This window comes from Pagrus major, chromosome 1 (genome assembly GCF_040436345.1).
Source record: "Pagrus major chromosome 1, Pma_NU_1.0".
NCBI classification, from domain to species: domain Eukaryota; kingdom Metazoa; phylum Chordata; class Actinopteri; order Spariformes; family Sparidae; genus Pagrus; species Pagrus major.
Window position 1 is genome coordinate 2,040,934 of NC_133215.1, and position 72,089 is coordinate 2,113,022.

The following is a 72,089-nucleotide window of genomic DNA, read 5'->3' on the forward strand; positions in this document are numbered from 1 at the left end:
AAAACAGCCTCATCTGCATTCTGCAGTGTGTCGCTCAAAGGTCCAATAACATGTTTCTTCTTTCATAAATTGAGTGTAAATGGTGAAATCAGTGTAAACAGTGTGTTCAAACAGCTGCTAAATGTTGGCAGGTCAGACTTTAGCACTTTAGACACAGAAGCAGACAGGCTGGTGCAGCCATGCTGCCACAAACTGACACTTTCTACAAGGAAACACACAACTTACTGTTTTCATTTAATGCTGAATTTACAAGAAGGAGTCAATGGTTTAGATTTTTTGTAAACTGTCTTTCACAAAGTTTATAACTGTGAGTGATTCTTTAAGGGAGTCTGGAGGCTTCTCCACAGGAAGTAGCTGATATTCTTCCTTTGCTTTCTACTGTGAATTCAAAATATAAGAATATAAGAAACAACACAATAATAAGATATAAAGATTATTTTATGGAATAGATTGATAGATACACTGTCAGGAGTACAGTCCATTTCTGATCACCAAATCTACACTAATGTACCTGCACAAGTCTTATTATGTGACCTCAAGGTATCTATGAGTACCTCTGAGGGCCAAAAAGGTAAATATATGTTTCCAAGCAGTCAGAGGGACATGTAGCCTCTGTGTTAAGGTACAATATCAGGGAACAGTGTGTTGAGCCAAATACAAACAAATGTTGAAATAAATGTTAAAGTAAAAATATGAATTTTACTCTGAGAAAGTTTGAAATGTTTCTTTGAACTTGTAGACAAAGGTTGAGAAGCCTTAAAATAAGAATAATCAAAGTTTTGTAAATAGATTTTTATGGATATGAAAACTTGTAAAACCAAAGATTGAGTCATTGTTGTGTGTCAGGAGCTGAATCCTGAGTAAAGACTCACACTGAAACAAACCCTGGACCTGTTGTTCATGAGCTTCATTCTAGTGTTTTTCACTTGAAGAAATCAGGAGGATGTTTGTTGTGATGTCCCGCCCTCCTGTGTCAGTGTCTCCGTCTCTTACATTCACTTCTGTCTCGGTGACGCAGATGATTTATGCCTCAACAAAAAGGTAAATGTGTGTTTTTAATGTGACCTCTTCATGTGTGATTTGTGTGTTTTCTCCTGTAAAGACTCGTGTTATCAGACTGTGTGTGTCTTCATTAGTTTGACACAATCACCGCAGTGAAACCTGTTGAAATGTGTGAGAGGTGTCGAGCTCGTTGGTCGACAGGATCAACCGCTCGGCTCTTGAGGACTTGAACAGTTTGAAACGGTGAAAAGCGGCTTCACCGGTGATGCTAACAGCTGCTAACAGTCGGTAAACAGTGTGAGAGGTTGTTTATTGTTGTTTGTTTGTTTGTTTGTTTGTGAGAAAACACCCTGACGGCGTTGACTACCGTAAAGATGAGAATACAGGCGCACTGGCGCAAAGTCTTCTCTACAGTCCGACAGCATTTATGACAGGACACACAAAGATCCATGAAACATGACAATAAGAAGACAAACTGATGTGGAGCTGAATGATTGTGCTCGTGTTTGTTCTTGTTTTGGTGTTTTTACTGTAAACTAGTTCAGTCCACACGGTCCTTTTTAAAGAGACAGACACTTTTATTTGATACAAACTGAACATTTCCAGTGTTTCAGCTCATCCCAAGTTATTTGTTGTTTAAACTGGGTTATTTTGCGGCTTTTTACTGGCATCATTCAACTCAAATCTTTAAACAGTCTGAAAGGAGCTGAAAATATTACATTCAGTTTTACTGCAGCTGAAAGTGTCAACATGTCTGTCGTGTAGACTGAAGTCAGATTTGGATGTATTTAGTGTTTGTGTGAATCTGGTGTCCAGTCAGACTCTGTATGTTTGTCATGTGACTGAGAGGAATGCTGATAAATCATGTTGTTGTGTTTGTGTGAAGGTGTGGGCTCTGCTATGAATCAGTGTGAGGAGACAGAGGAGGGAGGCCCTCCCTCTAAAACCACTCTGTGTGGGCAACATGACAGCCAGACCAAAGCTCAGAGGTGAGATGAGGATCTCTAACTGTCCATGACTCTTCTCCATGTCACAGCTCAGCACTCAAATCACTCCACCATCATGATTCACACTCAAAGCTCTGTGTGTGTTGTGTTGAAGCCCAGAGCAGCAGAGACCAGACTCTGCTGGACCTGGACCTGGACCTGGACCTGGACCTGGACCCAGCTGTGTGTCCATCAAGAGTGACCGGTCCATGGATCACCTATTAGAGTTTAAAGGAAAACGTCCTTCAGAGACTCAGTAAGTCAACATAGTCCCAGCCAGCAGGAACGTTCCTGTAACATTTCATCATGTTCTCTACATATTCTAACAATGTTATTGTTGGAGGAACGTTTCATCTGTAACATTCAGACAACGTTTTACTGATGTTCATCATTTCAAAGAAGTCTCCTGTAATGTTGTCCACCTCCTCTGATCTCATCATGTCACATTTTAAAAAGGGTTGTAGCTTCAGACTGAAGGAATGATCAGCAACATGACACCATTACTAGAACCAGTTTATCTGACTTATAATATGAACTTTGGTTATTGTCCCAAACTGGATCATCAAACTCTGATGGTTTTTCTGGACTTCTTCTCTTTAAATCAACTTTAGATTTTGATACATTTGAACATTGATTTGTGGTTGAAGGTTTGAGAGGTGCGTTGGTTTGTCTGTCTGTTTCTATCAGGGTTCAGCAGCAGAGACCAGACTCTCCTGCACCCAGCAGAGTGTCCATGAAGAGTGACTGGTCCATGGATTGGCCTATTAACTTCAAGGATGGAGACCACTCTGCTGAAGAAAGGTAAGAATGTAAACCAGAAGAGTTTGTTGTTCTGCAGCTCTCCTTCTATCAAGTCCTAGACAGGAACTAGAAACTCAACTTAAGGCGTCATCATTAAAACCAGAAAACTGTTTCAACTAATCCATCAAAAGGCCCCAGAAGCAGACAGATGATGTAAAATGTGAAGCTGTTGATGGTTGAAATCATCGTACTTTATGTTCTCTCTGCAGAGTTCAGCAGTGGTCAGTCTGTCCAGCAGCATCCAACAGACCTGGACTCCATATTTAAGGTGTGTAAATGTCCAACAACAACTTTACTTCAGCTGCAAATGAAATGAAATGTCTCATTTTACATTTGAAGTTTTACTCTTTTGCAGCATCTTGAGGAGAACGTTGTCACCTTTGTGAAGAACGAGCTGAAGAAGTTCCAGAAGGTTCTGAGTCCAGATTACCCAGAATGCTCAGAGAGGCAGAGTGAGGATGAGGAGGTGTTGGATGGTGAGGAGGAGGAGCAGAGGAGGAGCAGCAGAGAGGCATTTCTGAAAATCACACTGAACTTCCTGAGGAGAATGAAGCAGGAGGAGCTGGCGGACTGTCTGCAGAGCAGTAAGAGGATTTTCCTCAATAAACTGTTTTCTTCTTCACACTAACATCCACTCACTGATGTGTTGTGTTTCATTCAGGAACTGTTGCTGCAGTTTGTCGACTTCAACTCAAATCTAACCTTCAGAAGAAGTTCCAGTGTGTGTTTGAGGGGATCGCTAAAGCAGGAAACCCAACCCTTCTGAATCAGATCTACACAGAGCTCTACATCACAGAGGGAGGGACTGCAGAGGTCAATGATGAACATGAGGTCAGACAGATTGAAACAGCATCCAGGAAACCAGACAGGCCAGAAACAACAGTCAGACAAGAAGACATCTTTAAAGCTTCACCTGGAAGAGACGAACCAATCAGAAGAGTGATGACAAAGGGAGTGGCTGGCATCGGGAAAACAGTCTTAACACAGAAGTTCACTCTGGACTGGGCTGAAGACAAAGCCAACCAGGACATACAGTTCACATTTCCATTCACTTTCAGAGAGCTGAATGTGCTGAAAGAGAAAAAGTTCAGCTTGGTGGAGCTTGTTCATCACTTCTTCACTGAAACCACAGAAATCTGCAGCTTTGAAGAGTTCCAGGTTGTGTTCATCTTTGACGGTCTGGATGAGTGTCGACTTCCTCTGGACTTCCACAACACTGAGATCCTGACTGATGTTACAGAGTCCACCTCAGTGGATGTGCTGCTGACAAACCTCATCAGGGGGAAACTGCTTCCCTCTGCTCGCCTCTGGATAACCACACGACCTGCAGCAGCCAATCAGATCCCTCCTGAGTGTGTTGACGTGCTGACAGAGGTCAGAGGGTTCACTGACCCACAGAAGGAGGAGTACTTCAGGAAGAGATTCAGAGATGAGGAGCAGGCCAGCAGAATCATCTCCCACATCAAGACATCACAAAGCCTCCACATCATGTGCCACATCCCAGTCTTCTGCTGGATCACTGCTACAGTTCTGGAGGATGTGTTGAAGACCAGAGAGGGAGGAGAGCTGCCCAAGACCCTGACTGAGATGTACATCCACTTCTTGGTGGTTCAGTCCAAAGTGAAGAAGGTCAAGTATGAAGGAGGAGCTGAGACAGATCCACACTGGACTCCAGAGAGCAGGAAGATGATTGAGTCTCTGGGAAAACTGGCTTTTGAGCAGCTGCAGAAAGGAAACCTGATCTTCTATGAATCAGACCTGACAGAGTGTGGCATCGATATCAGAGCAGCCTCAGTGTACTCAGGAGTGTTCACACAGATCTTTAAAGAGGAGAGAGGACTGTACCAGGACAAGGTGTTCTGCTTCGTCCATCTGAGTGTTCAGGAGTTTCTGGCTGCTCTTCATGTCCATCTGACGTTCATCAACTCTGGAGTCAATCTGCTGGCAGAAGAAAAACAAACCTCCCGGTGGTCTAAACTATTCAGAGACAAACCTGAACCAAAACATCTCTACCAGAGTGCTGTGGACGAGGCCTTACAGAGTCCAAATGGACACCTGGACCTGTTCCTCCGCTTCCTCCTTGGTCTTTCACTGCAGACCAATCAGACTCTCCTACGAGGTCTGATGACACACACAGGAAGTATCTCACAGACCAATCAGGAAACAGTGAAGTACATCAAGAAGAAGATAAGTGAGAATCTGTCTCCAGAGAGAAGCATCAATCTGTTCCACTGTCTGAATGAACTGAATGATGGTTCTCTAGTGGAGGAGATCCAACAGTACCTGACATCAGGAAGTCTCTCCACAGATAAACTGTCTCCTGCTCAGTGGTCAGCTCTGGTCTTCATCTTACTGTCATCAGAAGAAGATCTGGACGTGTTTGACCTGAAGAAATACTGTGCTTCAGAGGAGGCTCTTCTGAGGCTGCTGCCAGTGGTCAAAGCCTCCAACAAAGCTCTGTAGGTGAACAGATACTGTATCACACATGTAGAGTTTTTCTCCACTAATGAATCTCCTAATATCAAATATCAATCACATAAGAGTCCAAAGATTTAGTCATCAGATTGATTAGTTGATCAGTTGAAAAACATGCATATTGTTCCTTTAGTTTGATTGTACCTCTACAGATTAATGTATCTATGAAATAGAAGAAAACTGTCACTTTGTAGTTCATGTCAGGTTAAATCCCAGAGATATGAGTATAATTTAGGAGTAATTCTGCAGTAATTTATTACTTTATTAATTATTGGCAGATCCCAGTAATATACTTGAGACTATAAAGACCCAGTCCATAGAAATGTGATGTGTTTTATATTGTATAAGACAGAAACAGTATCAGTGTTTGTCTTTGTCACTAACTCTCATTCAGGCTGAGTGGCTGTAATCTGTCAGAGAGAAGCTGTGAAGCTCTGCCCTCAGTTCTCAGCTCCCAGTCCTCTAGTCTGAGAGAGCTGGACCTGAGTAACAACGACCTGCAGGATTCAGGAGTGAAGCAGCTGTCTGTTGGACTGAAGAGTCCACACTGTAAACTGGAGACTCTCAGGTCAGGATTCATACCCTATTTAAGAGAGAACACTTTGCATGTTAATGGATATACAAGTTTAAATCTATTTAATATACAACATCAACAACAACTATGTAGCAGGGCTCCAAACTATCTTTTTTCCACTTGTAGCACTGGTGCTCCTGACTGAATTTTAGGAGCACCGGTGCAAAATTTACGAGCACCACATAAATCATCAAGAAACACAATACATTTATATGTACATATATATATATATATATATATATATATATATATATATATATATATATATATATATATATATATATATATATATATATTTGGAGTATTACTCCATTATATTACTCTATTATCTATACTCTATTATTTTGGGAGAGAGGCTGCAGCAGCTCCTAAAACCGGAAATGATAAAAATAACAAATAGTTTAGACTGTGTTTAAATAATGTTAGGTCTTGTTTATACTTACTCTATCATACATAAACATTAAGGTTAGGTTTTATTATCAGAGACCTGTCATTCTTCATGTCATCATATTTTTTTTGTTTTGTTTTTAGTTAGTTTAGTCGCACTGTCTCTATTGATGGTCACAGTCTGGAGCCAAATAGCTTCCTGTGACTCTTCCTTGGGCACATAAGCCCTGAGGGGCAAGTGAGAATGTTTCTTTTTTTATTCAGAGTGAAAAACATTTTCTCACGAAAAAAAAGAAGATGCAATACAACAATGTAATACAAAAACACAAATGAACCTTTACGATCCTCTTGAAAAAGAGGACTTTTTTCACTTTTTCACTCTCTTTCTCACAGAAAAACTTGCTTCCATACTAGGGAAACACATTTTGAATAATGCAGCGTGAGTTATAGCTAGCACCATGGTGGATGAGGAGCTTGTGCCAAACAAGAACTATCTTTAATGAAATATTCTGTTTTAATGGAGTAAATGGAGAAATTCATAAGCTATTTCAGCTCTGGCTGTAGTCTGCAGGACATTTTAAAATTGATGAATGTTTTGTTGTGAATTGTGATTGAATTTAAATGGACTCTAATATCTTTTTTTTTTTTGCCGATTGCTCACCGCTGATTAAAGCAACTCTAATCAGTATTTTAACATTAACAATGGTTTAAATGTCTGTGTAATATGAATGGAATGGATCAAAGTGACAAACCCACAGAGACTTGTCACCAGGTCGCTTTACCCCTCAGCTCTTAAGACTGTTGAAGCATTTTTGAGCTCATTGTTTTGTTTTTACGACCCACAACTTTACTGTTTTGATTCAGTCTCTCTGCCCTTATCAGCACCTTTTTCAACAGCAGCTATTTTCATCAAACAAGCTCTGACAGACCCTCTGTACACTACCTGCCCAGCAGCAAACAGCTGACAGACACAGCGAGAGACTAGCTGCTGAAGAAAGTGGAACATCAGACAGATATTTATCCCAAGAGTTGGTGGAGACGTTGCCCCTTTTTTAACCTCAGCACTCTGTGATTCAGTCACTATCTTCACAGGTGTTTTTATGATGTCACAGATGCTGTCGCCTGAGAATGGTGATGAAATGTTTTCCTTAGGTGAAGCTAACTTTTAAATCCAATATTTCCTCAAACTCTGCAGCTCAACTTTGCTCTTCTTCTTCCACTCCAGGCTGTCAGGCTGTCTGATCACAGAGGAAGGCTGTACTTCTCTGGCCTCAGCTCTGAGATCCAACCCCTCCCATCTGAGAGAGCTGGACCTGAGCTACAATCATCCAGGAGACTCAGGAGTGAAGCTGCTGTCGGCTGGACTCGAGGATCCAGACTGGAGACTGGACACTCTCAGGTATGAACAGACAACAAGAGCTCACACACTGTTTCTCTGTCACACTGACAAGCTGAGGACTGTTGGTTCACAGTCTGAACCAGCAGCACTGCTGATAACAGTGAAGACAGTAACTGATGTGCTGAGAGTCCCTGTCCACACTGAGACTGACCTCCTGACTAACATCACAGCACCATCTGCTGTTGATCATTTAATGAAACTGTAACACACACTCTGTTTGACAAATAACGTTCAGTGTTGATTAACCAGAATAAAAACTCATCAAGAGTAAAGTTGATTCTTGATCGTGGAAACAGAAGTCAAAAAACAGCTCAGCTCAACGTACATTTAGTTGTTCTGGAGATTCATTGTGTTATTTGTAAAAAAGATCTTAAATTTTAAGATAATGACCAGACTCATGAAAGTCACATTATTTAATGTTATGTATGTAAATATAAAAGCTGTGTATCACTCATGAGTGTAACTTTCATCTCATCTTTTTATGTTCGGCCAGACAGCTTCCTGCTCTCATGTAGAAGTAAATACATTTTATTGATTGTCATCAAACTAAAGACAGACTCAGGAGTCTTCAGGGAAGAAACTAAGTTTTATTTTCCCTGTTTGGTATCAACAGAATCTGGACAGGGCTGTCCACTTTTAACAAGGAACCACAGTGACTAACCTGTGGTCCACAAGCATGTTCACTGAGGGGAGAGAGGTCTTTTTAAACTGGTGACCTCTTCAGCAGGAGCTCACTGAACTTTAATGAACTGTTTAAACAGATGAAGAGAGAAAACATGTCCACAGCTGCAGATGTTAATGTTAACAGCTAAATAAAAGAGAGAGAAGAAGTCATTTTCATGAAGTCAAAGAACAACAGAGTCAGTTTTGGTGAGGATGTGATCTCGTTTGCTGTCAGCTGAAGGTCAGACGGTCTGAACGTTCTCTGTGTGAGTCCAGTTGTTTGGTTGTAATTATCTGTGTGATCTGAAGCTGGACGACATCTTTTGTTTAGTTAAACTTTGTGCTGCATGTTAGTTCAGATGATCAGTGATTCAGCAGAGCTGCTGATGTGTGTCAAGTGTTTCAACATTCAGACACTGAATGCTTCAACTCTCATTCATGTTTGAGTTGTAGTTTCTGGTGATGTAGCTGATAGCAACATGTAGCACACGGTCACACAATTACCAGAGTTTGTTTGTAAGTAGAGCTACATTATGAAAAGCACTGCCCCCTACAGGACAGACAGCAAAGACTCCACCAGTGATGATATCTGAACCCTGATGTTTAAAACCAGCGTGTTGTCATCAGTGATTGAAGCTTTTCTCATATTTAACTGTGAGATAACAGGATTATAAAGTTCAGTGTGGAAATAAGACTGTTCAGTTTTACGTGGAGAGGTTTTAACAGCCTGTCAGTATTAACGTGCTATAGTGCTCCGCAGTGATATTGTTCTTCATGTTGAGTTATTATTTACACATTTCTGTTGTTCAAGTTAATTATTTGAAGCCAGCTGTGAATGAAAGCTACAACATTTAGACATTTAAGATTTAGTTTGAGACGTGTGAAGAGTTTCTGTTTCATGATTGACACAACAGGAGAACACAGTTCATTCAGGTCAACATGAGATGGTTTCATATCCGCCAGCTCCAACATGCATTCATTAGTTGTTGCCAGGTTATTTAATGTTCTTTGATTTTCTTTAAAAGATGTTTAAAAGCATTAAGTTTGCTGTCAGAAAGTGTTTAGATACCTGATCTGACCTGATGTTCATCAGAAGGAGTTTGTCCAGTTGTCAGGATTTTTTTCTGAACACTTTGAGGACGTCTCGTTTGTTTTGTTTTAAAAGTCGAGGTTCAAAGTTTTATTTTATGTTTCATATATTTTCCACTGCGGTCGATTCTGTCACTTCACATTATTAAATGTCAGGAAAATGAATTTATTCAGTGATTATTCAGTCGACCAGCTTTTTATTATTTAGTAGTTGCTTGTGAATATTTGATGTAAAGTCTGAGTGTGTGTATGAAGTGTGTTTTATAAATGCAGCTGTTTTGTCTTCATGGTGATCTGAGTGAAGCTTTATGAAGATCATTGATGAGGAAGCTTCTGAAGGTTCATTCTGACTTTGTTTCTTCCTCCAGGGTGGAACATGGTGGAGAGCAGAGGCTGAAACCTGGTGTGAGGAAGTGTAAGTGTGTGTTCACTTTGACTGATGAAAACAAGGCAGCACATGTTAAAGTAGTTTAAATCTAAAGCTTGTGTATCTGCATTCAACTGTCAGTTTGAAAGAAGATCCAAAAAGATGAGTCATTGTGAAGTTTTGATCTAATTAACAGTCAGTCTGTTAATAAAGCAACAAATAAACCATCAGCTGTGTTAGATGATAAACTGCTGCTGTATTGTGTCTTGTTCTCTCCATCAGATGTCTGTGAACTCACAGTGGACACAAACACAGTGAACACAAACCTCAAACTGTCTGACAACAACAGGAAGGTGACACATGTGAGAGAGTATCAGCCATATCCTGATCATCCAGAGAGGTTTGAGTACTGTCAGCTGCTGTGTAGAAATGGTTTGACTGGTCACTGTTACTGGGAGGTCGAGTGGAGAGGAAGGGTTCAAATATCAGTGAGTTACAGAGGAATCAGGAGGAGAGGAGAAGGTGTTGACTGTGTGTTTGGAGGGAATAATCAGTCCTGGAGTCTGTTCTGCACTGATGGTGGTCGTTACTCTGTCTGGCACAATAAGAGAAGAACAGACCTCTCCTCCTCCTCCTCCTCCTCCTCCTCCTCCTCTGTCTCTAACAGAGTAGCAGTGTATGTGGACTGTCCTGCTGGCACTCTGTCCTTCTACAGAGTCTCCTCTGACTCACTGATCCACCTCCACACCTTCAACACCACATTCACTCAACCTCTTTATCCTGGGTTCATGTTCTGGCCTGGTTCCTCAGTGTCTCTGTAGGAGGGACACACACACACACACACACATTTTGTTGCTCCAAATGTTTTTTATTACCAGTTGAGTTGAATCAGTTCAGAGTTGTGAGGACCACACTTCCCATCATGCTTTGGGTGATACCAACAGGAGTCAGTTCAGACTGAGTCTACATTTAAAGAGCCCTTTTTAAAACATATAACAATAATGTGCTTTGAATATTTCCTGTCTGATGAGTTTTCCCACATTGTTCTCTGTTATATAAAAATCACAGTGTGTGAATATAATATGTGTTGGACACCAGACGTCTCCTTCGTCCTTTGTCATGTGACCTGGAGGCTTGAAGTGTCCACATCAGCTGCTGAGCTGCAGGAGTGTTGGAGGGTCCTCACAGCTGATCTTCTGTCTTGTTGATGTTGGTGAGAGTTCAGGGAAGTATCATGTGTTATAATTAAAGACACTGAGCCTCATCAATGTTTCAAAATGTTAAAAACTGTTTTTGTGAATGTTTAAATCAGTTGAAAATATATACAACACACATAACCAATCACAAATAAGTATTTTATCAGCCAAATATAATGATTATTTAACATTGAACAAATATGATTCTCTAATAAATGGTTTTGTTAAAATAAGCAGAATCAAGTTATTGTTTTATGTTCTTAATCTTTGAATAATTGGTCAACAACAAGGTTGAATATCTTGTTTTCGTATTTAACAAAGCCTTTAATTAGAAATGTATTTGTACAGTAGTTTCCAGAATTAAAGTAGAAATGATGATTGATATTCTTTGCTTGAGAGAGAGCAGTAGAGATGCTCTGAAATATGTCCTGTGATTTATTGTGATGAAGACGAGACCCAGCGACACTTATTAACACACTGTTACAGAGCTCAAGAAGTAAGGACAGGAAGTTGTGTTTGATTTAGTTTTGTCCTGATTCTCTGATGAGGCGTAAAGGAACTGACACTAAATCTCATTCTGCAACCTGGTTTGTAAAATGTTAAACAAATGAACCTTGACTTTGTAAAAGCTTAAACTTTTCGTGCATGGTGACCAACAAAACAAATAATAAACAAACCAACAAAAGAATAGTGATTAAGAAAAACAGTCAACTCTAATTACAAGTTTGAGAAGCAGTGAATTTATGTCCCTGCCCGTCTCCACTCATCTTTAGCTAATAATACACCACAGGCTTCCTTATTTAATCATAATTTATGAATACAAAACAAATCTTAAATATATATATAAACATACAAGTGCATATAATTTCTAACTAAATTGAAATGTATTAAAGATTTATCTTAAGATGTTAAATACTTTAAATCCATATTTTAATCACACTTTTCTTGTAATTTTTTTTTCTGTGACTCAAAATACATCTGTTAAACTCTACAGCCTCATTATTATTATTATTTTGTGTTTTATTTAGAATTACAATATAATTTACACTTGAACAATAAATTAAAAAGCAATTAGAAATAGTTGTTTTCAATCTAAATGAGGCTCATGTATCTAAATGTAGGTCCAATAGGTTTTTCAACAATAGAAGAATTTAAATTATTCCAGAATCACTTTTTATGACATTAATGCAGGAACATCTGCACAACTACTATAAATAAGATGGGCCTGATTTAAAAAACAAAAACAACAATCAGTTTACATTACAGACATTACAGTAGATGAGCTGTATGGAGACAACTGATGTTTAAATCATCTCCAGCTGCTTCAGCTGTTCAGCAGAACGCTGCAACTCTGTTTTACTGTGAAGCTCCAGAAATGTTCTGTGGACTACGACACTTCTCTGCTCATTACCGCTGCCTCCTGGTCCCCTGGAGTCTCCTGGATTTTCATTCCTGTTTTCTCACATCATCCCTTGATTTGTTCTTTGCTTTTTGGTTGTACTTTGTTTAGCTTTTGTTTTTGGTGTGATGGCGGTGGATACAAAGGAGCACCTGAAGCGCTCAGTTTTGCACCTGGGTGGGACGATGCGATGGCTGAATGAGCTGGGCGTCTGCCGCAGCTCATCGAGGAGAGGATGAGGGGTTATTCAAGATGGCTTTTTATTTGTCCTTCATCCTCCTCTCAGCCACCGTCTCCAGACTGTCCAGTTCCAGTCCAACCACGGAGCGGGCCCTCCTCACCAGCTGGTTTAGCCTGCTGACCTCACCAGTCTTGATGCCACCTCACCAACACACCACAGCAAAGAAGAGTACGCTGGCCACCACAGACTGGTAGAAGGTCTTCAGGAGCCTGTTACAAACCCCCAATGATCTGAGTCTCCTCAGGAACAACAGCCTGCTCTGTCCCTTCCTGAAGAGGACATCAGTGTTGTGAGACCAGTCCAGTTTATTGTTGATGTGGACCCCAAGGTACTTGTATGAGTCCACCCTCTCCACTTCCTCCCTGGATGATGACTGGGTCAGGGGGCCTCCTGTTCCTCTGGTAGTCCACCACCACCTCCTTGGTCTTACTGATGCTGAGCTTCAGGTGGCTGCTGTTGCACCATGTGATGAAGCTCTCTATCAGTCCTCTGTCCTCCTCCTCTTGTGTGTGTTTTAGTGTGTTTCTCCATCATCTCCCATAGACTTCAATACAGCCGTCACCACAGTCTGACACCAGAGATCCAGTGACGTGATGACCCTTCCTTCTTCTTTAGGTTCCTCGTCAGTAACAGGAAGTGGTTGATTTGAGCTGGTGCAGAGCAGCAGAGTGTCAGACTGCAGAGTGACCAGCAGGAGGCAGCAGATCCACACAGATACAGACAGAGATCATCTCTGACTGATGGAGGTGAAACATTAAAGCTTCAGATGATGTTTCACAGCTAAAGTTTCACATTAAAACTGGTGACGTCACTTGGTGACAAATACCAGTATTTCATGGCGACACTTTACATTTTAAAACATTCATGGTATTGAAAATAAGACCAGTAATGATGAAGATAGACTTGACTACCTTGAGCAATAAACTAGTGGTCAAACAAAGGAATAAGTGAGGAGCTGTGTTCATATGAAACCAAACAAAGGATAAGCTGAAGCACAGAGCTGAAAGTTCACTTTGAAGACGGAACATAAAATACAATGCTGCCATGGAGAAGGCTCTCAACTGGGGGTCTATCAAATCTGATGATGGAAATGAATTACATGTCTGCGCAATTTACCTCAGAGGATGTTGCAATACTATGAAAGAACTGAAAGACATGGAAGACCTGGATCTTACATCTACTCTAAAGTTCATTGTATCAAAGCTGCCATATAAACTAAAGGAACGGTGGAGAACAGCAGCATAGGAACTCAGAGGGCCAGATTCTCTGACCTCGTTGCATTCATCGAAAGGCAAGTCTGCATTTTGCAAGATCTGATCTTTGGTGACATACAGGATTCAATGTGTTTCAAGAGAAACATCGTAAAAGGAAACACAGCAACAGACTCCAACAACAAACTAAATACAAGGGTACGAGTGGCAACATCGCCACGGCAACTGGAGTGAAGATCAGTAAAAATTCAAGTCAAGAAATGAACCAACAACTGAACAAACTGTGAACCAGTAAGTGTAATGATAACTGTTGCATTTGTAGAACAGGCAAACATTTATTGGTTGAATGTGAAATGTTGAAGGCTCAACCACACAATGCTGAAGTGCAACTGTTGAACAGAAACAGCTTCTGCTTTGGTTGTCTAACCAGAGGTCACATGAGCAGAACCTGTAAAAGAAGGACAACATGCCAGTACTGTCAAGGAAAGCACCCCGACATACTACATGTTGAGAAAACTACAGAAAAAGAGCAAAATGACAACATGACCAATCGAGAAAAAAGCGTAACTCTTGTGTTGTTGGAAAAGACTGCAAACTGTCAACAGTCCCAGTTCAGATAAAAACTCTCAGAGGCAGCAAAACAATCCAAACCTCTGCATTTCTTGACCCGGGCAGTTTTTTGTCTGGTTTCAAAGTGTCAATAAATCAAATGAAGGCAACAGAATCAGCGACTGCAGTGTTGTGATTTGGACCGTTTTTAATGTGCGAGTCAAGAAGCGGAACTCTGTTGAGACGGCAAACTTTAAAAGACCTTTAAAGAACAAGCCAGAACAGCAGGTACTTTAAAACATACTTGGCAGTGATTGGATGAATCATCGGTGTATCATCATCTTGAACCCAACACATGAAACAAATGTATTTCAGTATTTAAATGCAGTGTGTTACAGATTCATGGATTCTGCTGAGTCAACACAAATTCTGGGGTTCACTCCTGGACCTTGCAGGGGCTCCACAAGAGACTGCTGACAAAGCAAACCTGAGCAGGAAAAACTACAGACCACATTACAGATCAGACTGGAGGGTTATTCTCAAAGCTCTGTGTGTGTTGTGTTGAAGCCCAGAGCAGCAGAGACCAGACTGACCTGGACCTGGACCTGAACCTGAACCTGAACCTGAACCTGGACCTGAACCTGGACCTGGACCTGAACCTGGACCTGGACCTGGACCTGGACCTGGACCTGGACCTGGACCTGAACTGAACCTGAGCCCTGCTGTGTGTCCATCAAGAGCCACCTCCAGTGTTTAAAGTTCCCTCAGAGACTCAGTAAGTCAACACAGTCCCAACTAACAGGAAACGTTCCTGTAACGTTCCATCACGTTCTCTACATGTTCTAACAATGTTATTGTTGGAGGAACGTTTCAGTGTCCACAGTCACAGGCTCTGCTGTATGAAGTCATGTTCAGCTCCCTGAACACCTGCATCACTACCTGGTCACCAATAATACAGTGTGGTTGTAGTGGGAGACTACTTTTCTTATCTTTCCAATTAATGCACTACCTGACTCTGAAAATCCACTCAAGGTTGAAGTCCAAAAACTCAAAGGCAAAGCAGCAGGTCCTCAGTCCAAAAGGTGTTTATTCCCAAAAACAGAAAATATACATCCGTGAGCTACCCCGGGGAAACTGAGGCCTCTCGCCAATTCTCCCCTTTTTATACCCGTGGTCCAGGGTCCCCACGCCCCTCTGGACCATCCTTTTACCTTTATGATGATCCTGGGTTTGTCACTTATTATTCTCATTCTTGGATGTGCTCTGAAGAACCTACACATGTCTTACTCAGGCCCCTTCTGTGGCCTTGGGTGACCTGTGGCAGCACCTGTTGCTCATTTATTTCAACATCGTCAATATAAAACGGTGCATCAAACATTGGTCTTTTATCAGCCTCAAGCTCAATCAGAGCACAGTTGGGACTGCAGGGGATATTCAAAAATCTGATCACACGCATGATCATGACCCAGTTTCTCATTTGCCACTACATGGTGAGGTGACTGCAGGCTGATCTCACTGTCAGTCAGTTCAACACATCAGTGTCTGTTAACACTGGAGTCGTGAACATGTTGCTTTATTGAGAGCGTTTTATTCTGCAGGCTGTTAGAATCAGAGCAGGAAGTAGAAATCATGTCTCTGCCTCAGGGGACGGGTTGGACTCTGATACTGGACCTGTTGTTGGGACTTTGACACTGAAATGATTTTATGAAGCCTGTTTATTGTTTTTATTGAGGTCTCTGTTGGACAAACACGTCTGAAGGTCAGCTGATGGCTTTGAATGTGAAGTTATTAACGATAATAATATTTTTATACACAGAACAGTTTGTCTCTCAAAGTTTCCAGCGGTGGAAAGTGACAAGAACATTTGGTCGAGTTCAGTTTAGAGGAACTTGTGTTTAATAATACAAATGATGAGTCGTACATGATAATACAGAATATAACCAGCTGATCACCTTCCTCCTCCTCCTCCTCCTCCTCCTCCTCCTCCTCCTCCTCCTCCTCCTCTTACTCCTCCTCCTCCTCCTCCTCTTACTCCTCCTCCTCTTACTCCTCCTCCTCCTCCTCCTCCTCCTCCTGCTCTTCCTCCTCTTCCTCCTCCTCCTCCTCCTCCTCCTCCTCCTCCTCCTCCCCCTCCGCCTCTTCCTCCTCCTGCTGCTCCTCCTCCTCCTCCTCTGGAGTTTGGTTTTGATGCAGCAGGTTTGAGTTTTCACACTTTGTGTGCAGAGTTCAGTTGTTGTGTGTGTTCAGTGGAGAAACTCTGAGACACAAAGACTTTGGTCGAGAGCTGAACTGTGATGGTATAAAGAGACGTCGGGGGTTAAAGGCAGTAGGCGATTTGAGGGGGGATGTAGAAGGGAGAGAAGGAAGATAACTGGATAAAATGGAGTTGTAGAATTAGAAAAGTCACAGTTATGGTTAAGGCGTCCTGCAACAATGTCCTTTGGGAGGTGTACATACGTGTGTCGGGGCAGGGTGGTGCTCCCATTGGGCCATCCCCCGTGTTAAAAATTAACAAATCACCTACTGGTTGAAGGTATCATTTGATCAGCTGCTAATAAAAGAATAAAAGCTGAACTTTGTCCTGTGCAGCAGCTTCACACTGGTTTATAGTGTTTGAATGCTGCTGGGAGGAGTTTGTATTGAAGGCGCTGGTCACACTGAGATCAATCTAATCCTCTTTTTCTACACACACCTGATCAGGACACAAGTGAGCTGCTGGACTGACGGACACTCGTGGAAATAAGTCGAGTGAGTGAAACTCTGCTTTTCTGTTGGTGGAAATGTTCCTGTGTGACATCATCATTTATTTGAGGTTTGACAGACTGTGTCAGATAGTTTGAAGGTGTCCTTTAATGCAGCCATCAGTTCAAACACAAGTTTAATGAGTGAACTTCCTCCTCTGAAGGTCAGAGACGTCTGTGTGAGCAGGAAGAGAGAAGCTGATGAGTGTAAAAGTTCTGTTGTAGATCATGTTTGAGTTCAGATGAATGTTTGATTTGAATGATGACAGTGTGATGAAGGCAGGGCCGGACTGATCCTCTGGCACACCGCCCATTTTCCCAGTGGGCCGACAGAGCTCGGGCCGATATCATTTTAATTTGACAGATATAAATATGTTGCTAACAATCTAAAGTTTATGTCCTCAAAGTTGTGTCAGTGTTTCTCCGTGGTATCGAACACGTATCGATCGTCAGTACTTTTCAAGGTATTGCATCAAAGTCCAAAGTGTCAGTGTGGTGACAACACCAGCCTGACGTTAAACTGGTGTGCTGGCCTGCAGAGCATCTCTCTAGTCTGCCTGTGTGTCGCTGTGAGCTGCTTCCACCGCTGTTTTGTGACTTTGTGCTGACGACAGTGAGAGTGAAACACTGAATAGTATTTATGAGGCCTACGTTTGATTATCGCCGACGGACAACAGCTGCACATAACTCGCACATCATTTTAAAACAAGACAACGTTCATCAAGTTCTCAGAACAGTCGAGGTTTAGTTCCAACTCTGCATTAATGCAACATGGAAGCACGTTGACTATTGATCACATATTGAATGTAAAGTGTTGATTAGTTTGGGACACTGTGCAGCATTGATGCATCTGTCAGTAGATAATAACCATCAAGTATTTAGTATTGAACTGTTCTGAGACATGAAGCTGCAGCCAAACCAAAAATGCTCTTCAGACTCCAGTTTGTTGATTTATAGAATAACCTGGTCAGAGTATGAAGATTTATTTAGTCAACAATATTTTATTTCTCTGTATGAAATCTGTTCAGTTCAACATGTCACACGTGTGTAATGAAATATAATCGTCCATCTGTTTATCGTATTGATGAATGTTTTACTGGACATTCACTGACACAGACTGTCGTCCAATCACAGTAGAGATGCAGAGTCCTCCATACCAGCAGGCTCAGCCCCTTCTGTCCTCTCACCTCTTCAGTCAAAGTGTCTCTCAGCAGCTTCCTGAGCAAATGTGAAGAAGCACTCTGAGTGGTGATGTGAGAAACTTCTGTGAGTTCAGCTCCAGATCTTCACTCTCATTCTGTCTGTCAGTGGATTTTACAGAGATCCGAGTTTCTCCTCCTGCAGACATTTATGTGTTTACTGAGCAGCTCTGTAGTGACTGTAGATGACTGAGGACATCTAGTGGACTGACAGCAGAACTACACCAGCTGCTCTGTGATTGGCTTCCTGGCTGCAGCTTCCACTCTATTGATTCTTCCTGATGGATCAATAAGAAGCTTCTTCTCTCTCAGTTCAGGATTCTGCTGACCATTATCTTCATTATCAACTTAGTTTCATCAGTTTTTCTAACAATCCATCAGCTGTTTAGACTCGACTATTAATAAGTCTGACATCCAGCAGCACAAAGGTTTAAATTATAAAGACAGTGAAGAAGTCTGAAGCTCATGTTTGTTATTTTTGCAGGAAAAATGAGTGTAAATCATTCAAACTGCTGTCCTGTAATGATCTGTCAATCAGCTGATCAATGAATGGACTGACAGTCTGAGCTCTGCTCCAGTGTTTCCTACAGATGAAGGTAGAAAGTCTCTGTGACTTGATGTGGACGTGAATTCAGCAGCTTCTGCTGAGCTGAAATATTCATTTTGGCTTGTTGAAGCGTCTTAACTGCTCTTTGTGGTCTCTGTGGTCAGAAACTAAATGTTGAGCTGGTTTTACTCTAAACTTCATTCTAAACTGTCAGATTTGTGTTTTTATCATTTGGTGTCAGAAAGCTTCATTAGTTTCCTCCAGTCAGACTCTGTATGTTTGTCATGTGACTGAGAGGAATGCTGATAAATCATGTTGTTGTGTTTGTGTGAAGGTGTGGGCTCTGCTATGAATCAGTGTGAGGAGACAGAGGAGGGAGGCCCTCCCTCTAAAACCACTCTGTGTGGGCAACATGACAGCCAGACCAAAGCTCAGAGGTGAGATGAGGATCTCTAACTGTCCATGACTCTTCTCCATGTCACAGCTCAGCACTCAAATCACTCCACCATCATGATTCACACTCAAAGCTCTGTGTGTGTTGTGTTGAAGCCCAGAGCAGCAGAGACCAGACTCTGCTGGACCTGGACCTGGACCTGGACCGGGACCTGGACCTGGACCCAGCTGTGTGTCCATCAAGAGTGACCGGTCCATGGGTCGGCCTATTTTCTTCAAGGATGGAGACCACTCTGCTGAAGAAAGGTAAGAATGTAAACCAGATGAGTTTGTTGTTCTGCAGCTCTCCTTCTATCAAGTCCTGACATAAAATGATCTGTCAGCTGGTCTCAACTTTCACACTCCACTGATTTAATGTTTTCTTCGAAGAGGAACATTTAGTATTGAAGATTTTCCAGAAATCGACAGTTAATACATGAAGCAAGTGATCAAATGAGAGCAAATGATTTTCCTCCAGATTTGATATCAGTTGTTCAAATCATTTATGGACTAAAGATGTTGATCTCTCTCTGGTTTCATTTTCTCAAATGTGATGAGAAGTTGTTTCTGACATTTCACAGTCGATTACTTAAAAATCTCAAATACAACATGGCGAGTGCTGCAATGGGTCAGGAAGAAAGAAAAAGTAATAAAGAAGTAAAAAATGAGCTGCTCTTCAAGGAATGAAGACTGGTCCTCTAAATAAAGCTCATCAAGTTGTGACATGACACATTAATTCTGCCTCTTTGGATCTATACTCTCAGAATCAACAGTATATCTCCAAAAATGACAATACAAGTGCAAACATACACTGTAACAAATTGCTGTAAAATTTACAGCAAAATTTTACAGTATCTTCTTGTTTTGTCATTTTACAATTTTTAACTGTATACCGCAATGCATCATGGGTCAAAACTAATTACAGTAACCTGCTGCATAACTCCGCGGTTACATATTGTAAAATTTACAGCAAGTGTGTTCTGGCATGTAGATGATGTGTATTACAGGTAATTACTGTTGATATTCTGATTTCGGCGGTTAACTCCAAGAAGAGAGGAAAGGAGCAATGGCGCAGTGAGTGTCTCCCCCACGAGGGGTGATTATGACGTCAGTAAAAGGCGCACCGCAGGCAGGCAGGCAGGCAGGTAGACCGGTAGCCCGTGCTGTCGAACGTCTCTGCTGGAAGCCAGAGCGATCGCTCTGCTGGAAGCGAGGACGGCGGAGACGAAAAATGGCCTCTGGCAGTTCAAACGTAAGTAAAAAGTACTCATTTCTTGTGAATATTTTACAAAAGTCATATTCCAGAATTAATGACTGTTTAGCATGAATCGTGACGATTAGCGGAGCCGTAGGCTACGGCCGATGACGCCGCTGCGTGAATGACTCCTGACACTTAAACCTAACTTGCTTCTGTAATGCTAACTCTAACATGTCAAGCTGTATGATGTGTTTGAGGACTAATTCATCTAACTAACCAGCATACGGTAGCACCCGAAATAGTAAACACAGCCGATAAACAACCAAACTAAAAATACAGCTGAATGCATTTACTTTCTGTCACTGAAAACAGGTTTCAGACCTGATTTAGCGTCACGATTCATGCTAAACAGTCATTCATAATTCTGGAATATGACTTTTGTAAAATATTCACAAGAAATGAGTACTTTTTACTTACGTTTGAACTGCCAGAGGCCATTTTTCGTCTCCGCCGTCCTAGCTTCCAGCAGAGCGATCGCTCTGACGTCATAATCACCCCGTGGGGGAGACACTCACGTGATTGGCTGTAAAGGAGGGAGACATCTGATTGGCTACAGCCAACCTCCTCTTAGAAAAAACGCATTTGTGGATCAGAGTCACGTCAGGGGAGTCTCAAAAGTTTCACACACAAATGCAGGGAGGTTTACAAATTAAAAGCACTTTGTAAATACTGGTCCAACAGTTCATATATGAATGTAACAAGCCCCAAATGCGTATTTGATGAAGATTGCAAATACTTTAACATTCATGTATTTGTGATTATTTTTTAGATTTGTGTGTGCATTGGAAATATGTTTATGAGTCTTATTTTTATATGTGAATATGTTTTACTTATATATGAAATGAAACACATTTGTGTGTGCATTGAAAATGTATTTGTGTTTTGAGTCACATGTATATACAAATCCCCAAATACATTTGTGAAACTTTTTTGTGCATTTATGAATTTCTGTGTGCATTTATGAATTATGAGACTGTTCTAGCTCCATACTTTTGGGATGTCCTCACTGGTCATGGCTCTTAAAGTGTTCAGGTTGGTGGGGTCACATTGTAGTGATGTCATGGGGTAGTTAGCGATCGTGGGTCCTGATGGCATATTTGTATTCAGCCAATCTCTTCAGCAGTTTAGGTTTTGTGCAGCTGATGTGAAAGAAGGCAAAGTCACATTCAAGTCTGAAGACAACATATGTAACTGTTGGAATCAGCAAAGCTTCGATAATGAAATGTCTTTTGGCTGAACACATCCACAAAGGTTTGTCTCTGTTGATTATTACATTGATTACAGGGGACACATGTGAAAGTGCCAGTGGGTTTAAGGAACCAAGAGGTGCTTTAGTAATATCCTCTAATGTTGTCCACCTCCTCTGATCTCATGTCACATTTTAAAAAGGGTTGTAGCTTCAAACTGAAGGAATGATCAGCAACATGACACGATTACTAGAACCAGTTTATCTGACTTATAATATGAACTTTGGTTATTGTCCCAAACTGGATCATCAAACTCTGATGTTTTTTCTGGACTTCTTCTCTTTAAATCAACTTTAGATTTTGATACATTTGAACATTAATTTGTGGTTGAAGGTTTGAGAGGTGCGTTGGTTTGTCTGTCTGTTTCTATCAGGGTTCAGCAGCAGAGACAAGACTCTCCTGCACCCAGCAGAGTGTCCATGAAGAGTGACCGGTCCATGGGTCAGCCTATTTTCTTCAAGGATGGAGACCACTCTGCTGAAGAAAGGTAAGACTGTAAACCAGAAGAGTTTGTTGTTCTGCAGCTCTCCTTCTATCAAGTCCTGACATAAAATGATCTGTCAGCTGGTCTCAACTTTCACACTCCACTGATTTAATGTTTTCTTCGAAGAGGAACATTTAGTATTGAAGATTTTCCAGAAATCGACAGTTAATACATGAAGCTGATGTGATGTGATTTCTGTATTCTGGTGCATTTTTTGGATGGCCAGCTGGAGAAGGGCAATACCTAAATTAGTTCAGATTCATAGCCTTTTTGCTTTTTGACTTATTGAGATAGTTACTTCACGCAACGACTTCAGGGCCCCTTGACCTCTTGGGCCCGGTAGGCTCATTCAGTAATCCATCCTTGCTCAGATGCCACAAATGTTTTGGGGCTCCTGGCCCCTCTAGACCTCTGGCCCCCTGGGCTTGGTAGACCCCTGTATTAATATAGTTGTTATTTACACCAAATCAGTCACCTTTTTTTTTAGGATACTAAAATCACACATTTATTTTAAACTTTCATATTCAAAGTGAAGCACTAAGTGTGGTTTACTGAACTTGAATTGAAAAATAACAAAATACAACAGCAGAGATTGCATTTGTTGTAAATAAGTGTGGCCAGGTTATAAATGAGGAGACCGGACACAGTAGAATAATTATTGTGGGAAACAGCATTAACACTGCAATTTTGAGGATTTGAGGTAATCAGTATTAAACAAACAAAATATTTTTCCTGACTGTCTGTCTCACTGACGGTAAACCTCAGTTAGCTTATGAACTTCAAACACTTATCTGTGTCCTAGACATTTGCTCCAGTTAAAAGTGACTCTAGACTTGACTAGACACTCTCACAGTAGTGGCTCTTTCTGAATAAATAAAATAAAAAACATAAAAACAAATAAATACATTTTCCCACCCACACTCATAGTCACATTACAGCATATTCTTTAGTTCACAGAAAACATACTGTAAATTACACTAATTAACAAAATACATTTTCAAGTAAATATTCTTGCATGAGCTTAACACACATTTTGTGAATAGTCTTAAACTCACTCTCACTCCTGTGTGCAGCTCGCGCGCCAAGTCACACACCTTGACCTCAATGCACTCTATCTCCCCTCTAAATTTATCAAACACATCAAAATGGACAGTTTATGCAAACAGTTATTTTTGTGCTTTATCGGTGTTAGGGATATTTTTCACACGCGACATCAAAATACACACCTCAGCAGTCTTTCACTCCCGCTACTGCTACTTCCGTGTAACTCTGCATGGGAACGCCGTGATTTCCCATGATCTTGAGCAACCTACCACTGCGCTGCTCTTAAAGTGACAGTGTCACCTAAACAAAAAGAAACTGCTAACACAGTAATAATTCCCTACAGAATAATAAAACACTGTCTTAACAGTCTGAAACAGTCTTGGTCTCTTGTTCACCTGGCTACACAAGTAAAAAAATGAATAAAAAAATCGTGGCCAGGGGGCCCCAAGCAGCTGCTTAGTTCGCTTATGCCTCGGGCCGGCTCTGGCAGTAATTATGCTGTTTAATCAGCGTCTGATATACCACAGCTGTCAGGTGGATAGATTGACAAATGAGAAGAGCTCACTAACACAATTTTCAACTAATTTGTGCTCAAAAAGTGAGAAACAATTATTTTGTGTTCACAGAAGAAGTCTTCAGTCTTTATTACTATATCACACCATGTTATAGACAGGAAGGTAAATAACAGGGTAGACGACTAGAAACTCAACTAAAGGCTTCATCATTAAAACCAGAAAACTGTTTCACCTAATCCATCAAATGGCCCCAGAAGCAGACAGATGATGTAAAATGTGAAGCTGTTGATGGTTGAAATCATCGTACTTTATGGTCTCTCTGCAGAGTTCAGCAGGTTCTCAGTGGTCAGTCTGTCCAGCAGCATCCAACAGACCTGGACTCCATATTTAAGGTGTGTAAATGTCCAACAACAACTTTACTTCAGCTGCAAATGAAATGAAATGTCTCATTTTACATTTGAAGTTTTACTCTTTTGCAGCATCTTGAGGAGAACGTTGTCACCTTTGTGAAGAACGAGCTGAAGAAGTTCCAGAAGGTTCTGAGTCCAGATTACCCAGAATGCTCAGAGAGGCAGAGTGAGGATGAGGAGGTGCTGGACTGTCAGGAGGTGATGCAGAGGAGGAGCAGCAGAGAGGCATTTCTGAAGATCACACTGAACTTCCTGAGGAGAATGAAGCAGGAGGAGCTGGCTGACTGTCTGCAGAGCAGTAAGAGGATTTTCCTCAATAAACTGTTTTCTTCTTCACACTAACATCCACTCACTGATGTGTTGTGTTTTATTCAGGAACTCTTGCTGCAGTTTGTCGACGTCAGCTCAAATCTAACCTTCAGAAGAAGTTCCAGTGTGTGTTTGAGGGGATCGCTAAAGCAGGAAACCCAACCCTTCTGAATCAGATCTACACAGAGCTCTACATCACAGAGGGAGGGACTGCAGGGGTCAATGTTGAACATGAGGTCAGACAGATTGAAACAGCATACAGGAAATCAGACAGACCAGAAACAACAATCAGACAAGAAGACATCTTTAAAGCCTCACCTGGAAGAGACGAACCAATCAGAAGAGTGATGACAAAGGGAGTGGCTGGCATCGGGAAAACAGTCTTAACACAGAAGTTCACTCTGGACTGGGCTGAAGACAAATCCAACCAGGACATACAGTTCATATTTCCATTCACTTTCAGAGAGCTGAATTTTCTGAAAGAGAAAAAGTTCAGCTTGGTGGAGCTTGTTCATCACTTCTTCACTGAAACCAAAGAAATCTGCAGCTTTGAAGAGTTCCAGGTTGTGTTCATCTTTGACGGTCTGGATGAGTGTCGACTTCCTCTGGACTTCCACAACACTGAGATCCTGACTGATGTTACAGAGTCCACCTCAGTGGATGTGCTGCTGACAAACCTCATCAGGGGGAAACTGCTTCCCTCTGCTCGCCTCTGGATAACCACACGACCTGCAGCAGCCAATCAGATCCCTCCTGAGTGTGTTGACATGGTGACAGAGGTCAGAGGGTTCACTGGCCCACAGAAGGAGGAGTACTTCAAGAAGAGATTCATAAAGAAGAAGCAGGCCAGCAGAATCATCTCCCACATCAAGACATCACGAAGCCTCCACATCATGTGCCACATCCCAGTCTTCTGCTGGATCACTGCTACAGTTTTGGAGGATGTGTTGAAGACCAGAACCAGAGGAAAGCTGCCCAAGACCCTGACTGAGATGTACATCCACTTCCTGGTGGTTCAGTCCAAAGTGAAGAACGTCAAGTATGATGGAGGAGTTGAGACAGATCCACACTGGACCACAAAGAGCAGGGAGATGATTGAGTCTCTGGGAAAACTGGCTTTTGAGCAGCTGCAGAAAGGAAACCTGATCTTCTATGAATCAGACCTGACAGAGTGTGGCATCAATATCAGAGCAGCCTCAGTGTACTCAGGACTGTTCACACAGATCTTTAAAGAGGAGAGAGGACTGTATCAGGACAAGGTGTTCTGCTTCGTCCATCTGAGTGTTCAGGAGTTTCTGGCTGCTCTTCATGTCCATCTGACGTTCATCAACTCTGGAGTCAATCTGCTGACAGAAGAAAAACAAACCTCCCGATGGTCTAAACTATTCAGAGACAAACCTGAACCAACACATTTCTACCAGAGTGCTGTGGACGAGGCCTTACAGAGTCCAAATGGACACCTGGATTTGTTGCTCCGCTTCCTCCTGGGTCTTTCACTGCAGCCCAATCAGACTCTCCTACAAGGTCTGATGACACACACAGGAAGTATCTCACAGACTAATCAGGAAACGGTGAAGTACATCAAGAAGAAGATCAGTGAGAATCTGTCTCCAGAGAGAATCATCAATCTGTTCCACTGTCTGAATGAACTGAATGATGGTTCTCTAGAGGAGGAGATCCAACAGTACCTGAGATCAGGAAGTCTCTCCACAGATAAACTGTCTCCTGCTCAGTGGTCAGCTCTGGGCTTCATCTTACTGTCATCAGAAGAAGATCTGGACGTGTTTGACCTGAAGAAATACTCTGCTTCAGAGGAGGCTCTTCTGAGGCTGCTGCCAGTGGTCAAAGCCTCCAACAAAGCTCTGTAAGTGAACAGATACTGTATCACACATGTAGAGTTTTTCTCCACTAATGAATCTCCTAATATCAAATATCAATCAAATAAGAGTCCAAAGATTTAGTCATCAGATTGATCAGTTGATCAGTTGAAAAACATGCATATTGTTCATTTAGTTTGATTGTACCTCTACAGATTAATGCATCCATGAAATAGAAGAAAACTGTCTCTTTGTAGTTCATGTCAGGCTCAATCCCAGAGAAATGAGTATAATTTAGGACATTTTATTAATTCTTGACAGATCCCAGTAATATAGTTGAGACTATAAAGACCCAGTCCATAGAAATGTGATGTGTTTTATATTGTATAAGACAGAAACAGTATCAGTGTGTGTCTTTGTCACTAACTCTCCTTCAGGCTGAATGACTGTAATCTGTCAGAGAGAAGCTGTGAAGCTCTGTCCTCAGTTCTCAGCTCCCAGTCCTCTAGTCTGAGAGAGCTGGACCTGAGTGACAACGACCTGCAGGATTCAGGAGTGAAGCCGCTGTCTGTTGGACTGAAGAGTCCACACTGTAAACTGGAGACTCTCAGGTCAGGATTCATACCCTATTTAAGACAGAACACTTTAAATGTTAATGGATATAGAAGTTTAAATCTATTTAATATACAATATCCAACATCTGTAGCAGAGCTCCAAACTATCTTTTTCCACTTGTAGCACTGGTGCTCCTGACTGAATTTTCGGAGCACCAGTGCAAAATTTATGAGCACCACATAAATCATCAAGAAAGACAATACATTTGTATTTTTCACCATCTATTTTGGAAGGGAGGCTGAAGCAGCTCCTAAAACCAGAAATTATAAAAAAATAACACATAGTTTAAACTGTTTTAAAATAATGTTAAGTCTTGTGACTCTATCACAAAAAAACTTTACGGTTGGGGTTTATTATCAGTCAGAGACCTGGGTTAGGGTTAGGGTTAGGTAAAAACTTGCCTCCATACTTGGGATACATATTTTGAATAATGCAGCATGAGTTACAGCACCATGGTGGATAAGGAGCTATTCTGTTTTAATAGTGTAAATTGAGAAATTCATGAGCTATTTCAACTCTAGCTGTAGTCTACAGGACAAAATTGATGAATCAGGTTTTAATTTAGATAGTGGATTGTGATTGTAATTAAATAGACTGATATTATTTTTTGGCAGATTGCTCACCGCTGATCAAAGAAATGGCTCAAAGTGTCAAACCCACAGAGACTTATCACCAGGTCACGTTACCCCTCAGTTCTTCAGACCGTTGAAGCATCTTTGAGCTCACTGTTTAGTGTTCACGACCCACAACTTTACTGTTTAGATTCAGCACTCTGCTCTCATCATCACCTTATCCAGCAGCAGCTGTTTTCATCAAACAAGCTCTGATAGACCCTCTATACACTACCTGCCCAGCAGCAAACAGCTGACAGACACAGTGAGAGACTAGCTGCTGACGAAAGTGGAACATCAGACAGATACTTATACCAAGAGTTGGTGGAGACTTTGCCCCTTTTTTAACCTCAGCACTCTGTGATTCAGTCACTATCTTCACAGGTGTTTTTATGATGTCACAGATGCTGTCACCTGAGGGTGGTGATGAAATGTTTTCCTTAGGTGAAGCTAATTTTTAAATCCAATATTTCCACAAACTCTGCAGCTCAACTTTGCTCTTCTTCTTCCACTCTAGGCTGTCAGGCTGTCTGATCACAGAGGAAGGCTGTACTTCTCTGGCCTCAGCTCTGAGATCCAACCCCTCCCATCTGAGAGAGCTGGACCTGAGCTTCAATCATCCAGGAGACTCAGGAGTGAAGCTGCTGTCGGCTGGACTCGAGGATCCAGACTGGAAACTGGACACTCTCAGGTATGAACAGAAAACAAGAGCTTACACACTGTTTCTCTGCCACACTGACAAGCTGAGGACTGTTGGTTCACAGTCTGATCCAGCAGCACTGCTGATAACAGTGAAGACAGTAACTGATGTGCTGAGAGTCCCTGTCCACACTGAGACTGACCTCCTGACTAACATCACACCACCATCTGCTGTTGATCATTTAATGACACTGTAACACACACTCTGTTTGACAAATATAGTTCAGTGTTGATTAACCAGAATAAAAACTCATCAAGAGGTTTAAAGTAGATTCTTGATCGTGGAAACAGAAGTTGAAAAACAACACAGCTCAACGTCCATTTAGTTGTTCTGGAGATTCATCATGTTATCTGTTAAAGTTCTTGAATTTTAAGATAATGACCAGACTCATGACAAGTCACATTATTCAATGTTATGTATGTAAATATAAAAGCTGTGTATCACTCATGAGTGTAACTTTTATCTCATCTTTTTATGTTCGGCCAGACAGCTTCCTGCTCTCATGTAGAAGTAAATACATTTTATTGATTGTCATCAAACTAAAGACAGACTCAGGAGTCTTCAGGGAAGAAACCAAGTTTTATTTTCCCTGTTTGGTATTAACAGAATCTGGACAGGGCTGTCCACTTTTAACAAGGAACCACAATGACTTACCTGTGGTCCACAACCATGTCCACTGAGGGTAGAGAGGTCTTTTTAAACCTTTTTTTTTACCTCTTCAGCAGGAGATCACTGAACTTTGATGAACTGTTTAAACAGATGAAGTGGAGAAAACATATGTCCACAACAGCAGATGTTAATGTTAAGAGCTAAATAAAAGAGAGAGAAGAACTCATTTTCATAAGGTCAAAGAACAACAGAGTCAGTTTTCGTGAGGATGTGATCTTGTTTGCTGTCAGTTGAAGGTCAGACAGTCTGAACGTTCTCTGTGTGAGTCGAGTTGTTTGGTTGTAATTATCTGTGTGATCTGAAGCTGGACGACATCTTTTATTTAGTTAAACTTTGTGCTGCGTGTTAGTTCAGATGATTAGTGATTCAGCAGAGCTGCTAGGTCGCTGCTCGTGCGGTCGACCGGTTAGTTCGTGGAGCGGCTGTTTTTGCACTATTTTGTTTATTTAATGTTCTGTTCATGCGTTTTTCATAGTCTCGTGGATGTATATGTTGTCTCTTTGGGATAGACACCAACCGTCCGTGTCATTGGCGTCTGGCTGCTTTTTTTCTAACTTTATTTAAAACTTTTCTCCCTCAAGTGATGTCTTCGTTGGCTCAGCTGTTTCTCTTTGTTTGTTTACACTGCCGGCCGGCTCCCAGTCCGGTACTTCCACTACTGCTGGATTACTTCACGCGGCCAGGGAAACTACATCGACCTCAGCATGGAGACCAGGGGACTTTTCTGGGCTCTGGTTTCTATGCTTTTCTGGCTGTCTGTGGAGTTTATCTTGGCATATTACAACAAACTCAATCTTCCCGACGGGCAGCGAGTCACCTACACCAGAGACTTTCTGCTGCGGCTCGCACCCCACCCCCATCAAGCCGTTAGTACGGACTCATTACCTGAGGAAATCCGACGGGACCAACACCGAGTGCTCCCCTCAGTCATCCTGGCTAATGTGTGCTCTTTGCGCAAAAAAACAGACGAGCTGCAAGCTAACGTTAACCACATGCATGACTACAGGACTGCCTCAATTCTTGCATTCACGGAAATGTGGTTAAAAAACACAGACAGTGATGACATGCTGCACATAGATGGCTTCAAGTCCCCTTTAAGACTTGACCGAGACACTGAGCTCACCGGTAAACAACATGGCGGCAGCGTGTGTCTCTACGTAAACACACGCTGGTGCTCAACGGTCATCGTCAGAGAGGAACTGTGCAACACCGACATCGAGCTTATGGCTGTCTCCCTCCGCCCTTTCTATCTTCCCAGAGAATTCCCACAGCTCTTTCTCATCCTGGTTTACATTCACCGCAGAGCAAATGCATCTAAAGCAATAGAGCACATAAAGGAAACCATATACAGACTTGAACTCATATCTCCAAACTCTCCTAAATTCATCCCGGGAGACTTCAACCACTGTGAAGCTGACAAGTCACTAAAAGGATATCAGCAATATGTCACCTGCACCACCCGCCAGGGGAAGACTCTGGATAAATGTTATGGATCAATTCCAGATGCATACTGATCGATTTCTCTTCCCCCTCTTGGCTTTGCTGACCACAACACCATCCTGCTGGCACCAGTCTACACCCCAGTCATAAGGAGGACAGAGAAGGTTATCAAAAACATCAAGCAGTGGACCAACGACAGCATTGCAACTCTGCAGGGATGCTTCGAATCCACAGACTGGGATAACCTTCTCACCCCCTTCTCACCCCCTCCACCACCCACAGGACCATCCAGGTGGCCGGCAGCAGCCCAGCATCCCTCCCCAATGACCTTAACTCTCTTTTTTCAAGATTCGAGACGGACAACATCACCCAGATAGAAGACATTATCTCCTCCCTCACACCTGTAGAAGCTGAACTCTCCTTCAACATGGAGGAGGTGGTGAGAGCCCTCAGGAGGACCAAGGAGAGCACAGCACCTGGCCCAGACAACATCAGCAGCCGGGTCCTGCGGTGCTGTGCAGAGCAGCTCGGGGGCGTGTTTCAGCTACTGTTTCAAAGATCTATGGACAGCGACACAGTCCCCCAGCTATGGAAGCACTCCACAGTGGTCCCCATCCCCAAGAAGAGCTCTGTCAAGGCTCTGAACGACCTGAGGCCTGTGGCTCTCACCTCACTCGTGATGAAGGCTATGGAGAGGGTTATCAAGAACCACATCATCACGGTCACTGACCCACTGATGGACCCTCTCCTGTCCCTGCTCTCAGGCCCCTCACATCACCACAGCTCAGCGCTTCAGGAGTTTGTGGAGTGGTGTGATAACTCCTGCCTGGAGTTAAATGTGGAGAAGACCAAAGAGATGGTGGTGACCTTTTCCAGCAAGCAGAGGGAGCTGGCTGCAGCAGCTGTCAGCACAGTCCATGGGAAGACTGTAGAGGTGGTGGACGAGTACAAATACCTGGGCACAATCTTCGACTTCATGTTGAAATTTGCCTCCAACACAGAGGAGATTCTCAGGAGATCAACACTTTTGGGGTCAACACAAACATCCTCCGGACATTTTATTACTCATTCATTGAGAGTGTAATCACATTCTCAATAACCTGCTGGTTTCACTCCACCAGCCTGCAAAACAGGACCCGCCGGCAGAGCACTGTCTGCTCTAAAATCATCGGACTCCCGGTCAGAACACTCAGAACCGTGTGTGAGCAGCAAACACTGAGGGCAGCTCAGGATCCGACAGGACCCCTCACACGCTCTGCTCCCAGTGTTTGAGTGGCTCCGCTGCCCGGGCTGCAGGACACAGAGGAGGAGAACAACCTTTGTTCCCAGAGCTGTTCAACTCCTCAACTCCCAACCATCCCTGCCCCGCTACCTCCCTGCCCTGGACCCCCCCATCCCCCCATCCCCCACATCCCCACTTTATCTTTACATATTTATAGTATTTATACGGACATTCAATCTACCTCAGTACCAACTTGCACCTTATGTAGATACTGCTTATATTCCTTATTCTATTCATAACCTTTATATTTTATACCTTTTTACATTTTTATATATATATTTTTTTATTTTTTTTATTTTAACTAGCTTACTATTCTGTGTTGTGCTGTATATCTGTTAAATGTTGTGTTGTGTACAAATGCTCCACGTGCCTTACCTTGAATTGTCCCCCGGGGACAAATAAAGTTTTTTTGAATTGAATTGAATTGATGTGTGTGAAGTGTTTCAACATTCAAACACTGAATGCTTCAACTCTCATTCATGTTTGAGTTGTAATTTCTGGTAATGTAGCTGATAGCAACATGTAGCATACGGTCACACAATTACCAGAGTTTGTTTGTAAGTAAAGCTACTTTATAAAAAGCACTGCCCCCTACAGGACAGACAGCAAAGACTCCACCAGTGATGATATCTGAACCCTGATGTTTAAAACCAGCGTGTTGTCATCAGTGATTTGAAGCTTTTTGTTACACTTTGTCTAAGCAAGGTGAGGAACCAAACACAGACAACACACAGGAGGTACGAAATAGGGGAAAAAAAGGTAGGTCGGGGGGTGACCAGGAGGTCAGGGTAAGGGGCAGTGTCCGATCAGGAGGCCTGCGGCAAAGGCGGAAGCCTTCTGGGGGCCGTAGGCGATGGCAGAAACTCTCTGGGGGCCGTAGGCGATGGCTGTAACCCTCTGGAGGCCGGCGGCGGCGAAGGCTGGGACCCTCTGGAAGCCGGCGGCGAATGCGTGGGCTGGGACCCACTGGAAGCCAGCAGCGAATGTGTGTGCTGGGACCCACTGGAGACCGGCAGCGAGGATGAGCCAGAGTAACGGAAACACTTGTGGACATTGGCCTGGGAGCCGCCAGAGAAATACTGGCAGGAATCGGACTCGGCTGGACCTCCGACCGAGGGGCAGGAACCAGACTCAGCCGGGACTCTGACCAAGGGACTGGGACATGACTCGGCTGGGCCTATGACCAAAGGGCTGGGACAGGACTTGGTCGGGCCTCTGACCAAGGCGCTGGGACCGGTGGTCAGGCTGCTGACTGGGAACCACTGCCAGGTGTCGGCTGGAACGCTGATGTATAAACACTGGCAGGCACCGGCAGGACCGTCAACTGGGAGCAGGAACAGGCGCTGGCAGGACCACCTACCTGGGGAGCACTGGCAGATGTCGACCGGGCCATTGACGTAGAAACATTGGCAGGTCCTGGAGCTGACAGGAGGCTAATAGGCGGGTGGCTGGCAGCTAAATAGGAAGCACTGCCCTGCAACTCATCCATAAGACCCTTCAGTCTCAGGTTTATCCTGCCACCCAGACAAGCAGACCATGTGTCTTGACTGCCCGCAAGTGTGCAAATGTCTGCTGGATCTATATTTATGGTCAGTTCATTCTGTTGCACTTCGTCTAAGTGAGGTGAGGACCCAAACGCAGACAACATACAGGAGGCAGGAAATAGGGGGACCAAAAGTGAGCTTTAATTACAAATGAGTCACAAGGACCAAAAACAGTCAAAATCCAAACATACCAATGGGGAGACACAGGAGGGGACACTGGAGGAAACACTGGAGAAGAAATGCTGGGAGGCAACACGGGGGAAGACGGACCCAAACAGAGTAACAATCTAGCAACACGGATGACATAGACGACTGATGGAGAATGACACATCACAGAACGAACTGACAAACACACGAGGGAGAACAGAGACTATATACACAGACACACTAACGAGGGGATCAGGAACAGGTGGAGTGAGGAGGGAAGAGGAACAGGTGAGGGAACGAGCTGAAAAACACTGGGAGGGAAAAACACACAGGAGGAACTGAAAAGCAAGAAGTGACACATGAGGGCATAATATCAAAATAAAAGAAACACAAGAACAAAACACTGAGTCATGACACTTTTATCATATTTGACTATGAGATAACAGGATTATAAAGTTCAGTGTAGAAATAAGACTGTTCAGTTTTACGTGGAGAGGTTTTAACAGCCTGTCAGTATTAACGTGCTATAGTGCTCCACAGTGATATTGTTCTTCATGTTGAGTTATTATTTACACATTTCTGTTGTTCGAGTTAATGGTTTGAAGCCAGCTGTAAATGAAAGTGTAGTGCTTCATGCAACATTAATAGGAAGTTTTGGGTTAAATTTGGCTATCAATAATAATTAATGATTATCAGGGATAATTATTAATTACATTAGATCACCTCGGGGCACCACCCTTGAAGATCCACCAAATCGGTCTCAAAAAAAGGTACTAAACTGTCAGTTTGTAACTCTTCAAAGTTCAAAGTTCAAAGTCGACTTTATTGTCAAAACTGCAATATGTACAAGACATACAGAGGATTGAAATTGTGTTTCCCTCTATCCAGACAGAAATAAGAAAATATAAGAATATAAAATAAAATAGAAATATAGATCTAAAAATAAAAATAAAATATGTACAGCTAAGAGACATTCGGGAATATAAAGTCCGGAGATATAAATAGTGTGGAATAGGTATGTCAGTATTGGGATTGGATATAAATATAGATATAAATATGGCAGTTTGATATAAATATGACAGTATAAAATGGTCTAAACTGGTCTATGACAATGAAATTGTAAACATTCTTACACAGTGCAAATAGATTTTAAAGTGTTTTTGAGTTGTAAAAGTGGCTGGTGCCATTTGGGGGGGGGGGGGGGGGGGGGGGGGGGGGGGGGGGGGGTCAACAATGTCCAGAGTTAGTGGGGGCAGCGGGCGGAGAAGGAAGGGGGGGCAGCGCTGGGAGGGAGTTCAGCATCCTGATGGCCTGGTGAATGAAACTGTCTCTCAGTCTGCTGGTTCTCGCTCGGAGGCTCCTCATCCTCCTCCCGGAAGGCAGGAGACTGAAGAGTTGGTGATTGGGGTGGGTGGGGTCGCCCGCAATGCTGAGTGCTTTGCGGGCCAGACGTGTGTTGTAAATGTCCTGGAGGGAGGGGAGGGAGGCACCGATGATCCTCTCAGCTGCTCTCATTATGCGCTGCAGGGTCTTCTTGCAGGATGCAGTGCAGCTGCCGTACCACACAGTGATGCAGCTGGTCAGGATGCTCTCGGTGGTTCCACGGTAGAAGGTTGTCATGATGTGGACTGGTGCTCTGGCTCTTCTCAGTCTGCGGAGGAAGTAGAGGCGCTGCTGAGCTTTCCTGGCCAGTGATGCGGTGTTCCTGCTCCAGGAGAGGTCCTCAGAGAGGTGCACACCCAGGAACCTGGTGCTGCTCACTCTCTCCACAGCAGCTCCATTGATAGTCAGTGGAGGGTGCTGGGTGGAGGCTCTCCGGAAGTCGACAACAATCTCCTTCGTCTTCTCCACGTTCAGAGAGAGATTGTTGTCTCTGCACCACTTGGCCAGTTGGCTCACCTCATCCCTGTAGTTTGACTCATCGTTGTTGTTGATGAGCCCCACCACAGTCGTGTCATCCGCAAACTTGACGAAGAGGTTGGTGTTGTGTGTTGGTGTGCAGTCATGGGTCAGCAGGGTGAACAGTAAGGGGCTGAGCACGCATCCTTGGGGAGCCCCTGTGTTCAGCACGATGGTGCTGGATGCGCTGCTGCCGACCCGGACTGCCTGTGGTCTTCCTGTCAGGAAGTCCAGCAACCAGTTACGGAGTGAGGTGTTTAGTCCTAAACAGTCCAGTTTCTGTATCAGCTGCTGGGGGATGATTGTATTAAAAGCTGAACTGAAATCCAAGAACAACATCCTCACATATGAGTCCTTAGAGTCCAGGTGGGTGAGAGCTGAGTGGAGGGCGGTGGAGGTTGCATCATCAGTGGACCGGTTGGCCCGATATGCAAACTGGTACGGGTCCAGGGAGGGAGGTAGGATGGATTTGATGTGCTGCATGACTAACCGCTCGAAGCACTTCATGATGATGGGGGTCAGTGCCACGGGGCGGTAGTCGTTGAAGCACGATGGGGAGGTCTTCTTTGGAACCGGGATGATGGTGGTGTTCTTGAAGCAGGTGGGGACAACAGCTTGGCTCAGGGAGGTGTTGAAGATGTCTGTGAGGACATCTGTGAGCTCCTCTGCACAGTCATTCAGCACACGACCAGGAATGTTGTCAGGTCCTGCAGCTTTGCGAGCGTTGATCCTGGAGAGGGATCTCCTCACGCTGGCTGGAGACAGGGACAGCACCTGGTCATCTGGAGGGGGTGTTGTCTTCTGTGCAGGTGTGGTGTTGTCGGCTTCAAACCGTCCAAAGAAGTGGTTCAGATCGTTCAGCAGAGTGATGTTGTTGTCACAGGTCTGTGGTCGAGGTTTGTAGTCCGTGATGGTCTGTAACCCCTGCCACAGGCTCCTTGTGTCTCTGCTGTCGGTGAAGTGGTGGGTTATCCTGTTGCTGTACTGCCTCTTTGCAAGTCTGATGCCACGGGACAGGTTGGCTCTTGCTGATCTCAGACCAGCCTCATCACCTGCTCTGAAAGCAGCATTCCGGGCTTTCAGTAACCGATGGACTTCCCCCGTCAGCCATGGTTTCTGATTGGCCCGTACTGTGATGGTCTTGGTGTCCGTGACATCATCAATGCATTTGCTGATGTAGGCAGTAACAGTGTCTGAGTACTCCTGTATGTTGATGTGGTGGTTGTAGGTGGCTGCCTGCTTGAACTCTGATTAATAATTAACTTAATAACTACAACTACAACCAATATTACCATAACAGCTGTAATGGTCGAAGGATTTTGGAGTTCTTGACAGAGTCGAGGTTGGCAACATTCACTCTTGTACAATATAAATGGACAGCATGAAGGTTCAAAAGTCTTTTATTTAACACAAAGATGAAAACACACTAACTAACATGTACTATATACAGGTGTGTGTGTGTGTGTGTGTGTGTGTGTGTGTGTGTGTGTGTGTGATGTGATGCCACGTTAAAGACGATAGTTGCATGCAAAGACTCTGAGTCTGTGTGAAGCATAATTCAACTAACGTCTAATTAGCTGTGTAACAAAGCAAACTACCAATAACCTGACCTGAGATCACAATAACACTCAAACAGTGAACAAACACATAGATTGAACCAATATGTGCATTACATCAACCAGAGTTAAACAGTTCTGTGCTTAGCCATGCTATGCTATGCTGTTCAACGTTACCAGTCTTTGAAGGAAAGGTGCTGGTGGTTCCTTGGCTGATGAGCCAAGCAGGAGGAGGTTGTAATCCCAATGTTGAACAATGCTGTTCTGCTGTGCAAAGTCTGATGAAAGACAGCAGGTAGAGGAAACTGCTCTATCCTTTCCTTTGCAGGGATAGCAGCTTGTTGCAAACTTACTTTGTGTTCCCCAGATTGTGGAGTTAGCTGGTAAGCTTTGCGTTGCAGCTGCTGGCGCTAACTAAGATGGAATACTAGCAGGACCTTGCGTCGTTGCTGTGAGGAGAAGTTCTTTGGGTCTTCTGGGAATGCAGCTGGCAACTCTTAGCAGCTGTTAGGCCCAGAAGAATCCAGAAGAAGAGATTTTGAAGGCAGGCAGCCCCATGGTGAAAGAGGTGGAACGAGCGAACAAAGGAAGGAGCTTAGTTTGAGACGTGTGAAGAGTTTCTGTTTCATGATTGACACAACAGGAGAACACAGTTCATTCAGGTCAACATGAGATCGTTTCATATCCGCCAGCTCCAACATGCATTCATTAGTTGTTGACAGGTTATTTAATGTTCTTTGATTTTCTTTAAAAGATGTTTAAAAGCATTAAGTTTGCTGTCAGAAAGTGTTTAGATACCTGATCTGACCTGATGTTCATCAGAAGGAGTTTGTCCAGTTGTCAGGATTTTTTTCTGAACACTTTGAGGACGTCTCGTTTGTTTTGTTTTAAAAGTCGAGGTTCAAAGTTCAGTCGTAGTTTTATTTTATGTTTCATATATTTTCCACTGCGGTCGATTCTGTCACTTCACATTATTAAATGTCAGGAAAATGAATTTATTCAGTGATTATTCAGTCGACCAGCTTTTTATTATTTAGTGGTTGTTTGTGAATATTTGATGTAAAGTCTGAGTGTGTGTATGAAGTGTGTTTTATAAATGCAGCTGTTTTGTCTTCATGGTGATCTGAGTGAAGCTTTATGAAGATCATTGATGAGGAAGCTTCTGAAGGTTCATTCTGACTTTGTTTCTTCCTCCAGGGTGGAACATGGTGGAGAGCAGAGGCTGAAACCTGGTGTGAGGAAGTGTAAGTGTGTGTTCACTTTGACTGATGAAAACAAGGCAGCACATGTTAAAGTAGTTTAAATCTAAAGCTTGTGTATCTGCATTCAACTGTCAGTTTGAAAGAAGATCCACAAAGATGAGTCATTGTGAAGTTTTGATCTAATTAACAGTCAGTCTGTTAATAAAGCAACAAATAAACCATCAGCTGTGTTAGATGATAAACTGCTGCTGTATTGTGTCTTGTTCTCTCCATCAGATGTCTGTGAACTCACAGTGGATACAAACACAGTGAACACAAACCTCGAACTGTCTGACAACAACAGGAAGGTGACATCTGTGAGGAAGAAGCAGCCATATCCTGATCATCCAGAGAGGTTTGACTCATGGACTCAGCTGCTCTGTAGAAATGGTCTGACTGGTCGCTGTTACTGGGAGGTCGAGTGGAAAGGAGAGGTTGAGATATCAGTGAGTTACAGAGGAATCAGCAGGAGAGGAAACAGTGATGATTGTTTGTTTGGACGGAATAATCAGTCCTGGAGTCTGATCTGCTCTGATGATGGTCGTTACTCTGCCTGGCACAATAACATAAGAACAGACCTCTCCTCCTCCTCCTCCTCCTCCTACTTCTCCTCCTCCTCCTCCTCCTCCTCCTCCTCCTCCGTCTCTAACAGAGTAGCAGTGTATGTGGACTGTCCTGCTGGCACTCTGTCCTTCTACAGAGTCTCCTCTGACTCACTGATCCACCTCCACACCTTCAGCACCACATTCACTCAACCTCTTTATCCTGGGTTCTGGTTCTGGTCATCTGGTTCCTCAGTGTCTCTGTAGGAGGGACACACACACACACGCAGACACACACACGCAGACACACACAGTCTCACACACACACACACAGACACAGACACACACACACAGACACACACACACACACACACACACACACACACACACACACACACACACACACACACACACACACACACACACACACTCTGTAAATCACAGTAACAGAAATGGGTTAGTTGTGTTGTCTCTTCTTGGTCAATGTGCTGCACATCAGTGGTTTTAAATCTCTTTAAATATGTTTTGAACGTTCAGATTTCAGTTTTCTGAACTTTGTGATCTGATTGTTTTCTCACAACAATCAGCCTGTATATACAATAAAATCAGGCTCCACACACACATGCATATAGATCATCATAATTATGATCTTTGTTTGTTTAGTTGATTTGTGGTTCATCATTGAAGTTTCTTATTTGTCTTCTTTGAGTTATTATCTGTAAATATGTGTATATGAGTGGATAGAGCTGCTGCTACGTGCAGACGGACCTCCATTACAAAATCTCCCTGTAGAGTCGAAGAGCCAAAGACTTTCTGTCAACACTTCATTATCTCACATCATCTGTCAGAATAAACATTTGACTTTCTCATTCACGTGTCTCTCCTGATTGAAATAATGTCTTTTCACATCAGTTTGGGATCTCAGGTGTAGCAGATCAAAACGGATTCATTCACCCTTTAGACAGAGACTACATCCACTTAGATGGACCGTTAAACCTCTCGAGGGCTGTAAATTGTGGGGTGACCAACATTCCTCTTTAAGTTGTTTCGTCCTGCTCCTCTCCTTTCCTCACCACAAGTGTCTGAAATGGTCCCTTTCTATTTACTAATGTGTAAATATATTTATCTTGTGTTTCAGATCATGTAATCATTGTGATATCCATGAACCTCAGCTTTAAAATCTGCTGATTTACAGGATTCCACTTTGCTACCTGATGAGTTTTGGTAGTAACTTTTAACGCAGTGATATAATGTCAGTATCACATGAGTGTACTTGATGTTAACCAGTATGGTTTACTTATGGTTTAATTTCTATTATCATTTATTATTTTAGATGTGCTCCTCTGTTCTATAATCCTTAGCTACAGATAAGAACATGTTTATTTGTTATATTTTGTTACTCTGTGTTATTTGATTAATTCATCTTACAAGCTCTTAGAGCCTCCATTGGTTCTTCGATATGTCACATTAATTGATGACAGTTTACAAATTGCCAGCGTGTATAATTCAAATATTATTTCGTCAAACCAATTAAATTACTCCCCTTTAAGAAGAGGCCAGTTCTCTTTCCAAACAAAGGAATTCATTAGTAATCGGGAAAAGAGCACCAAGGATCTTATTACTACCAAAACACACCCCTACACTAAAAAACTTCACAACACATGCTGTCCTGCCCTCTTGTCTCTTACGGCTTACATCTTGCACCCCTGCTTGGCAATACAGACAACAGGCATGATCAGGTGTTGGCCTGTGTTTTTAACCTTTTACTGAGAGCTGAAGAAATCCTCCTTTATTGTTAGTTAATTATTTGGCCGGAGAACACATGCTGTGTGTCTCCTCTGTGGCCTCAGATAGGCCTTGTCTTAGCCTGCTCCGGCGCTTTCCGGGAAGTTCACCTCATCATCAGCTCATCCATCACCACAGAAAAGTAGGAAATAACCATCCTCGTGTTCTGGCTGAGAGTTGATGCAGAGCGAATTCTTAAATGATGTTTGCTTTTATTGATTCTGTCGGCAATAGTTTAATACCTACATTTGCCATTCATTATCATTCATCCACTCTAGTTATGTATATGTACATGTATGTATAGAATTACTTTATTGATCCCAGACTGGGAAATTATTTTGTCACAGCAGCAATGTGAAAGAAAAAACAAAAACACTCTGTACATAACATAAATAGAAAGCAAGATATATATACAATGTATGTACACAGTGCAAACTATACTATAAACAATAGTAATCTGTACAACTGTACAAAAAAATAAACAATTCCTATACATGTGCAATAACAGAACCAAAATGTACATATGAGTGTGCATTAATATGTATGTATGTTCATTGGTACTCATTCATCATCCATCTCTCTGTCTCTTAATTGCTCAATAAATATCTTGAATTAAGTAGTTGTATCTGTGTGTTCCTTTATGACAGAGATGGAGGTCAATGCAGGGCCGGCTCTAGCCATGTTGGTGCCCTATGCGAGATTAGGATTCGGAGCCTCCCCCAAAGCCCGTCACCACAATATACGGACAATAGCCATCGGAAACATCGTCAACAGTTTAATTACTTCTCAAACAAAAACACTGAATAACACAGGGCACAAGACAAAGCCCACACACAGTAACATACAAGTCACCTGCTTCAGGCTGCGTTTCACTGAAGGTAGGTGGCGTACTGGATGTGGTGCTGCTGCTGTTTGTTGCCTGACCTGCAGCTGTATTCAAACATACAGTACATCCATACTGTTACACCACTGCATTCAGTCTGTTGTGTCATTCTAGCACATATAAAGTCAGGACTGTACAAATAAGCTTTATCTAATTTATCTAAGTTACAAGGTTTAAGTTCAGTATTAATACAAATAATTACAGCAATAAAAATAATAATAACACTGCAGTGTATCAGAGACCACAAATCATTTTTCTGAACTTACATGCTTTCATTTTACATTTAACTGCTGAGTCTTTCATTGTTCTGGGAATTTGACAAAGTTCAAAGTTCCTTCATTTTTTTCCATCTATGAAAACTTTCCCAAAAATTCCAGGAGAAAGACAAAATCACATGTGAAACCAAGTGAATTTTTATTTTCCAGGACAAAAAAAATCTTATGAAATCAAAACTTTCACTCATGAAAAATATTTTTTTCTCTTTAATTTTTTTACAGACGTAAAAAAAAAATAAGGAACTAAAAATGATTATACAGACAGAACTTTTGCTGACTTTAGGAAAACAGCCCTGACATTAAACCAGCTTCTCTTCTCTCACTGTAACTAACTCTCTCTAACTTTCAGTTCCTGTCTCGGTGTGACGCACATGATTTCTGCCTCCAGACAAAAAGGTAAATGTGTGTTTTTACTGTCAATTTTTCATGTGTGATTTGTGTGTTTTCTCCTGTAAAGACTTGTGTTATCAGACTGTGTGTGTCTTCATTAGTTTGACACAGTCATCGCAGTGAAACCTGTTGAAATGTGTGAGAGGTGTCGAGCTCGTTGGTCGACAGGATCAACCGGTGCAAATAAGGAAGAACAACAAGGCTCTTCATTGTTTTCACATTTTCATGTGAATTGTAAAATGTTCAGTCGGACTCAATGTCCCGTTTGTCTCCTCAGGAAAGATTTAGTTGTGTAGAAACAGTGAATTCATTTGGACACAACTTCTGTCTTTATTAGTAAGAAACTAGCTGAGAGGCAGGGACCAGATCTGAAGCTCTGATGTCTCTATTATGATCCAGATGCTCTGCTGAAAAGCACAAAGCAGCCACAGCAGTATGAGACAAACTGACAGTGTGAGTGAGCGGCCATGGGAGGTTAATACTCCTCAGCAGGGTTCTGATCCAGAAGAATCACATCAACAACAACTGCTGATTCTTTCATGGTTCTGTTTCCTCCAATAATCTGAAGAGTTGTGCAGCCGGACAGTCCAGTCTCTTAGTCCACCAACAACGTTTTTTTAATGTAATTATGAAAAGGTGTGACAGTGAGAGACACTGACGTGGTCTCTGTCATTCAGAGAGAATATGGAGCGTAGTTCCTCTGGAAACATGTTTCTGTTCACCTGTTTGTACCTTACATTGAGAAAATCATTATTTGTGATTAAAATAACAGTTGTTGGTGATGTATTAGTGTGATTTTACTACTTTCATGGGAGCTCAGACACCTTTGGTTCCCACTTAACTCAAACCCTTTTAATTCACTACAGCCCCGTGTGAAGGCTTCTTTTTGCAGCTTATTATTTTCGAAGCAGTTTTTAAAAAATAAAGATGTATTTTTGTAGAGAACAACCTCATTATTCTAAATGTAACATGTTTGTGGAGAGAAGTTTAGTTTCAACAAGAGAGACCAAGCCAAAATCATGTGCTCATCAAAGTTTGATCAGCTGATTGTGATTTTATTAATATTATAATGTGACAATGAAAGAAAGTCCAGTTTGTGATAATCTCATACAGATGATGGGTTATTAATGAAGCGTCTCAGTCAACACAGTCCAGTTTTGTGTGCAGCTGCTCTGACTGTGACGGCTGACTGCAGTCTGTCCGTCTGTGTGCTGCTGCTCTTCAGCTCTGTGCACATGTGTGGCTCATGTGCTCCATCTAGTGGACTGATGGAGCTACATCAGCTGCTCTGAGCTTTCTGACTGCAGCTTCAACATGTTCCAACCACAGCTGGTGAATCACATCTGATTAATGTGACGGCCATGTTCTTCATCACTTTACTATGAATTCATATTTTTCTCTGTGTGGTTCAAAATGTCTCGATTACTATGGCTGCACGATACGCAAGAAAACACAAATCATAAAGTGATTATTTTGACTGATATTGAGAAATGAGTCACAGTTTTACTGTGAATTTGGTGCATTTTTGACTGGAAAAAAATCTAAAAATGTTCCCTGACATCTGAAGAATATGATTTGTAGGAGCGTCTCTGTAACACCACAATAATCCATTTATAATGGTATCTAAGAAATATGACGGTGTCACAGTGTACTGTAGACTTAGACTTAGACAGACTTTATTGTCATTCTGTGAGCAACAAATAAACACAGAATGAAAATTCGTTTCAGAGGCTCAGCATAGAATCAAAATGAATATCAAAAAATACCACAATAAGAAAATAAATATAGAAACATACTAAACATACTAAAAAGTGCAAATTATTGAAAGTGACATAGTTGAGTTAAGAATAAACGACAATTGTCACTTAGAGTTCAGCAGTCTGATGACATGGGGGAAGAAGCTGTTACAGAGCCTTGTGGTTCTGCACCGAATGCTGCAGAACCTCTTTCCAGAGGCCAGCACGGAAAACAGTCCATGGTGAGGGTGGGAGGAGTCTCTGATAATATTCCCAGCTCGGGACATGCAGCACCTGGGAGCTATGTCCTGAATGGAGGGGAGAGAAGTCCCAATGACCTTCTCCGCTGTCCTCACCACTCTCCTCACATTCCTCCAGTCAGAGGCTTTGCAGCTTCCACACCACATGGAGATGCAGCTGGTCAGGATGCTCTCTATGGTGCTCCTGTAGAAGGTAGTGAGGATGGGCGGGGGCAGGAGGGCTCTCCTCATCCTTCGCAGAAGTGCAGACGCTGCTGTGCCTTCTTGACCAGTGCTGCAGTGTTCACAGACCAGGTGAGGTTGTCTGTGATGTGCACCCCCAGGAACTTGGTGCTGCTGACCACCTCCACCGCCGTGTTGTTGATGAGAAGTGGAGCGTGGCTGGGCTGCTTCTTCCTGAAGTCGACAATGATCTCTTTGGTTTTGTCCACGTTCAGGATCAAGTTGTTTTTGCTACACCAGCCGACCAGCTGCTCCACCTCCTCCCTGTAAGCCAGGTCGTGGTCATCCCTGATGAGGCCCACCACTGTTGTGTCGTCCGCAAACTTCACAATGTGGTTGGTGGTAGCCCTTGGGACGCAGTCGTGAGTCATCAGAGTGAACAGCAGGGGGCTCAGGACACAGCCTTGAGGGGAGCCTGTGTTGAGGGTGATGACACTGGAGGTATTCTGACCGACCCGCACTGACTGTGGTCTCTCAGTGAGGAAGTCCAGCAGCCAGTTGCACAGGGGGGTGCTGAGGCCCAGGGGTCCCAGTTTGTCTACCAGATGCTGTGGAATGATGGTATTAAACGCTGAACTGAAGTCCAGGAACAGCATCCGAACATGAGTGTTTTTCTCCTCCAGGTGTGCAAGGCTCAAGTGAAGAGCGGTGGAGATGGCATCCTCAGTGGTATTAGTATTAACTTAATTGAATTACTTAACTGTAAGTATTACAGTTATTTTAATTATTTTACGTTAGAATGACTCTTAAAGGAATAAACACAGAAGGCTTCTTTTTGTTGTTGAACAAACGCCTTATTATAATTTCACCAAATATTCATGAAACTTGACATAAAGTATGAAAATGATTTTTTAATGACACTAATACAGAACAAATATACTGTAGAAGAGCAGGTGGACCTACACAGCATGATAATTGTAAATTTTCATACCACAGTATACCTGAAAATTATTGCTGTAACCCTGCTCGTCACACATTTTACCTTCATCATAAAAAGATCAGCTCCTGTGATTTGGATATTACACTTGGCCATCGTGTGATTTTGGTAATATTTGAATTAATTATGCAGCCCTACCAACAACATTTCTTAAAAAGTGATGATTGAGTTTTAGTTTAGTGTTTAATGTGAAGCTAAATGATTGTGCTCGTGGTTTGTTCTTGTTTTGGTGTTTTTACTGTAAACTAGTTCAGTCCACATGGTCCTTTTTAAAGAAAGAGACACTTTTATTTTGATACAAATGAGAACAAACTGAACATTTCCAGTGTTTCAGGTCATCCCAAGTTATTTGTTGTTTAAACTGGGTTATTTGACGGCTTTTTACTGGATCATTCAACTCAAATCTTTAAACAGTCTGAAAGGAGCTGAAAATATTACATTCAGTTTTACTGCAGCTGAAACTGTCAACATGTCTGTCGTGTAGACTGAAGTCAGATTTGGATGTATTTAGTGTTTGTGTGAATCTGGTGTCCAGTCAGACTCTGTATGTTTGTCATGTGACTGAGAGGAATGCTGATAAATCATGTTGTTGTGTTTGTGTGAAGGTGTGGGCTCTGCTATGAATCAGTGTGAGGAGACAGAGGAGGGAGGCCCTCCCTCTAAAACCACTCTGTGTGGGCAACATGACAGCCAGACCAAAGCTCAGAGGTGAGATGAGGATCTCTAACTGTCCATGACTCTTCTCCATGTCACAGCTCAGCACTCAAATCACTCCACCATCATGATTCACACTCAAAGCTCTGTGTGTGTTGTGTTGAAGCCCAGAGCAGCAGAGACCAGACTCTGCTGGACCTGGACCTGGACCTGGACCTGGACCTGGACCCAGCTGTGTGTCCATGAAGAGTGACCGGTCCATGAAACTTCCTTTAGAGTTCAAAGGAAAACGTCCTTCAGAGACTCAGTAAGTCAACATAGTCCCAGTCAGCAGGAACGTTCCTGTAACATTTCATCATGTTCTCTACATGTTCTAACAATGTTATTGTTGGAGGAACGTTTCATCTGTAACATTCAGACAACGTTTTACTGATGTTTATCATTTCAAAGAAGTCTCCTGTAATGTTGTCCACCTCCTCTGATCTCATCATGTCACATTTTAAGAGGGTTGTAGCTTCAGACTGAAGGAATGATCAGCAACATGACACGATTACTAGAACCAGTTTATCTGACTTATAATATGAACTTTGGTTATTGTCCCAAACTGGATCATCAAACTCTGATGGTTTTTCTGGACTTCTTCTCTTTAAATCAACTTTAGACTTTGATACATTTGAACATTAATTTGTGGTTGAAGGTTTGAGAGGTGCGTTGGTTTGTCTGTCTGTTTCTATCAGGGTTCAGCAGCAGAGACCAGACTCTCCTGCACCCAGCAGAGTGTCCATGAAGAGTGATCGGTCCATGACTTGGCCTATTACCTTCAAGGATGGAGACCACTCTGCTGAAGAAAGGTAAGAATGTAAACCAGAAGAGTTTGTTGTTCTGCAGCTCTCCTTCTATCAAGTCCTGACATAAAATGATCTGTCAGCTGGTCTCAACTTTCACGCTCCACTGATTTAATGTTTTCTTCAAAGAGGAACATTTAGTATTCAAGATTTTCCAGAAATCGACAGTTAATACATAATGCAAAGTGATCATATCAGAGCAAATGATTTTCCTCCAGATTTGATATCAATTGTTGAAATCATTTGTGGACTAAAGATGTTGATCTCTCTCTGGTTCCTCCTGGGACTCAGTACTCTGACTGGAGGAAGTGTGAATCAGTGCGTGTGGACCATGACAACATATTTTGTTGTTGCCCATAGATTCAGTCTGTTGGGAAGAAGTTGGATGGTTAATGTCAATAGTCCTGGGTTTAAGATTTAAAGTTTCATTAGTCCCTCTGCATCTTTGACACCAGTCCAATGACTGTGTCTCTCAAATGCTGCCGCCTTTACTGAGAAGTCCGACTTCAACTGAACCCATTCATACAGACAGTGAAAGCAGAGATGTTTGAGTTATTGCAGTCGGCAGTCTCCCCCTCTGACAGATGAAGGTAGTTTGTAAGTCATTCTCAAAACACTGATCTGAAATTAAAAAGAGAAAAGATAATATGAACGTCTCACTTCTGTCTGACCTCCACAGTCTGGATGTTAATGTGCCGTGTGGACGACCTCATTAAACACAGCAGAAATTACTTGCTTGCTTATGATAGAAATCAGGGGTGTCAAACTCAATTTAGTCCAGGGGCCACATGCAGCCCAGCTTGACCTCAGGAGGGCTGGACCATAGGATAATAACCAATAAATAACAATAACCAAGAATTATTCCTTTTCTTTTAGTGTATTTTAAGTAAAAATACAACACAGCATTTAACTACAGTGGAAGCTATTAAGGAGGCAGGTTGTTCTCTCCTGCAGTACAAACTTTGTTCAGGTCAGGTTGAAGTCTCTGACGCAGCATGATGCGGTATACAGAAAAAGGACTGTTCACATAGGTAAGTGGTCCCAAACATGCACAAAACTTTGTCCGCCAGGGCGTCAATTTGGGGTACTCTGGTAAGACATACTAATAAAATGAGTCAAGACCAGCAGAGGCAAATGTGGCCTTTAAATCTGAATCATACTTCAAGTCAATTACATCAAGATGGATGTCAACCGGCATATCTGAAGCCTTGACTGTGAATGACGAGCAGAAATCTATGAACTCTTGCCGCTTTTCCATTACATCTGCCAGCCTGGCTCTACTCGGTTTGACTCGGCATAGTAGCCTGGCAAGGCCAGGATTTTGCAATTCCTCCACAACTGGGCTACCTGCTTCAAAGAGTGTCTTAAAACAATGAAAATCTAAGAAGTATGTGATAAATGAGACACTGTCTCACAAATGACAGTGGGCAGCTTCTTATATCAACCTAAAGGTGTCACCATGAATACGAGAAAACTGTTTCACCTAATCCATCAAAAGGCCCCAGAAGCAGACAGATGATGTAAAAATGTGAAGTTGTTGATGGTTGAAATCATCATACTTTATGTTCTCTCTGCAGAGTTCAGCAGGTTCTCAGTGGTCAGTCTGTCGAGCAGCATCCAACAGACCTGGACTCCATATTTAAGGTGAGTAAATGTCCAACAACAACTTTACTTCAGCTGCAAATGAAATGAAATGTCTCATTTTACATTTGAAGTTTTACTCTTTTGCAGCATCTTGAGGAGAACGTTGTCACCTTTGTGAAGAACGAGCTGAAGAAGTTCCAGAAGGTTCTGAGTCCAGATTACCCAGAATGCTCAGAGAGGCAGAGTGAGGATGAGGAGGTGTTGGACGGTGAGGAGGAGGAGCAGAGGAGGAGCAGCAGAAAGGCATTTCTGAAGATCACACTGAACTTCCTGAGGAGAATGAAGCAGGAGGAGCTGGCTGACTGTCTGCAGAGCAGTAAGAGGATTTTCCTCAATAAACTGTTTTCTTCTTCACACTAACATCCACTCACTGATGTGTTGTGTTTCATTCAGGAACTGTTGCTGCAGTTTGTCGACGTCAACTCAAATCTAACCTTCAGAAGAAGTTCCAGTGTGTGTTTGAGGGGATCGCTAAAGCAGGAAACCCAACCGTTCTGAATCAGATCTACACAGAGCTCTACATCACAGAGGGAGGGACTGCAGAGGTCAATGATGAACATGAGGTCAGACAGATTGAAACAGCATCCAGGAAACCAGACAGACCACAAACAACAATCAGACAAGAAGACGTCTTTAAAGCCTCACCTGGAAGAGACGAACCAATCAGAAGAGTGATGACAAAGGGAGTGGCTGGCATTGGGAAAACAGTCTTAACACAGAAGTTCACTCTGGACTGGGCTGAAGACAAAGCCAACCAGGACATACAGTTCACATTTCCATTCACTTTCAGAGAGCTGAATGTGCTGAAAGAAGAAAAGTTCAGCTTGGTGGAGCTTGTTCATCACTTCTTCACTGAAACCAAAGAAATCTGCAGCTTTGAAGAGTTCCAGGTTGTGTTCATCTTTGACGGTCTGGATGAGTGTCGACTTCCTCTGGACTTCCACAACACTGAGATCCTGACTGATGTTACAGAGTCCACCTCAGTGGATGTGCTGCTGACAAACCTCATCAGGGGGAAACTGCTTCCCTCTGCTCGCCTCTGGATAACCACACGACCTGCAGCAGCCAATCAGATCCCTCCTGAGTGTGTTGACATGGTGACAAAGGTCAGAGGGTTCACTGACCCACAGAAGGAGGAGTACTTCGGGAACAGATTCAGAGATGAGGAGCAGGCCAACAGAATCATCTCCCACATCAAGACATCACGAAGCCTCCACATCATGTGCCACATCCCAGTCTTCTGCTGGATCACTGCTACAGTTCTGGAGGATGTGTTGAAGACCAGAGAGGGACGAGAGCTGCCCAAGACCCTGACTGAGATGTACATCCACTTCCTGGTGGTTCAGTCCAAAGTGAAGAACATCAAGTACGATGGAGGAGCTGAGACAGATCCACCCTGGAATAAAAAGAGCAGGAAGATGATTGAGTCTCTGGGAAAACTGGCTTTTGAGCAGCTGCAGAAAGGAAACCTGATCTTCTATGAATCAGACCTGACAGAGTGTGGCATCGATATCAGAGCAGCCTCAGTGTACTCAGGAGTGTTCACACAGATCTTTAAAGAGGAGAGAGGACTGTACCAGGACAAGGTCTTCTGCTTTGTCCATCTGAGTGCTCAGGAGTTTCTGGCTGCTCTTCATGTTCATCTGACGTTCATCAACTCTGGAGTCAATCTGCTGGCAGAAGGAAAACAATCTAAACTCAGAGACAAACCTGAACCAACACATCTCTACCAGAGTGCTGTGGACGAGGCCTTACAGAGTAAAAATGGACACCTGGACTTGTTCCTCCGCTTCCTCCTGGGTCTTTCACTGCAGACCAATCAGACTCTCCTACGAGGACTGATGACACACACAGGAAGTATCTCACAGACCAATCAGGAAACAGTGAAGTACATCAAGAAGAAGATCAGTGAGAATCTGTCTCCAGAGAGAAGCATCAATCTGTTCCACTGTCTGAATGAACTGAATGATGGTTCTCTAGTGGAGGAGATCCAACAGTACCTGAGATCAGGAAGTCTCTCCACAGGTAAACTGTCTCCTGCTCAGTGGTCAGCTCTGGTCTTCATCTTACTGTCATCAGAAGAAGATCTGGACGTGTTTGAGCTGAAGAAATATTGTGCTTCAGAGGAGGCTCTTCTGAGGCTGCTGCCAGTGGTCAAAGCCTCCAACAAAGCTCTGTAAGTGAACAGATACTGTATCACACATGTAGGGTTTTTCTCCACTGATGAAGCTCCTAATATCAAATATCAGTCAAATACGAGTCCAAAGATTCAGTCATCAGACTGATTAGTTGAAAAACTTGCATATTGTTCCTTTAGTTTGATTGTACCTCTACAGATTAATGCATCCATGAAATAGAAGGAAACATACATGAGTATAATGTAGGACATTTTATTAATTGTTGTCAGATCCCAGTTATGTACTTGAGACTATAAAGACCCAGTCCATAGAAATGTGATGTGTTTTATATTGTATAAGACAGAAACAGTATCAGTGTTTGTCTTTGTCACTAACGCTCTTCAGGCTGAGTGGCTGTAATCTGTCAGAGAGAAGCTGTGAAGCTCTGTCCTCAGTTCTCAGCTCCCAGTCCTCTAGTCTGAGAGAGCTGGACCTGAGTAACAACGACCTGCAGGATTCAGGAGTGAAGCAGCTGTCTGTTGGACTGAAGAGTCCACACTGTAAACTGGAGACTCTCAGGTCAGGATTCAGCTTCTGTTTCAGAGACAACTTTAAATGTCAAATCAAATCAAATCAATTTTATCTATACAGCCCAAAATCACAATCACTTTCCCTCAGTGGGCTCCACAAATGTATAGTGTAACGACATCTTCTGTCCTTGGACCCTTGATTCAAGTGAAGAAAAACTCGCCATATTGAGAGAAAAAGCTTTTAACAGGGTGAAAAAAAAGAAACCTCAGGAAGAGCCACAGAGGACTCTCCCAGGACAGATAGACATGCTGTAGATGTCTCACAGTGATATTTTTTGTTTTGTTTTTTTAGTTAGTTTAGTCGCACTGTCTCTATTGATGGTCGCAGTCTGGAGCCAAGTTCCTTCTTGTGGCTCTTCCTTGGATGATGTATTTTGATTAATGCAATGTGAGTTCTAGCACCATGGCGGATTAAGAAAGTGTGCCAAACAAGAATTATCTTTAATGAAATATTATGTTTTAATGGTGTTGTGAAGAAATGTATAAGCTATTTCAACTCTGGCTGTAGTCTACAGGGCATACATTGAATAAGATTGCAGCTTAGATTGTTGAAATTTGAATTACATATACTGTGATATTATTTTGGCCAGATTATTGCTGCTATACAAATAAAGATTGATTGATTTTAATAAACCAAACCTTTACTGTTTTGATTCAGTTTCTCTGCTCTCATCAGCTTGTGTGTGTGTGTGTGTGTGTGTGTGTGTGTGTGTGTGTGTGTGTGTGTGTGTGTGTATGTGTGTGTCTGTGTGCGTGTCTCCAGGCTGTCAGGCTGTCTGATCACAGAGGAAGGCTGTACTTCTCTGGCCTCAGCTCTGAGATCCAACCCCTCCCATCTGAGAGAGCTGGACCTGAGCTACAATCACCCAGGAGACTCAGGAGTGAAGCTGCTGTCGGCTGGACTCGAGGATCCAGACTGGAGACTGGACACTCTCAGGTATGAACAGACAACAAGAGCTCACACAGTGTTTACACTGACAAGCTGAGGACTGTTGGTTTACAGTCTGAACCAGCAGCACTGCTGATAACAGTGAAGACTAACTGATGTGCTGAGAGTCCCTATGCACACTGAGACTGACCTCCTGACTAACATCACACCACCATCTGCTGTTGATCATTTGATGACACTTTAACACATTATTTATTACAAACTAATAATACAAACTTATGAAGAGGTTTAAAGTTGATTCTTGATCATGGAAACAGAAGTTGTTCTGGAGCTTTCTGACAGAATGTATGTCAGTATGTCCATGGACTTTAAAAAGTCTTATATTTTATTGTGAATGGTCTCAAATTATGAGATGATTTCTAGACTCATGAAAAATCACCCTGATCCCTATTATTTAACATAACACATTTAAATATAAGCAACTGAATTAACTTAAGTTTGCTGAAAACAGATGAAAAGGTAGTACAGATATGTCCTGAACTGCAGTACAGAAAAGAAGAAAAAAAGAAAATAACTTATATTCAGAGGGAGAGAGAGCTCTCTTGAAAATGCCTGTGTAGTAACAGGTGTGTGTGTGTGTGTGTGTGTGTGTGTGTGAGAGAGAGAGAGAGAGAGGGAGAGAGAGAGAGAGAGAGAGAGAGACTGAAGCTAAGCAGACAGCAGAAGTTTCTATTTATCCTTTACATTGTGTGAACTCATGTTACACTTGGTAGATGGAGGTTATATGACCCAATAGCAGACACCAGAAACAGGGGTTTGAGTTAGAAGACATTTATTTAACACAGTGAGAAGATGGCAGTGGAGGAGGGCTGAGGAGGTGACTGGAGGCTCCGCCAGGGAGATGAGTGACCCAAGACTGCACAGGTAGAGGCTCGGGTCAGCGAGCATAGAAGATGGTGATGCAAGCTAGTGGTATAGTTGCAGGAGGCTGGGTTGTGGTGTGGCCAGAGAGTAACCAGGTGGAGAGTGATCACTGGTGAAAATGAAGAAAACAACAGATTAGGTTCACTGGAGACGAAAAGGCAAAGACACTTTGAGAAAAGAGTCTTAGCACTGGAAGACCATGTACAACATCTGGTTGACTAAATAATCTAGCAGCGTAAGTAGAGGAGGCCAGAGCTTTTAACCTGGCGCTGATTGCCTCAATCCACTGCAGGTCTGTGCGATCAGCCATGGCTCAGGCCACCATAAAGCCACGCCCTGCAACTCCACAGTACCTCTGAAACACATAATGAATGTAACAATACTGAGCCTGGATGGAGGGGACTACTACCTCTACCTCTTGAGCGTGAAAAAGGGGGGGTTGAAAGCCATTGGCTGCCATAAAAGCTGTAGCTGTAGCTGCACTGGTGAGGGAGTTGTGTGAGTATTCAATCCAGGGGAGACGGGAACACCGAGAGGAGGGATGGCGGGCGGTGACACAGCGGAAGGAGAGGATGTAGTTGAACCTGCTCAGAAATAGGGACCAACGGGCTTGAGGTTAGGATGTTTAGCAGAGCATATGTATGAGTATGAGAGGTAACACCAGCCGCACCTGCTGTCTGTGTTCCTCTATTGAGCGAGAGAAGATCAAAATATACTACATCAGCTGGCCGGCTGGTACCGCCTTCGCTGAGAGCAAACAAAGACCGCCCAGCGAAATCCCGACTCTTCTCTGTTCTGGCACCTCAGTGGTGGAAGGAACTCCCGACCAATGTCAGGACAGCAGAGTCACTCGCCATCTTTCACCAAAGACTCAAGACCCACTTGTTCAGACTTCACCTCGACCCCGCATAGTATGACTCCCAAAGGGTCTTGTCCTTCTTTGCCACGAAGAAGAAGCCTGGTCCAAGTGGTGAAGATGATGGTCTGATTCACCCAGCAGTGAGGGAGTCATTAATGTAGGTCTCCATGGCCTCTCTCTCAGGGCAAGCCAGGTTGTAAAATCAGCTAGATGGTAGTGAGGAACCAGGGAGGAGCTCAATGACCAGTGATGGGAGTAACGCCGTTACTAGTAACGGCGTTACTAACGCCGTTACTTTTTTCACTAACGAGTAATGTAACTAATTACTTTGACTGTCACTGTAACGCCGTTGCCATATCCGACACCCCGTTACCGTGCGTTACTAGTCGCATAATGAGTTTTTTTTCCCTTAACTTCATGATTGAACTCGTGTGTGCCTGTCTTAATAATAATAATAATAATAATAATAATAATACATGAGTTTTATATAGCGCTTTGCGTGATACTCAAAGTCGCTTGAGAGAGAGGAGGATGAGAGAGCCGTCTCAGCAATTATTGGCTGATGTGTAGTGAGATTACGTCTTCAGCCAATCAGAGAATTGGGTATGTGTTTCCGCATGCATAGTGCCGGGTACAGAGATTTGAAAGAACCGCATAAGTGATGATGATTGGCTAAGGTAGAGTAAAAGTAAGCTGCAGCAACGGCGAGTCCGTAGAGAAAGTTGGCGTTTTCAAAGTGGAAGTACAGACACTACTTTAATCTCCTTGAGGTAAAAGGCAAGAACGTACATGTGAAGTGTACATTATGTCCCAGAGCGAAGTGTTTGTCCACGTCCGTTGTAAGCAACTCTAATCTAATGAAGCATCTCTCAGCGGCACACGCTTCTACAAAACTAGTGGCCAAAAACACTGTTGTTGACACTGCTGATGATGACTGCAGGCCAGGTGTGGCTAACGTGAGCGCCGCTAACAAAGAAGGACACGGAGCCACGCCGCCCAAGCAGCTGAAGTTGGATTTGTCCAAGTACTTCATATTGTTAAACTGTTTCTTTCGTTTTTAAGAAAGTACTTGAAATACAGTATGTCAGTACAGTAACTTGTGTGAAGGTTTGATTTATTTAATTTACACTACAGAGAATTAAAGCACTTCATATTTAAACTGTGTACTTTTATTTTTACGAAAATATTTGAACAGTACAGTATGAACAGAGAGTTAAAAGCACTTCATATTGTTACACTGTGTATTTTTTGTGATGAAGAAAATACTTGAGGTACAGTACGTCTACCAGTTGTGGTCTGTTGAGGTGCAATAAATATTAAAGGTTCTGTGTAGGTGTCTATGCAGTTCTATTCTATGCAACTGGCTTGTGAAACCCGCTTAGAAAAAAATCCAAATTCTTAGACATATTTAAACTTAAAAAAAAAGTAACGCAATAGTTACTTTCCCTGGTAACTAGTTACTTTTATAGTGGAGTAATTAAGTTACTAACTCAGTTACTTTTTGGGAGAAGTAACTAGTAACTATAACTAATTACTTTTTAAAAGTAACGTGCCCAACACTGTCAATGACACAGTCATATGGTCTGTGTGGGGGGAGCGACAGGGCCAGCTCTGTGCTGAAAACCTGGGTGATATTGTGATAATCACGTGGCACTAGAGATAGGTCTGGTGGTCTAGAGGGGGTGGTAACATGGGGCTTGTGGATGGGAGCAGCAGAATGACGACAGTGGGAGTGGCAAAAAAATGCTCCAACCGGAAATGGAGGCTGCGGACCAGTCAATGTGTGGGTTGTGGAGTTTTAGCCACAGGAGTCCGAGCACAACAGGGGACGTAGGAGAGGGTATATCAAAAAGTTGAATCTGTTGTCTGTGATTACCTGAGATGATCAGGGTAACAGGGAGTGTGTGGTGGATGATGGTCACAAGCAGCCTGCTGTCAAGGGCATTAACAGTCTTAGGAGTCTCTAGGGGCTCAACAGGGATTGTAGCTTGCTCTACTCGAGCTGTATCAATTAAGCTGTCATCAGCTCCAGAATCCAACAGTACTCATGTGACTACAGGAGGGAGGCAGAGAGGTTGACATGACGAAGAGAGCCAGATGGGGAAGAAGTCAGGCTCACCAGCGGGTATATGGAGACCATATTCCACGTCTGGTTGATGAAATAATCTGGCAGCGTGAGTAGAGGAGGCCAGAGCTTTTAACCTGGTGCTGATTGTCTCAATCTGCTGCAGGTGTGTGATCAGCCATGGCTCAGGCCACCAGAAAGCCACACCCAGCAACTCCACAGTACCTCTGAAACTCATATGCACAGAAAGACCACCCAAAAAAGTAAAGTACTACAAATGTAACAATTCACATGTTTTATCAGCCTTCAGTCAATCATACGACTTCTGTTTGGATCAATCGATCGACCTGCAGCTCAAACTGAACGGTTTTATCCAATGACAATCATAATGACGTTGATTCAAACAGGACGGCTGCGTCCTCAGTGTTGACTGAAAGAGAGAGAGAGGCAGCGTTCTGCTAAGAAGGAAAAATGAAAACATGGAGCTGGAAGATGTCGACAGTCTGATCTGTTGTGCAGTGAATTTCAGTTTGATATCACAGCAGTCTCAGTCAAGACGACAGTTTCAGCCACAGCATGTGAAATACTCAATAATATTAAAACAAGCTGACTGCAGTTAATAACTGATGTGTTGACAGCAGCCACTGACATCACACTGAACAATGAAGAGAAATCACATGAACATTTATGTTCTGATCATCAGGCTGAGAAGATCTGAGACTTTATTCAAACTTATTTTGATTCATTCTGTAATGACGACATCTACTTCCTGTCTGTCCATCCTGAGGAGGGATCCCTCCTCTGTTGCTCTTTCTGATGTTTCTACCTTTTCTTCTCATTAAAGGGTTTTTAGGGAGTTTTTCTGATCTGAATCGAGGGTCTGAGTATAGTTAGTCTTCTGCTGATTTTATTACTATTTTATTGTCTTGATTTTTTGGGATGTTTTCTTTTTGTCTGAACTTATTATTATATTATAACTTATTATTATGTAGTTGTTGTTTGTGAATATTTGATGTAAAGTCTGAGTGTGTGTATGAAGTGTGTTTTATAAATGCAGCTGTTTTGTCTTCATGGTGATCTGAGTGAAGCTTTATGAAGATCATTGATGAGGAAGCTTCTGAAGGTTCATTCTGACTTTGTTTCTTCCTCCAGGGTGGAACATGGTGGAGAGCAGAGGCTGAAACCTGGTGTGAGGAAGTGTAAGTGTGTGTTCACTTTGACTGATGAAAACAAGGCAGCACATGTTAAAGTAGTTTAAATCTAAAGCTTGTGTATCTGCATTCAACTGTCAGTTTGAAAGAAGATCCAAAAAGATGAGTCATTGTGAAGTTTTGATCTAATTAACAGTCAGTCTGTTAATAAAACAACAAATAAACCATCAGCTGTGTTAGATGATAAACTGCTGCTGTATTGTGTCTTGTTCTCTCCATCAGATGTCTGTGACCTCGTAATGGACAAAAACCCTGTATACAGAAAGCTCAAACTGTCTGACAGCAACAGGAAGGTGACATGGGTGTCAGAGTATCAGCCATATCCTGATCATCCAGACAAGTTTGAGTACTGGACTCAGCTGCTGTGTAGAAATGGTCTGACTGGTCGCTGTTACTGGGAGGTCAAGTGGAGAGGAGAGGGTTGTGTATCAGTGAGTTACAGAGGAATCAGAGGAGACAGTGATGACTGTGTGTTTGGACGGAATAATCAGTCCTGGAGTCTGAGCTGCTCTGATGATGGTCGTTACTCTGTCTGTCACAATAACAGAGAAACAGACCTCTCCTCCTCCTCCTCCTCCTCCTCCTCCTCTGTCTCTAACAGAGTAGCAGTGTATGTGGACTGTCCTGCTGGCACTCTGTCCTTCTACAGAGTCTCCTCTGACTCACTGATCCACCTCCACACCTTCAACACCACATTCACTCAACCTCTTTATCCTGGGTTCAAGTTCAGGTCTGGTTCCTCAGTGTCTCTGTAGGAGGGACACACACACACACACACACACACACTCACACACTCACACACACACACACACACACACACACACACACACACACACACACACACAGTCTCTCTCTCTCTCTCACACACACACACACAGACACACACACACACAGACACACAGATACACAGACACACACACACACTCTCTCACACACACACACACACACACTCTCTCTGTAAATCACAGTAACAGAAATGGGTTAGTTGTGTTGTCTCTTCTTGGTCAATGTGCTGCACATCAGTGGTTTAAAATCTCTTTAAATATGTTTTGAACGTTCAGATTTCAGTTTTCTGAACTTTGTGATCTGATTGTTTTCTCACAACAATCAGCCTGTATATACAATAAAATCAGGCTCCACACACACATGCATATAGATCATCATAATTATGATCTTTGTTCAGACATCTTTTATTTAGTTGATTTGTGGTTCATCATTGAAGTTTCTCATTTGTCTTCTTTGAGTTATTATCTGTAAATATGTGTATATGAGTGGATAGAGCTGCTGCTACGTGCAGACGGACCTCCATTACAAAATCTCCCTGTAGAGTCGAAGAGCCAAAGACTTTCTGTCAACACTTCATTATCTCACATCATCTGTCAGAATAAACATTTGACTTTCTCATTCACGTGTCTCTCCTGATTGAAATAACGTCTTTTCACATCACTTGGAGACACCTGATGTTTAAATCATCTCCAGCTGCTTCAGTTGTTTAGCAGAAAGCTGCAACTCTGTTTAACTGTGAAGCTCCAGAAATGTCCTGTGGACTACGACTCTGCTCAATACCCCTGCCTCCTGGTCCACTGGATTTTCGGTCCTGTTTGCTCACATCATTCCTCGATTTGAACTTTGTTGCTGATTAGCTTTTGTTTTTGGTGTTTGTATTTTCAGAAGTCATATGATATCAATATAAGATAAGATAAGATAATCCTTTATTGATCCCCAAAGGGGAAATTCAAGTGTTGCAGCAGCATAGCAGGTATACGCAAATATAAATTGAAACAGGACAGTTAAATATAAATATACATAAAAATAAAATAACGTGTTGATGGCTGATCAGTGAGATGACAGACAGACTGTAGCTTCCACTGCTGTTGTAGAGTCTGATGGAGGTGGGTACAAAGGAGCTCCTGAAGCGTTCAGTTTTGCACCTGGGTGGGACGATGCAATGGCTGAATGAGCTGCACATCTGTCGCAGCTTGTCGTCTTTAGCCTGCTGACCTCACCAGTCTTGATGCCACCTCACCAACACACCACAGCAAAGAAGAGTACGCTGGCCACCACAGACTGGTAGAAGGTCTTCAGGAGCCTGTTACAAACCCCCAATGATCTGAGTCTCCTCAGGAACAACAACCTGCTCTGTCCCTTCCTGAAGAGGACATCAGTGTTGTGAGACCAGTCCAGTTTATTGTTGATGTGGACCCCAAGGAACTTGTATGAGTCCACCCTCTTCACTTCCTCCCTGGATGATGACTGGGTCAGGGGGCCTCCTGTTCCTCTGGTAGTCCACCACCACCTCCTTGGTCTTACTGATGCTGAGCTTCAGGTGGCTGCTGTTGCACCATGTGATGAAGCTCTCTATCAGTCCTCTGTCCTCCTCCTCTTGTTTGTGTTTTAGTGTGTTTCTCCATCATCTCCCATAGACTTCAATACAGCCGTCACCACAGTCTGACACAGAAAAAATTCCCAGAAAGATAGGGTTTCTTCTTCATTCTTCTTTCTGGTCCAGCTGGTTCAGCCAGCCAGTGTTAAGTGAGGTGAAGTTGAGTCGAGTGGTGTTCTAGTTAGGACTCTTAAGTTAAGATACTAGGTTCAAGATAGGACAGCACATCCCCTTGAGCTTAGTACTTGCATCTGTAACAAGATGATAGGATTTGTCCTATCTAAGTTAGGACATTTTTCCGTCATTAGGCCCCACTCAGTCAGGTCTGTTGTAAGTCCGGGGCCTCATGACAGAAATGCTGTAAGTCAGGAATCTTATGTCAGTTTGATATTTATGAACTTTGTTTTTTTGCTTCCCAAAACTTCCCAAAAAGGTAGGGCTTATTTTCTTCTTTCTTGTCTATTTTAGCATCTAGCCAGTGTCAAGTGAATGAGACAGCCGTTGTCATGGTTACAGGCAGTACAGTGTACATTGTGAACACAGGTACAGGTATGACAGGATCAGTGCTGATACAAGAATCAGTTTGTGTTTTTTAAGATGAGATGTGACCTCTGAGATGGTCGAGGACTCAGCCTCCGTCACAGGAAGACTTTGAAACCTAAAGCAGCAGCAAGGAACTGTTATTGTTGTTGAGAGGATGCATAGTGATGAAGTAATATGTGTATTTATGTCTCTGTGAGATTAATAACTGTAATATGACGATGGTGAGACAAAGTCAGCATTAACTTTGTTTAAGTGCTGTTCATACACATAGTTTACATGTTAGCCTACAGCTAGCATATTCAGTTGCTTAGCAATAGTAAATATATTGAGCTAAAGCTAAAGGTAAAAACATTCCTGAGTAATTTTATTATTTTCACAGGAATCTGACCCAGTGGCAGAGATTAAATGTTACTATATAGAAATAGTCGGTCCTTTCACTGATGGTCTTGTGAGGTGAGAGCAAACAGTTAATAAGAACTTGTTAAAATTAAGACAGAGTTCAACTTTCACTGTTTTCATCATGAACATACCAGAAAAACAGAGACCAGTAGAAAGCAGAAGATAATAAACCTCATCAGACTACAACCAGGAGATGTTTAACTTGTTTTAAAAAGTCTTAATAACATTCTGAGTTACACATCTTGTTTGTTTCCAGAGCTGATAACAGAAGTTGCTAAGGAGTGAGACATCTTGCTCCTTTATGATCTGTGTTGAGAGTTGCAGATTTACCCAACATGCAGCTGACAGGCCCAGAAGACACAAACAACAGTTACTTTCTTTAACTTCAGTCTCTCTTTCAAACTCAGCGCTGACTGAACGATGTCAGAGACGGATGGAAAGATATTAACAAGCCAGCAACCTTAACTTCAACACAGGTCAAAGCATCGCACCTGAGAAGGAGAGTAGATGATGTGTTCACCTGAGTGTTGTGGTCACATCACAGCCGAGCCGGAGGAGATAAATACCAGTGACTACTGCAGGGTTAACTGACCCGGGAGTCAATCCTGATGATATACATTCACATTGCACACAAAAGACTCATGTTAGTGGGTTTTTCAGCCAGTTTGAAAGATGTGTTAGTTTCCTCCAATCAGAGCTCTGTATGTTTTCCACTACAGCTCACACTGGGTTTCTGCTCTCACGTCATTGACGCGTCTGGATTTGTATTTGAAGGTATGAGGATTAGAGATGGGATTTATGGCTCTTTGAGGGGAGCCGGATCTTGGTGAGCCGTTCCTTTCAAAGAGCCGTTCAAAAAACTGGCTCATTTGACTGATTTTTATATTTATTAAGTTTTAAGAAGCCAGCCTGGTGGTAACTCATTTTATCTTGGAAATAATCACTGGGAGGTATGATGGGGTGAGATTTGGAACAAAATAATACAAAATTAGATATCCCAACAATATCTGAGTTTGAATTATTCTGAAATATTGATTATAACCTCATTTGACATGTGTGGACTAGGTTTTAAAGTTTGATCTGGATTCATTGTAAATATTCCACAAGGTTGCACCATATCACTGTCTTCCACAAGAGAAAAGTGCATCCAAATGCTGCTCCGTTTCCTTTGGCTCATTTTGTCCAAACCACGACGTCACGACACACGACAGACTGACTGTCCTCCTCCTAATTAAGACCACTGCAGCTGCTCTGCTCTCAGAGGCAGGGGCAGTCACGTGTTTGTTTTCACGCAAAGGCAGTGTGCACAACTCAGGTGGTGTCATGCTACATTTGCATATCTAATAAGCACCGTGCAGCTGAGCTGCGCTCCTCCCCATGTAACTTTTTTCCCTCCTGTTCTCTGTCCCACTCAGGGAAGAGCAAAGGAGGAGCTTGTGTGTGCATCTGCGTGAAACACAGCGATATATATATATATACACACACACACACACACACACACACACACACACACACACACACAAAAAAAGAACGGTTCCCAGCTGCGACTCGGTTCCCATCGTTCATGTTAATGAGCCGTTCAAAAGAATCGGTTCGTTCGTGAACGTCACAACACTAATGAGGATGTGACGGCTGTCGGTCAGATGAACACAGACACCAGCAGCGTCTGTCAGTGTCTGCAGACGAAGGAAGAATGACTCTTTGACCTCATCTGGACTTTAACAGGTGAGAACTCTGACAGGTAACATGACACACCTTTGATGAAGAAACTCTGCTGTCATTTGTTATATTTTGTGGATACATGATGAACTTGTAGACGAGAGCAGTGATGAATCCTTTCAACACTGTTAATTACTGTTTTAATTATTCATGAATTCATTCACTTATTGTTCTCTGATATGTTAAAGACGGTTCTCAGTCATTCTGGACTTGTTTCATTTTCTTGAAGACGTTTCACCTTTCATCCAAGAGGCTTCTTCAGTGCAGTGAGTTAGAACTGAAGAAGCCTCTTGAATGACAGGTGAAACGTCTGTTAAAGTTAGTTTGATTTAATCAGCACCAGGAAACAAGTGAGATTTTAATCTGCGCTGACTACCTGCTGAGAGATGAGGGAGTGTCTGAACTGGTCTGACAGCCTGGAAACTTTTTAATCTTTGACTCAAAGACACATGAAACGTTTTCTAACTACAAAACATAAAATCAGACGTATACTGTCTGAGGTGTGAACTGGCCTTCACTGGCCCCAGGATTCAATTACGATTCGTCTGTAAATGATTAAAATGCAAAACGATTCTCACTGCATCTCAATGTATCGTCCTCAGTCAATATAAACGGTCAGTTAAATCTAAATTCCCTTTTTATTCAGAAAGTCCTTTACAAATATAAAAAGCTGCATCGTTTCAGTACCAGTATCAGTGTGACCCACCTCAGTACATTAACATTAAACTGAACTGAAATGCGTCTGCAGTGCTTTACACGACTGCTGAAACCTACAAAAACATAGTTTTCACATAGCAGCTGTGAGACAGGACACTTACTGATTGTGTCAAACATCACAGACATGACTGCTGCACACACCTCTCTCAGAGGTGGATGGGAGAGTTGACAGCACCTTTGCTTCCCTCCACCACATCTGCCAACATATAACAGTAACATCAGCCTAATGTTCGCCCACAGTGCAATGCAATAGAGTGATGTTGCAACGTAACTTTACAACTTTATCGTCCAGCCGAGGGTCAGACAATCAACAATCAACATTAGTAGGCTGTAATTTTGTTTTGGCTGCAAACTCCTGATAATGTTCTGTCACTGCATCGATGCAGAATCTCCTGGGTCTGAACTGCGATGCATCTTAGAATCGAGGATCTTCCACACGTCCAATACTGACTGTTTAGACTGGTTTCATGTTTCTAGCCTTAGATATTAAAATTGAGACAGGGCTCAACTTTTTAAAATATGTTTTGTTCTTCAAGACTCCATTAAACTGGAATCCTCTGAAAGACTGAAGGACACAAAACAGCCAAAGTATATTAGTAGAGCCTTTAAACAATCCAGCAGACAAAAGACAGAATGTCATTTCATTCATTTCTTAGATATTACAGTGAAGCCAGAAACTTCAAACTGTGAGACGCTTGAATTAAGTCTTTTAGTGAATTTGTTGTCATAAAGCTTTAGTAGTTTCCTCCAGTCAGAGCTCTGTATGTTTGTCATGACTCAGTGCCTTCAGAAAGTTTAAGCCTGTCGAATAAGTAAATTCAACATGTTATCCTCCATTTCTGACAGTGTAGTCGTGTCATGAAGGGATCCAGATATTAGAGGCAGCTTTATTGTAAATGTGTGTCAGATCTCTGCTGGTTGGTTTCAGTCCACCTCTCTGTCTCTTTGTTGATACACTTTGTGTTTGTCACATGTTGTCATGAGTTTACAGACTGTTCTCTCTCCCTCATTCAATAATCAACCTGTTTTTCTTTCTCTTCTTCTTTTCGGGCTTCATTGTTCCTGCAGTTTGGACTCTGGATCTCTGTCAGTGTGTCTAACTGCTGTGAAATCTCTCCCATCAGAGCGCTGACTGACAGACCTTCTGTAACACTGACACCTGCTGCTGACTGGCAGCACTACAGCTCATACTGGGTTTCTGGGTTTCAGTGACTGCAGACGAAGGAAGAATGACTCTTTGACCTCATCTGGACTTTAACAGGTGAGAACTCTGACAGGTAACATGACACACCTTTGATGAAGAAACTCTGCTGTCATTTGTTATATTTTGTGGATACATAATGAACTTGTAGACGAGAGCAATGATGAATTCTTTCAACACTTATTTAATGTTTGTAGGTCTCAATATTCATGAATTAATTCACTAATTTTTCTCTGATATGTGACTTTACGGCCAAAATGAGCCTTTTTGTGTTTAGTTTGATTTAATCAACATCAGGAAACAAGTTAGACTGTAATCTGACTCACTGCTGAGAGATGAGGGAGTGTCTGAACTGGTCTGACAGCCTGCAAACATTTTAATCTTTGACTCAAAGACACATGAAACATGTATACTGATTGCTCAGACAGGTTTCATGTTTGTAGACTTGAGTACTGAAATTAAGAAATGGCTAAACTTCATCCTTTTAAGTTTTTTTCTTTCCTTTCCAGGCTTTATTTAAGTTGAATCCTTAAAAAGCCTAAATGATTCAAAACAGCAAAAGTATATTGGTGTTGCCCTGATACAGTCCAGCAGAGAAAAGACAGTTCAGACTTGTATTTCTTCGATATTATGGTGAAGCCAAAAACTGTGAGATGTGTGTATATATTATTTTAATACATTTTGTTTCATAACGCTTCGGTAGTTTCCTCCAATCAGAGCTCTGTATGTTTGTCATGTGACACAGTGCAATCAGAAAGTTTGAACTCACTAAGTTTTCTCTCCATTTACAAACTCAGTAAAGTCAAAACATTTATGACCCAACACATGTTTGAATTCCTGAATTTCCCTGTTTGTGTTTCCTTGTTGAGCTGCAGTGGAGGGATAGAAACTCAGAGAGGGACGTTGGTTCTATGTTCTGTGGTTCTACGTATTAGCTGTGATGAACTCTTTCAACACTGGTTGTGTTTAGTTTGATTTAATGAACAGCAGGAAACAAGTTGGACTGTAATCTGAGCTGACTCGCTGCTGAGAGATGAGATTCTGTCAGAACCGGTCTGACGGCCTGGAAACTTGTTATTCTTTGACTGAACCTTGATCAGCTGTTAATTCTCTGACTTCTCTGATCTACACACACAACAGTGAATCAAATACAATATGTCATGTGTACAGATGTGAATCCCTGACAGTCTAAAGATCTGACAGATCAATAATGAAGTCTTCTACTTCTTTCTCCTGTTTGACTGTTAATGTGTTCAATGTATTGATGTAGTTTAGGAGCAACATGTCTGCTCAGCTGATTCATAAACAGCAAAACACTGATATGATGAGAGTTTATGTAAAATGGAGGTTGAACCACAAACAGACTCACAGATCGTCTGTGAAGTGTTTAAACAGGCGTCCTTTCATAATTAAAACAAGTGTAGACTGTTTATAATCTGATATCTGGATCTGATCACATTTTAATACATCACAATCAGATCTAACAGGAAGTGAGTGTTTCTGTGACTTCCTGTACAGACTGAAGGCTGCTGGGAAACTGTCAGCAGTTCATCTGGAAACAAGCCTGTTTATCTGTTTACTGAGCAGCTCTGTAGTGACTGTAGATGACTGAGGACATCTAGTGGACTGACAGCAGAACTACACCAGCTGCTCTGTGATTGGCTTCCTGGCTGCAGCTTCCACTCAATTGATTCTTCCTGATGGATCAATAAGAAGCTTCTTCTCTCTCAGTTCAGGATTCTGCTGACCATTATCTTCATTATCAACTTAGTTTCATCAGTTTTTCTAACAATCCATCAGCTGTTTAGACTCGACTATTAATAAGTCTGACATCCAGCAGCACAAAGGTTTAAATTATAAAGACAGTGAAGAAGTTTGAAGCTCATGTTTGTTATTTTTGCAGGAAAAATGAGTGTAAATCATTCAAACTGCTGTCCTGTAATGACCTGTCAATCAGCTGATCAATGAATGGACTGACAGTCTGAGCTCTGCTCCAGTGTTTCCTACAGATGAAGGTAGAAAGTCTCTGTGACTTGATGTGGACGTGAATTCAGCAGCTTCTGCTGAGCTGAAATATTCATTTTGGCTTGTTGAAGCGTCTTAACTGCTCTTTGTGGTCTCTGTGGTCAGAAACAAAATGTTGAGCTGGTTTTACTTTAAACTTCATTCTAAACTGTCAGATTTGTGTTTTTATCATTTGGTGTCAGAAAGCTTCATTAGTTTCCTCCAGTCAGACTCTGTATGTTTGTCATGTGACTGAGAGGAATGCTGATAAATCATGTTGTTGTGTTTGTGTGAAGGTGTGGGCTCTGCTATGAATCAGTGTGAGGAGACAGAGGAGGGAGGCCCTCCCTCTAAAACCACTCTGTGTGGGCAACATGACAGCCAGACCAAAGCTCAGAGGTGAGATGAGGATCTCTAACTGTCCATGACTCTTCTCCATGTCACAGCTCAGCACTCAAATCACTCCACCATCATGATTCACACTCAAAGCTCTGTGTGTTGTGTTGAAGCCCAGAGCAGCAGAGACCAGACCCTGCTGGACCTGGACCTGGACCTGGACCTGAAACTGGACCTGGACCCAGCTGTGTGTCCATCAAGAGTGACCGGTCCATGGATCACCTATTAGAGTTTAAAGGAAAACGTCCTTCAGAGACTCAGTAAGTCAACATAGTCCCAGCCAGCAGGAAAGTTCCTGTAACATTTCATCATGTTCTCTACATGTTCTAACAATGTTATTGTTGGAGGAACGTTTCATCTGTAACATTCAGACAACATTTTACTGATGTTTATCATTTCAAAGAAGTCTCCTGTAATGTTGTCCACCTCCTCTTACCTCATCATGTCACATTTTAAAAAGGGTTGTAGCTTCAAACTGAAGGAATGATCAGCAACATGACACGATTACTAGAACCAGTTTATCTGACTTATAATATGAACTTTGGTTATTGTCCCAAACTGGATCATCAAACTCTGATGGTTTTTCTGGACTTCTTCTCTTTAAATCAACTTTAGATTTTGATACATTTGAACATTAATTTGTGGTTGAAGGTTTGAGAGGTGCGTTGGTTTGTCTGTCTGTTTCTATCAGGGTTCAGCAGCAGAGACCAGACTCTCCTGCACCCAGCAAAGTGTCCATGAAGAGTGACCGGTCCATGATTTTGCCTATTAACTTCAAGGATGGAGACCACTCTGCTGAAGAAAGGTAAGAATGTAAACCAGAAGAGTTTGTTGTTCTGCAGCTCTCCTTCTATCTAGTCCTGACATAAAATGATCTGTCAGCTGGTCTCAACTTTCACACTCCACTGATTTACTGTTTTCTTCAAAGAGGAACATTTAGTATTCAAGATTTTCCAGAAATCAACAGTTAATACATGAAGCAAGTGATCAAATGAGAGCAAATGATTTTCCTCCAGATTTGAGATCAACTGTTCAAATCATTTGTGGACTAAAGATGTTGATCTCTCTCTGGTTCCTCCTGGGACTCAGTACTCTGACTGGAGGAAGTGTGAATCAGTGCAGGTGGACCATGACAACATATTTTGTTGTTGCCCATAGATTCAGTCTGTTGGGAGGAAGTTGGATGGTTAATGTCAAGAGTCCTGGGCTTTAGCATTAATGTTTGATGGTTCATGACAACTGCACTAGTGTAGCCTTTCATTGTGACCAGTCTCAGGAACAGCTGTGCAGTAATCATGCTTTTTAATCAGCGTCTGATATACCACAGCTGTCAGGTGGATAGATTGACAAAGGAGAAGAGCTCACTAACACAATTTTAACATTTGTGATGAAAATGTGAGAAACAATTCTGTTGTGTTCACAGAAGAAGTCTTCAGTCTTTATTACTATATTACACCATGTTATAGGCAGGAACATAAATAACAGGGTAGACAACTAGAAACTTGACTAAAGGCTTCATCATTAAAACCAGAAAACTGTTTCAACTAATCCATCAAAAGGCCCCAGAAGCAGACAGATGATGTAAAATGTGAAGCTGTTGATAGTTGAAATCATCGTACTTTATGTTCTCTCTGCAGAGTTCAGCAGGTTCTCAGTGGTCAGTCTGTCCAGCAGCATCCAACAGACCTGGACTCCATATTTAAGGTGTGTAAATGTCCAACAACAACTTTACTTCAGCTGCAAATGAAATGAAATGTCTCATTTTACATTTGAAGTTTTACTCTTTTGCAGCATCTTGAGGAGAACGTTGTCACCTTTGTGAAGAACGAGCTGAAGAAGTTCCAGAAGGTTCTGAGTCCAGATTACCCAGAATGCTCAGAGAGGCAGAGTGAGGATGAGGAGGTGTTGGATGGTGAGGAGGAGGAGCAGAGGAGGAGCAGCAGAGAGGCATTTCTGAAGATCACACTGAACTTCCTGAGGAGAATGAAGCAGGAGGAGCTGGCTGACTGTCTGCAGAGCAGTAAGAGGACTTTCCTCAATAAACTGTTTTCTTCTTCACACTAACATCCACTCACTGATGTGTTGTGTTTTATTCAGGAACTGTTGCTGCAGTTTGTCATCAACTCAAATCTAACCTTCAGAAGAAGTTCCAGTGTGTGTTTGAGGGGATCGCTAAAGCAGGAAACCCAACCCTTCTGAATCAGATCTACACAGAGCTCTACATCACAGAGGGAAGGACTGCAGAGGTCAATGATGAACATGAGGTCACACAGATTGAAACAGCATCCAGGAAACCAGACAGACCAGAAACAACAATCAGACAAGAAGACATCTTTAAAGCCTCACCTGGAAGAGACGAACCAATCAGAAGAGTGATGACAAAGGGAGTGGCTGGCATCGGGAAAACAGTCTTAACACAGAAGTTCACTCTGGACTGGGCTGAAGACAAAGCCAACCAGGACATACAGTTCACATTTCCATTCACTTTCAGAGAGCTGAATGTTCTGAAGGAGAAAAAGTTCAGCTTGGTGGAGCTTGTTCATCACTTCTTCACTGAAACCAAAGAAATCTGCAGCTTTGAAGAGTTCCAGGTTGTGTTCATCTTTGACGGTCTGGATGAGTGTCGACTTCCTCTGGACTTCCACAACACTGAGATCCTGACTGATGCTACAGAGTCCACCTCAGTGGATGTGCTGCTGACAAACCTCATCAGGGGGAAACTGCTTCCCTCTGCTCACCTCTGGATAACCACACGTCCTGCCGCAGCCAATCAGATCCCTCCCGAGTGTGTTGACATGGTGACAGAGGTCAGAGGTTTCACTGACCCACAGAAGGAGGAGTACTTCAGGAAGAGGTTCACAAAGAAGAAGCAGGCAACCAGAATCATCTCCCACATCAAGACATCACAAAGCCACCACATCATGTGCCACATCCCAGTCTTCTGCTGGATCACTGCTACAGTTCTTGAGGATATGTTGAAGACCAGAGAGGGAGGAGATCTGCCAAAGACCCTGACTGAGATGTACATCCACTTCCTGGTGGTTCAGTCCAAAGTGAAGAATGTCAAGTATGATGGAGGAGCTGAGACAGATCCACACTGGGATAGAAAGAGCAGGAAGATGATTAAGTCTCTGGGAAAACTGGCTTTTGAGCAGTTGCAGAAAGGAAACCTGATCTTCTATGAATCAGACCTGACAGAGTGTGGCATCAATATCAGAGCAGCCTCAGTGTACTCAGGAGTGTTCACACAGATCTTTAAAGAGGAGAGAGGACTGTACCAGGACAAGGTGTTCTGCTTCGTCCATCTGAGTGTTCAGGAGTTTCTGGCTGCTCTTCATGTCCATCTGACATTCATCAACTCTGGAGTCAATCTGCTGGCAGAAGAAAAACAAACCTCCCGGTGGTCTAAACTATTCAGAGACAAACCTGAACCAACACATCTCTACCAGAGTGCTGTGGACGAGGCCTTACAGAGTCCAAATGGACACCTGGACTTGTTCCTCCGCTTCCTCCTGGGTCTTTCCCTGCAGACCAATCAGACTCTCCTACGAGGTCTGATTACACACACAGGAAGTATCTCACAGACCAATCAGGAAACAGTGAAGTACATCAAGAAGAAGATCAGTGAGAATCTGTCTCCAGAGAGAAGCATCAATCTGTTCCACTGTCTGAATGAACTGAATGATGGTTCTCTAGTGGAGGAGATCCAACAGTACCTGACATCAGGAAGTCTCTCCACAGATAAACTGTCTCCTGCTCAGTGGTCAGCTCTGGTCTTCATCTTACTGTCATCAGAAGAAGATCTGGACGTGTTTGACCTGAAGAAATACTCTGCTTCAGAGGAGGCTCTTCTGAGGCTGCTTCCAGTGGTCAAAGCCTCCAACAAAGCTCTGTAAGTGAACAGATACTGTATCACACATGTAGGGGTTTTCTCCACTAATGAATCTCCTAATATCAAATATCAATCAAATAAGAGTCCAAAGATTTAGTCATCAGATTGATTAGTTGATCAGTTGAAAAACATTCATATTGTTCTTTTAGTTGTATTGTACATCCACAGATGCATGAATGCATCCATGAAAAGAAGAAAACTGTCACTTTTTAGTTCACGTCAGCCTAAATCCCAGAGATATGAGTATAATTGAGGACATTTCATTAATTGTTGACAGATCTCAGTAATATACTTGAGACAACAAAGACTCAGTCAGGGCAACCATAGAAATGTGATGTGTTTTATATTGTATAATACAGAAACAGTATCAGTGTTTGTCTTTGTCACTAACTCTCCTTCAGGCTGAGTGGCTGTAATCTGTCAGAGAGAAGCTGTGAAGCTCTGTCCTCAGTTCTCAGCTCCCAGTCCTCTAGTCTGAGAGAGCTGGACCTGAGTGACAACGACCTGCAGGATTCAGGAGTGAAGCAGCTGTCTGTTGGACTGAAGAGTCCACACTGTAAACTAGAGACCCTCAGGTCAGGATTCAGCTTCTGTCCAAGAGATAATCCTTTAAATGCTAGTGGATATACAAGTAAAAGTCTATTCAATAAATATACCCAACGTGTAGAATTTAAGTATGTAGATTACGCTGGTACCAATTATTCTGAGTAATTTTCCTGGGATGTTTTTTTGACCAAATTTACAGTTTTAAGTCTGTTTAGAAAATATACCCAACACCTGTAGGACTTACCAGTGTAGATTTTTACCAAAATGTTTTCCTTGACCAGATTTAATAGATGTAAAAGAGGCTATTACAGAGCATAACTAGTGTACATCACATGTGTAGTGCTGTTCTCAAATAATGAATGTTTTGGTCGAATTAAAGTCCAAAGATTTAATCAAGGAATTAATAAATTGATCAGTTGAAAATCCTGCAAATTGTCTCTTCAGTTTCACTGTAAATCTCCAGACCAATGTAGCCATGAAATATGTAAGAAAGATTTTAAATAAAAATAAAGTTACTTGAAATTTTCATTAGTTGTGATTAGATCCCTGTAATATGCTGTGGTGATTTTTTCAGCTATCTCAGACATGCTCTATCTCAAGACTTGGACTCAGGAGAAATAATGAGGCCAGAGAGGGATCTTCAGTTCACTGCAGGTTTATTACCTCCACAACAAGAAGAACTGACCAAGTTGACTCGAATTCAAGTGAAGCTGCAACATAAAAACAATGTCTTAGACCGTCATCAGGATCACTCTGTGCATCATTGAAATCCACCTTTTGCTGACAGCTTGACATTTTCTTGGACATGTTTAACAAGAGCTTTATTTTCCCAGACTTGGTGGACAAAAGAATACTGACCACCTATCTCTGGTTTCCTGCTGACGGGCTGTAGCTTGTCCACAGATCTCCATTTTCATATTACCACCCTTTTTTGTTTATCTTCTAGGGCCATTTGAAGAATGCACTGGGTGCTCTCATTAACATGCTATTTACACCTTTTCCTGTTAGTAACACACATTTGGCTCAACCAATCCTTTTTGCTGATGCTAGTGAGACATGAGTCTGTTTCACAGTAACATATTAGGTCAGTTTGTTCTTCTTTGTTTAGTCTTACACAATATTTACAGTTCAGTGAACAGGTTACTGCCTTCAGATATTTAATAAATACACTAATAATTCAGAAAAAATACTCTTGTCACCTTAGACTATAGAGACTCTGTCAGGGCCACCATAGAAATGTGATGTGTTTTATATTGTATAACACAGAATCAGAATCAATGTTTGTCTTTGTCACTAACTGTCCTTCAGGCTGAGTGGCTGCAATCTGTCAGAGAGAAGCTGTGAAGCTCTGTCCTCAGTTCTCAGCTCCCAGTCCTCTAGTCTGAGAGAGCTGGACCTGAGTAACAACGACCTGC

General features: G+C 42.5%; 3 protein-coding genes and 1 long non-coding RNA gene across 4 annotated transcripts in view; all 4 read left to right on the forward strand.

Annotated features, from left to right (window-relative positions):
• Window positions 1-15,069: 15,069 nt before the first annotated feature.
• Window positions 15,070-19,425, forward strand: LOC141014956 (uncharacterized). The gene is made up of 3 exons (XR_012180533.1): window positions 15,070-15,114; window positions 19,161-19,263; window positions 19,376-19,425. It is a non-coding gene; the product is annotated as an uncharacterized lncRNA (long non-coding RNA).
• Window positions 19,426-24,417: 4,992 nt separating this feature from the next.
• Window positions 24,418-38,855, forward strand: LOC140997599 (protein NLRC3-like). Its single transcript, XM_073467549.1, has 6 exons — window positions 24,418-24,433; window positions 24,592-26,389; window positions 26,780-26,953; window positions 28,086-28,259; window positions 38,003-38,049; window positions 38,284-38,855. Exons 1-6 carry the CDS (start codon window positions 24,418-24,420, stop codon window positions 38,853-38,855), a joined length of 2,781 nt encoding a protein of 926 aa, XP_073323650.1.
• Window positions 38,856-48,489: 9,634 nt separating this feature from the next.
• LOC140997830 (protein NLRC3-like) lies at window positions 48,490-53,098 on the forward strand. The gene is made up of 3 exons (XM_073467872.1): window positions 48,490-48,535; window positions 48,613-49,645; window positions 53,032-53,098. Exons 1-3 carry the CDS (start codon window positions 48,499-48,501, stop codon window positions 53,096-53,098), a joined length of 1,137 nt encoding a protein of 378 aa, XP_073323973.1. The 5' UTR covers window positions 48,490-48,498.
• Window positions 53,099-68,313: 15,215 nt separating this feature from the next.
• Window positions 68,314-72,089, forward strand: part of LOC140997888 (NLR family CARD domain-containing protein 3-like) — a 13,539-nt gene continuing 9,763 nt past the window's right edge. Inside the window, exons 1-2 of the mRNA XM_073467940.1 lie at window positions 68,314-68,317; window positions 68,349-69,043. Of these exons, the coding sequence (XP_073324041.1) occupies window positions 68,314-68,317; window positions 68,349-69,043 (699 nt within the window). The remainder of the gene's footprint in view (window positions 68,318-68,348; window positions 69,044-72,089) is intronic.

Bases quoted from the DNA above. Each gene is read 5' to 3' on its own strand.
- LOC140997599 (XM_073467549.1), top strand. The intron at 26,390-26,779 runs GTAAGTGAACAG...ACTCTCCTTCAG, and splicing joins AAAGCCTCCAACAAAGCTCT to GCTGAATGACTGTAATCTGT. The intron at 38,050-38,283 runs GTAAGTGTGTGT...TCTCTCCATCAG, and splicing joins GAAACCTGGTGTGAGGAAGT to ATGTCTGTGAACTCACAGTG.
- LOC140997830 (XM_073467872.1), top strand. From the start codon at position 48,499: ATGAAGCAGGAGGAGCTGGCTGACTGTCTGCAGAGCA. The intron at 48,536-48,612 runs GTAAGAGGATTT...TGTTTCATTCAG, and splicing joins GGCTGACTGTCTGCAGAGCA to GAACTGTTGCTGCAGTTTGT. The intron at 49,646-53,031 runs GTCTCTGGGAAA...AATCCACTGCAG, and splicing joins AAGAGCAGGAAGATGATTGA to GTCTGTGCGATCAGCCATGG.